This window comes from Triticum urartu, chromosome 5 (genome assembly GCF_003073215.2).
Source record: "Triticum urartu cultivar G1812 chromosome 5, Tu2.1, whole genome shotgun sequence".
Taxonomy (NCBI): domain Eukaryota; kingdom Viridiplantae; phylum Streptophyta; class Magnoliopsida; order Poales; family Poaceae; genus Triticum; species Triticum urartu.
Window position 1 is genome coordinate 162,991,407 of NC_053026.1, and position 72,089 is coordinate 163,063,495.

The 72,089-nt window shown below is 49.3% G+C and overlaps 1 protein-coding gene across 1 annotated transcript; it reads right to left on the minus strand.

Moving 5' to 3' along the window:
• Positions 1-17,994: 17,994 nt before the first annotated feature.
• On the minus strand, positions 17,995-28,613 carry LOC125508266 (phenylalanine--tRNA ligase beta subunit, cytoplasmic-like). The gene is made up of 19 exons (XM_048672915.1): positions 28,434-28,613; positions 28,268-28,323; positions 28,058-28,161; positions 26,989-27,118; positions 26,155-26,270; positions 25,992-26,058; positions 24,718-24,759; positions 24,525-24,566; positions 24,269-24,345; positions 23,921-24,047; positions 23,648-23,815; positions 23,239-23,364; positions 20,441-20,551; positions 20,199-20,333; positions 19,168-19,242; positions 18,798-18,905; positions 18,625-18,714; positions 18,462-18,548; positions 17,995-18,376 (listed from the first exon to the last, which is right to left on the minus strand). The coding sequence occupies exons 1-19, from the start codon at positions 28,489-28,491 to the stop codon at positions 18,308-18,310; spliced, it is 1,788 nt and encodes a 595-aa protein (XP_048528872.1). The 5' UTR covers positions 28,492-28,613; the 3' UTR covers positions 17,995-18,307.
• Positions 28,614-72,089: the final 43,476 nt, after the last annotated feature.

A 72,089-nucleotide genomic window follows, 5' to 3' on the forward strand; every position in this document is an offset into this window, starting at 1 on the left:
AACTGGGATTTGTCACTTCGTGTAAACGGAGAGGTATCTCTGGGCCCACTCGGTAGGACATCATCATATGCGCAATGTGACCAAGGAGTTGATCACGGGATGATGTGTTACGGAACGAGTAAAGAGACTTGCCGGTAACGAGATTGAACAAGGTATAGTGATACCGACGATCGAATCTCGGGCAAGTAACATACCGCTAGACAAAGGGAATTGTATACGGGATTGATTAAGTCCTTGACATCGTGGTTCATCCGATGAGATCATCGTGGAACATGTGGGAGCCATCATGGGTATCCAGATCCCGCTGTTGGTTATTGACCGGAGAACGTCTCGGTCATGTCTGCATGTCTCCCGAACCCGTAGGGTCTACACACTTAAGGTTCGGTGACGCTAGGGTTGTAGAGATATTAGTATGCGGTAACCCGAAAGTTGTTCGGAGTCCCGGATGAGACCCCAGACGTCACGAGGAGTTCCGGAATGGTACGGAGGTAAAGAATTATATATAGGAAGTGCTATTTCGGCCATCAGGACAAGTTTCGGGGTCATCGGTATTGTACTGGGACCACCGGAAGGGTCCCGGGGGTCCACCGGGTGGGGCCACCTGCCCCGGGGGGCCACATGGGCTATAGGGGGTGTGCCTTGGCCTATATGGTCCAAGGGCACCAGCCCCAAGAGGCCCATGCGCCAAGAGAGAAAAAAAAGGGAGAGTCCTACAAGGGGAAGGCACCTCCGAGGTGCCTTGGGGAGGATGGACTCCTCCCCACCCCTGGCCGCACCCTTCCTTGGAGGAAGGGGCAAGGGCTGCACCTCCCCCTCTCCCTTGGCCCTATATATAGTGGGGAAAAAGGAGGAGCAAACCAATCTAAGGCCTGGCGCCTCCCTCTCCCTCCCGTGACACATCTTCCTCCTCCCGCAGCGCTTAACGAAGCCCTGCTGGAATCCCGCTACTTCCACCACGCCGTCGTGCTGCTGGATCTCCATCAACCTCTCCCTCCTCCTTGCTGGATCAAGGCATGGGAGACGTCTCCCTTCCGTACGTGTGTTGAACGCGGAGGTGCCGTCCGTTCGGCGCTAGGATCATCGGTGATTTGAATCACGACGAGTACGACTCCATCAACCCCGTTCTCTTGAACGCTTCCGCTTAGCGATCTACAAGGGTATGTAGATGCACTCTCCTTCCCCTCGTTGCTAGTCTCTCCATAGATAGATCTTGGTGACACGTAGGAAATTTTTTGAATTTCTGCTACGTTCCCCAACATATGGACCCGTTTGAAGACTATCAAACTCATATGCTTCTCCCCCTTTTGTCAGTAAGAACCAAAAAGGTTCGAAGACATAGAGCATCTACTCATTCCCATGAGGAGTAGGTGAAACAGCAGGGTCGTCGGTGGTGTTCGGCGGTGCAGAAGAACTTGGAGCAGTGTCGAAGCATGCTGAAGGAGGTGGCGGTGAAGTAGCATCATTGGCTTCACTGACTTCTGGTGCTTGGGTTGGTGAAGGCTCCACACTGGCTTCAGCCATGACAGCGTCATCGGCTTCATTGGTGTTGGCGGTGGCAGCCTCGAGATTCTCAACCTCCACTTGACGAGCTGGAGGGTCGGTCACAGTCACGTTCTCCTCGAGAACAGCTTCTTGGTGCGACGGGGAAGTAGCAGCTTTTGGGGTTTCTTCTTCATCGGCTGATGCAGCCGGAATGTCTTCAGCAGCTTTAGCTTCAGACTCAGAGACTGGAGGCCTTGGTCCTTTGCGAAGCCTGCGTAACGCTGGCGACGCCTATGGAGTTGGAGTTGGCTGGGCCTCAAAGTCTTCTTCCTCTTGTGCTTGTGGGCGATCAGCCCATGATGCATCCTGAGCAATTGGCGTCAGAGGACGACCAATGCTGATGAGTTCGCTGTGCGTTAGCACAGGCGATGATACCTGTTGGTGCTCGAGCTGAGGAAGAACTGCATCATCTTCAACATGGTCATGGTGACCAATATCTTCAGCAGCGATGGGATCAGCTGCTGGAAAGTCTTCAGCTTCATGAGCCCCTGTGAAAGCAGGCTCATGGACAGTCAGTTGGCGCTCTTGAGGTTCAGCGTCAGGGCGAACCATGGAGATGGGTTCAACAATCAAGGGCTCTGTGGGAGCAGTCCGTTCCTTCTTGGTCTTCCGCTTCTTCTTGGAGGGGGCAGTAGCAGAGGCTTCAGGATGTTTCCTCTTCCTTGCTTCAGCCTCAGCAGTCCTCATCTTCTTCAGCTCTAAAGCGGTTGACCGGGCCTTTGGCTTCGAGCTAGTCATGCTAGTTGGGAAGACAATGGGATCTGCTTCCTGCCTTGGTGCGTTGGGTTCGGCCACAGTGGGCTTCTTCTTCTGCTTGGCAGCCATCCTGGGATCAATGCCCGGACGCCCAAGGGCCTTGCGCTTCTCAGCCTCGTTGTAGCCTTACACACACTTGTCAGCCAGGCTCTTCATGCGCTCACGAGAACCTTGAGCTTCTGCGCGTTTCTTGAGAAAGGCTTCTTTGATCTTGTGCAGCATAATCTTGAAGTTTTTCACCTCTTGCACGCTGAGCTTGGCCATATGCTTCTTGAACTGAGCTTTCTCAAAATCAATCTTTTGCTTCAGTTCAACAATGCGCTGGGCGATAGCTAATTCTGAAGCAATGGCGCCATGGAAGGCGACACTGAGGCCAATGGGTAGTTGCAGATCTTCGAAGCTGATGTTGGGCGTGTCAAACCACTCATCAATGAAGTTGTGGATGATTGTCACGTCAAAGAGAGGCAGATCATTGAAGATTTCTGCTTCTTCTTTGCTCTTGATGAGTTGCTCAAGAGCGTCATCTGCAAGATCTTCATCACTGGACAGATCAATGGCATCGTTTCGCAGAATGGCAGCAGCTGTCAGTTCTTGGCCGGTGTGTGGCAGAGGCATCTTGACCTTCTGGGGCTTGGAGATGCGTGACAAATCTTCAGACTGCACACTGTCTTCAGGAGGTGCAGTGGCCAGTGGCTTCACCCTGTGAGATTTTTGGTGCAGAGGCAGGCTTTGAAGCTTTTGGCTGCCTCAGCTTCTTTGGCTTCGGCACTGCAGGCGCTTCATCTGATTCAGCATCATCTGCAGGCTCATTCACGGCAGTCCCTTGAACCACGATATGGGTGATGAGACCTTCAAGGTTGTAGAAGGGCCCAAGAAGATTGGGTTCAGCTTCGCGAGTTCCATCGGTACGGGGAGCAGAGGGACCAGGGTTGAAGTCTAATCCCAAGGCCTTCTTGTTTTGCTTCGATGAGTTCTGGGCAAACTGGAAGTTGCGCTTAAACAGATTGTCGTCACGACACCATAGCAGTGACGATGGGTCAGCATCCGCAGGCTGTGGTCCACGGACCATGCAGGGATAGAAGCCTTGTTCAATGGCTTCATCTCTGGTCCTGGGTTGAAGATTTTTGTAGAGGATGTCTCCCCATGGTCGCTTGATGGCATTCTTTTCAGCATATTCCTTTGTTACAAATCTGTACTTGAACCACTGTTCTGCCCAATAGCGTCGAATCCATTGGATTCGTGTCTTGCGCTGATTGTAATCCTCTTCAGGATCTGTCTTGTACAGCTCTGAGAGGTCATCGGGCAGATCTCTTGATGTTTCTCCTCGACGCTTTCTGCCACCCTTCCTTGCAGATTTCTCTGAAGCCATGAATTTTAAACTGAAAGGCTTCAATACGTTCAAAGGCTTCAAAGGTTTTCGCTTGCTGGACAAACAGGAACTGGCTTCGGGAGAATTTATATGATGCTGTAGGAATTCTGTAAATGAATGCAGACTATGAGAACCAAGGGATTTTCCCACGGACATGTACCTGTGACAGCATTAAGGTGCGAGGGAAGGGGAAGAGGTCATATGCATTCTCAGAAGATTTTGAAGATAAATCAGTTTAGAAGACATTGACCTCATCGTGCAAAGACATTCACTCATAAATAAGGAGTTGGTTCCAGATTTGTACGAATCTAGAGATTAGTACAAGTGAGGAATCTAACTACTTTGTGAAGCATAAGTGAATATACTAGGCATGTTATGAGATGCAGTATGAAAGAGATCCAACTTGTGTGAATAGAAACTGCTTGTGGTAGAAAGTGACAAAGCTATAGGATTAAAGGGGCCGTAAAAAGGAAATTTTATTTACCACACGTAGAACTGCTAGATGGAGTGGAAGAGGAGGCCGAGCAGTTCGATCGTCCATGCCCTAACTTGGCGACGGAGGACACCTACGGCGACGGCGGAGAGGACGATGTCCGCGGTCGGCGTGAAGACGGCGTCGGAGAGGTTGCGGCAGCGAAGCGCTTCATCGCCGGCGTCGTCGAGGGCTAGCGGTGGCGCTAGGGTTCATGCGAGAGTGGAAGAAGAGATAATGACTGTGGTGAGGCGTGTATTTATAGGGACAGGGGCGGCTCAGTGTTATTACACAGGTGCCCCTGGCGATTCACATCTGAGGAACACGTGGCCATCATGCAGCATATCGGGGGTCGTTCCACGTCCCACGCACGCCTGGATTGTCGGGTGGTCGTTCCCACTTCTCCGGGTTTCAGGTGAAGGAATGAGCATTGAAAACAGACTTAATGTTTGTCTCTATATCTTCTGCTGACAAGGACGCAGAGAAGACATTCGACAGTTTCAATAGAATGCATATGATTTGGAGAGATAGAGTTTGAGATAGAAAGCATAGAGAGGTTAGGGTCCGATCACATTCACTTAGTTCAAAAGATTCAACAAGAAGACATAGCTATAAGTGAATGCTGTAGAGGACAGAACACTAGTATATATATATATATATTCAACATAGTGAAGATAATCATGAAGACATGTTGAGATTGAAGCCAAACCAAATGTGAAGACATAGCAAATGTAACGCCATGAGTGAAACACTTCAAACAGAATATTTGGTGGTGGCATTACCCACCGTATAGGAAGTATTAGACCCAGACATGGCGCATAATTATCGTGGTGCTCCGAAGTCAAATTCCACATTAATGTATTCACACTTAGAATGTATGTCTTCATTGATTGAAGATATACTTTACTTCGTGTGTTGCACATCTAAGTCATCAATATGCATAAGTGTTAGGATGTGTGCCTGATCACATGACATTTGAGGATTCCAAGATATTTAGCTCACACCGTAACTTATAAAATCTCTTCTCATCCAAGGGCTTGGTGAAGATATCTGCCAATTGCTCTTAATGTTGACGTGTATGATATCAATATCTTCCTTCACAACATGATCTCTGAGAAAGTGATGACGAATTTCAATGTGCTTTGTCTTCGAGTGCTACACTGGGTTGTTGGCAATCTTTATGGCGCTTTCGTTGTTGTAGTAGAGTGGCACTTGCTTCAGATGAATGCCATAGTCCTTGAGTGTTTGCTTCATCCACAGAAGCTGAGCGCAGCAAGATCCAGCAGCAATGTATTCAGGTTCAGCAGTGGAGAGAGATACACAGTTCTGCTTCTTTGAAGACCAACATACAAGTGATCGTCCCAGAAAATGACATGTGCCTGATGTAGACTTGCGATCCACCTTGTCACCAGCATAATCAGCATCCGAGAATCCAACCAGATCAAACTCTGAGCCCTTTGGATACCATAATCCTAGAGTTGGGGTGTGAGCCAAATATCGAAGAATTCGCTTCACAGCTAAGTGATGCGACTCCTTTGGTGCTGCTTGAAATCGAGCACACATGCAAACACTAAGCATAATATCTGGCCTAGATGCACATAGATAAAGTAAAGAACCAATCATGGAGCGGTATACCTTTTGATCGAACTCTTTACCATTGTCGTCGGGACCCAGATGATGTTTAGCTAGCATTGGCGTCGTGAAGCCTTTGCAGTCTTGCATACCGAACTTCTTCAGGTAATCTTTGAGATACTTCTCTTGAGATATGAAGATGCCGTTGCGTTGCTGTCGTATTTGAAGACCGAGGAAGAACTTCAGCTCTCCCATCATGGACATCTGATATTGCTCTTGCATCATATATCCAAACTCTTCACTGTACTTCTGATTGGTGCAGCTGAAGATAATGTCATCCACATATATTTGGCACACAAACAGTTCACCATCATATGTCTTCGTGAAGAGAGTGGGGTCGAGGGAACCAGGTATGAAGCCTCTGCTCTTCAGGAAGTATTTGAGCGTGTCATACCAAGCCCGAGGGGCTTGTTTGAGGCCATACAGTGCCTTGTTGAGCTTGTATACCATGTCAGGATGTTTTGGATCTTCAAAGCCAGGCGGTTGTGCAACATACACTTCTTTTTCAATCTTGCCATTGAGAAAAGCACTCTTCACATCCATTTGGTATAGAAGTATGTTATGATGATTTGCATAGGCCAGCAGTATGCGTATGGCTTCAAGTCGAGCCACAGGAGCAAATGTTTCATCGAAGTCAATGCCTTTCACTTGAGTATATCCTTGAGCAACGAGACGAGCTTTGTTTCTGACAACTTGACCATGCTCATCTTGCTTGTTGCGGTATATCCATTTAGTGCCTATTATATTGTGCTTCTGAGGATCAAGACGCTTGACCAGTTCCCATACATTATTCAGCTCAAACTGTTGAAGCTCTTCTTGCACAGCTTGAATCCATTCAGATTCCATGAAGGATTCTTCAACTTTCTTGGGTTCTGTTATTGAGACGAATGCGAAGTGCCCACAGAAATTTGCTAGCTGAGTTGCCCTTGAACGAGTGAGCAGACCGGGTGCATTGATGCTATCAATTATTCTCTCAATCTACACTTCATTGGCAACACGAGGATGCACAGGGCGAAGATTTTGCTCTTGCTGATCATTGTCATTGTTAGTGGAATTGTCTTCAGGCTGAGCATTGTCTTCAGGTTGATCAGGTGCAGAGATGATAAGTTCCTCTTCAGGTTGAGCTTCAGAGGGTATGATTTCTCCAGTTCCCATTAGTTTGATTGATTCACTAGATGGAACTTCATCTAGCACATTTGGCAGGTGCTCTCTCTGTGAACCGTTAGTCTCATCGAACCGCACATCCACTGTTTCAACCACTTTATAATGAAAGAGATTGAAGACTATAGGAGTGCGAATCCTTTCCATATCCATGCATAAAACCCTCATGTGCTTTTGGTGCAAATTTTGAAGTGTGATGTGGATCCTTGATCCAGCACCTGGCGCTAAATACTCTGAAGTAACTGACATTTGGCTTCTTGCCAGTAAGGAGCTCATAAGATGTCTTGTTCAGAAGCTTGTGAAGATAAACACGATTGATTGTATGGCATGCAGTATCAATGGTTTCAGGCCAGAATTTTCTTGGAGTCTTGTATTCATCAAGCATCGTTCGGGCCATCTCAATGAGTGTTCTGTTCTTGCGTTCGACGACGCCATTCTGCTGTGGCGTGTACGGGACTGAGAATTCATGTGTGATGCCCAAAGTATCAAGATATGTATCAAGGCCAGTGTTCTTGAATTCAGTGCCATTGTCACTTCGGATGTGCTTTATCTTGGCGCCATAGTTGTTCATTGCTCGATTGGCGAAGCGTCTGAAGACATCTTGCACTTCAGTCTTGTAGAGGATTATGTGCAGCCAAGTATATCTAGAATAATCATCAACAATGACAAAGCCATAGAGACAAGCAGTAGTAGTAAGAGTTGAGTAATGAGTGGGACCAAAAAGATCCATGTGGAGCAGTTCGAAGGGTCGAGTAGTTGTCATGATTGTCTTCGAGGGATGTTTGGCCCTCGTCATCTTTCCTGCTTCACAGGCACCGCATAAGTGATCTTTCTTGAACTTGACGCCCTCGATGCCTATGACATGCTTCTTCTTTGCAAGGGTGTGGAGGTTCCTCATGCCAGCATGCCCTAGCCTCTGATGCCAGAGCCAGCACTCTGAAGTTTTTGCTAGAAGACATACGGCAAGCTGTGGTCCTGCTGAAAATCTACCACGTACAAATCATCTTTCCGATACCCTTCAAACACTAGAGACTTGTCAGATTCCATTAGAACAAGGCAATGATATTTTCCAAATATTACGATCATGTTCAAATCGCAAAGCATTGAGACAGACATTAAGTTGAAGCCAAGGGGTTCAACAAGCATGACTTTATCCATGTGTTGATCCTTTGAGATTGCAACTCTACCTAGACCCAATACCTTACTTTTACCAGTGTTAGCAAATGTGATGTGACTCTTGTCGGATGGACGTAAGGTTGAGTCCATAAGAAGGCTTCTTTTACCAGTCATGTGATTGGTACACCCACTATCAATAATCCATTCTGAAGACGCTGGTGTTGTACCCTACAGTGCAGTTAGGGGGATAGGCTTCACGAAGAGAATTCTGAAGCAAAAACATTTGACGAACCAGTGGGTTATGAAAGCTTAGATCCAGATTAGGACTGATAGGGAGAGTAGCAAGCGATTCAGGAACGAAGTACATAGTAAGACCATTCGGGCATTTGATCTTGCGCCCTACAAGATGTTTAAGGTCCCCAGCAATAGCGTCAGACGATTTTGGTTTTCTGCTGGAGACCTTTCCCTGCAAGAGAGAGTTAAGCTTTCTTAGCCACCCACATCTTCAAGGGTGGCTTAGAAGCGATAAGTCTAAGTGCAACATCTGAGAACTTTGGCTTTGGAGCCCTAACAAACAGTCTTGCAGGTGGACAATATTACTCATAAGAATAAGCAGAATAGTTCTTGGTCTTATGAACATGGCGGTTTGATGAACCGCGCTCATATTCATAGGCCTGAGTATGGTTTCCCTGCAAAACATTTGCGTTAGTGCGACTCAGGTGAGTCCTCTGTCTGTATGAAGCCTTTGGACCGTATGAAGCCTGTGGTCTGGCGTTTGTCTTGTTCACCTGTGGTGTCATGATGGCATTCATAGGAAGATTTTCCAAACACTTTTTCGGCACCCAGATCTTCTTCACAGGCGTCCCATTCCTGCAGTTAGTACCAATATACCTGGCAAACACTTCACCATTCTGATTCTTAAACAGTTTATAGTTTGCATCAAAGGATTCATCAATGACAATGGGGTTAGCACAAGTGAAGCCAGATAGATTGGATGGATCTGCTGAAGGTTCCTTTGCAGCAACCCATGTGGTTTTGGGGTACTGCTCAGGTTTCCAGTAAGAGCCATCAGCATTCATTTTCCTTACGAACCCAACACCCTCTTTTCTCGGGTTTCGGTTCAGAATCTGCCTTTTGAGGACATCACATAGTGTCTGATGCCCTTTAAGACTTTTGTACATCCCTGTTTCAAGCAATGTCTTCAACCTAGCATTCTCATCAGCAATAGCAGTGGTATCCTCAGCAGAGGGGTTAGTTACCACATCAACCGTTGAAGATATTGCAACAGTAGCAGCAATAGAACATTCAGCAACAGAAGTAGCATTATCACGCTCAATGCATTTAAGACATGGTGGTTCAAATCCTTCCTGAGCGGAACTGATCTGTTCGGCGCGAAGTGACTCGTTTTCCTTTTGAAGATCTTCATGAGCCGCTCTCAATTTCTCAAGATCTTGCTTCCTTTGAAGATAATCATAGGAAAGTTTTTCATGAGTTGTTGAGAGCGTTTCATGACGACTTTCAAGTTCCTCATACTTAACATGAGGATTTTTTATGTCTTCAATTAAGGACTCAGATCGAGTCATTTCAGCGCCTAACAGATCATCGCTTTTGTCTAACAGTTTTTGAATATGTTCCATAGCTTTCTGTTGTTCAGTTGCAATTTTAGCAAGTGTTTTGTAGCTGGGTCTTGAACCACAATCAGAGTCATCTTCACTAGATGTTTGATAGTGTGTAGTGCGTGTGTTTACCTTGGCACCGCGTGCCATGAAGCAGTAGGTAGGAGCGGAGTAGTCCTTGTCATTTGCATCGGTGTCGGTGATGAAGTCATTGTCTTCAGTGTTGAAGATGGACTCGGCAACGTATGCTGTAGCCAGACTTGCAACGCCAGAACCGGACTCCTCCTCAGACTCCACCTCCGCCTCCTCAGAAGCGGACTCCTCTTCTGAATCCATTTCCTTGCCAACAAACGCACGTGCCTTGCCAGATGAGCTCTTCTTGTGTGATGAAGACTTTGAGGAAGACTTGGAAGAAGACTTTGAGTATTTCTTCTTCTTCTTGTCGTCAGAGTCATATTCCTTGCTCTTCTTCTTCTTTTTGTTCTCATTGTCCCACTGCGGACACTCGGAGATGAAGTGGCCAGTTTTCTTGCACTTGTGGCATGTTTTCTTCTTGTAGTCATGAGCAGAAGCTTCATCATTCCTTGAGCTTGATCGTGAAGATTTTCTGAAGCCTTTCTTCTTGGTGAATTTTTGGAACTTCTTCACAAGCATAGCAAGTTCCTTTCCAATGTCTTCAGGGTCATCAGAACTGCTGTCAGATTCTTCTTCAGATGAGGAGACAGCTTTTGCCTTCAAGGCACGAGTTCGCCCATAGTTGGGACCGTAAATATCTCTTTTCTCAGAAAGCTGAAACTCATGTGTGTTGAGCCTCTCAAGTACGTCAGATGGATCGAGTGTCTTGAAATCAGGACGTTCTTGAATCATCAGGGCTAGGGTGTCAAACGAACTGTCAAGTGATCTCAGGAGTGTCTTGACGACTTCATGCTTGGTGATCTCAGTAGTGCCGAGGGCTTGAAGCTCATTTGTGATGTCAGTGAGTCAATCAAACGTGAGCTGGACATTCTCATTGTCATTTCTCTTGAAGCAGTTGAAGAGGTTGCGAAGGACACTGATTCTCTAATCTCTCTGGGTTGAGACGCCTTCGTTGACCTTGGAGAGCCAGTCCCAGACTAGCTTAGATGTTTCCAAAGCACTCACGCGGCTATACTGTCCTTTGGTCAGATGACCACAGATTATATTCTTAGCAGTAGAGTCCAGTTGAACGAACTTCTTGACGTCATCGGCAGTGACACCTTCTCCAGCCTTGGGAACGCCGTTCTTGACAACATACCATAGGTCAACGTCAATGGCTTCAAGATGCATGCGCATCTTATTCTTCCGGTAGGGATATTCAGTTCCATCGAAGACGGGGCATGCAGCGGAGACTTTAATTATCCCTGCAGTCAATATAGCTGAAACTCCAGGTGGTTAAACCGAATCACACAGAACAAGGGAGTACCTTGCTCTGATACCAATTGAAAGTGCGTTATATCGACTAGAGGGGGGGTGAATAGGCGATTTTTATGAAAGTCTTCAAAACGTGGAAGTTTCGAAGACAAACGATAGAAATAAACCTATTACCATGCAGCGGAAGGTAGACTACACTAGGCAAACCATAGTCAAGTATTTAATGAAGTGAAAGCACAATGACTAATAGCAGCTAGGTAGTAAGGTGTAACACCCCAATAATTAAGCTACAGTAAACCCTGACAAATGATACCAAGTCACCTTTTTTTTATTAAGCTTAATCGACTCTTATTGAAAACCAGTTCGAGTTCAAATTTGGATGCAACTTGAAAATTTAAATGTTTCAAAAGGTAAAATAAAAATGTAGGTTGGGCTGCAAATATTCACTATCAAATTTTCATATAAGAATTATCATTTTTCAAAATATACAAGTGCCACTAAACATTTTAAAACGGACTCATAAGCTTTTATTGAAATAATCTAATTTAAATAAATCTGTAAACATTCCGAAAATATTTGACACTTGTTGGAATAGCTCAAAATATTGCCTAAAATTTATGTGATAGTTTGCACAATGAATTGAAATCATCTAGTACCTAAACTAAATAGAAAACAATAGTAACTAAGAAAACAGAAAAGAAAAAGGGAAACCTACTAATAAAAAGAAAAGAAACCTAATCTATTGGGCCCCTTGGCCCATTTAGAAAAACAGCCCCAGCCCACCCGTAGCTCCTTCTACCTACCGCTACAGGAAGCAGGGGAGGCCGTGGCAGCCATCCCACGGCCATGGGTGCGCCCGGCCAGGTGCCAGCCATCCCGCGGCCCTCCCTGGCTGTTAAGTCAGACGCCCGCGACCCCCTGGCAAACCCTAACGCCCATCCCCCTCGTCTCCTTCTCCGCCTCTCGATTTCGTCCACACCCGAGACCACAGTTGTTGCTGCCTTCTCGATCCCGTGGCCACCGGCCTCACCTCATCGCGCCAAGACGTCCAGGAGCTCCTTCATCGTCTTCTCCTTCGCCCTCGCCTAAGGGCTCGAGCTAGGAGGGCTGGTACGCTCGACATCGAGCATATCTTCGTCGATACATCGCCGGTGTCCGACGTTGTTTGCCGCGGCTCTGGTCCACCTCCGGCCTCCCCGACCACATCTTCGAGTTTGCGGTGAGCTCCTCCTCCGACCCCCCCCCATTCCCGGATTCAAACCGTGCCCCCGCGCGTCGTTGCTCGCCGAGGCCGAAGCTTCACGTTCACATCACCTCTGTGTACTATGTAGTTGCAGCCTCGCGCGCCTCTGCGGTGCTCTCGTACGCCTATGGCCTCCCCGTGCATGCCCCCGTCCACGCACCGCACGCGCGCCACACATCTGCCTGCGCCCTGCCTCCTCGAAGCCGCGCCCCGCGCATCACTTTAGCCGCGCCCCTGCTCGTCTGTGTTGCTGCCTCTCCGTAGTCGCTCGTGCCCGCGCGCGCCTAGGCTCGCTCACGCCTGCCTGCTGCCACGTCCGCTGCTGCTCTGCTTTGCGGCTCCGCTGCTACTTGCCGTTGTTGACTGCGTTGCTCCTGCTGCCATTAGCTGCTACTGCATCTTGCTGCTCTGCCTGTGTTGTTGCTGCTACAGGAACCTTCAGTTACTGTAACGCTAGCTAGCTAGCTTTTCAATTTCTACAATAACTAACCCTCTAGACAGCTCCTAAACAGCGCCTAAGCGACTGTTAACAGGAGCAAAATTATTATGTGAAGGTAGTATACTTGACATACTTCATTTTATCCCACTGGACCAAATCCATTTGATGCATGTATTAAATACTATGAAAATCACAAAAAGCTATTTTTGTTAACAGAATACAGTTTTAATCTCCTCTGTGTGGGGGCTGTATGTGTGTGGCCGGCTATGCAACAGCCGTGTGTGGCCGGCCCTTGTTTAACTAGTATATCCTAGGATTAAAGTTAGTGGTAAGTTAGTCTAATAGTAGATGACATGTAGATTCAAGGTTAGTTTAGAGAAAAATATTTTTTTTAGAAAAAGGTCTAAGTCAATGACATGTGGCCCCTACATTGTTCATATGTTGACTAGTCAAAATATTTGACTAGGTCAACCCAACCCCTCTGATCCACCATCATATACTACAGCTAGAATACACAACGTGACAAAAGTATTTTTGTTGTTTTATTTTGAATTAAAAGAATTCTGTAAATTCAAAATATGTTTAAAGCTTTGTAAATTCATATAAAATAATCCGTAACTCGGATGAAAATACTTTTGTACATGAAAGTTGCTCAAAACGACGAGACGAATCCGGATACGCAGCCCGTTCGTCCGCCACACATCCCTAACCTATCGAACACGCAACTTTCCCCCCTCCGGTTCGTCTGTCCGAAAACGCGAAACACTGGGGATACTTTCCCGGATGTTTCCCCCCCTTCACCGGTACCATCTCGTACCGCGTTAGGGTACACCTAGCATCACGCTTTGTCATGTCATGCATCGTCATGCATTTGTTTGCATTATATTTATTGTTTCTTCCCCCTCTTCTCTCGCTAGACACCGAGACCGACGCCGCTGCTACCCAGTACGACTACGGTGTTGACGACCCCTCTCTCTTGCCAGAGCAACCAGGCAAGCCCCCCCCCTTGATCACCAGATATCACCTACTCTCTTTCTACTGCTTGCATTAGAGTAGCGTAGCATGTTACTGCTTTCCGTTAATCCTATTCTGATGCATAGCCTATCCTTGCTACTACTGTTGTTATCTTTACCTGCAATCCTAATGCTTAGTATAGGATGCTAGTGTTCCATCAGTGGCCCTACACTCTTGTCTGTCTGCCATGCTATACTACTGGGCCGTGATCACTTCGGGAGGTGATCACGGGCATATACTATATACTTTACACTGTTACATTACTGGAGAAACTGTTTGGAGATGGGGGCTGAAGGGGCAGGTGGCCCCATCCAGGTAGTGGTGGGCCTGAGTTCCCGACGGCCCCCGACTGTTACTTGAGGCGGAGCGACAGGGCAGGTTGAGTCCACCTAGGAGAGAGGTGGGCCTAGCCCTGGTCGGCGTTTGCGGATACATAACACGCTTAACGAGATCTTGGTATTTGATCTGAGTCTGGCCACTGGCTTATACGCACTAACCATCTACGCGGGGACAGTTATAGGCACTCGACGTCGTGGTATCAGCCGAAGCCTTCGTGATGTCAGCGACTGAGTGGCGCGCGCCGGGTTGGACCGCGTAATGCAACTTCCTTTGTAATGGAGGTTGCTAGGTCTGCTCACCAGCCGCGTACGCAACGTGCAGGTGTGCAAAGGGCGATGGGCCCAGACCCCTGCGCCATAGGATTTAGACCGGCATGCTGACCTCTCTGTTGTGCCTAGGTAGGGCTGCGACGTGTTGATCTTCCGAGGCCGGGCATGACCCAGGAAAGTGTGTCCGGCCAAATGGGATCGAGCGTGTTGGGTTATGTGGTGCACCCCTGCAGGGAAGTTGATCTATTCGAATAGCCGTGTCCCTCGATAAAAGGACGACTCGGAGTTGTACCTTGACCTTATGACAACTAGAACCGGATACTTAATAAAACACACCCTTCCAAGTGCCAGATACAACCGGTGATCTCTCTCTCACAGGGCGACGAGGGGAGGATCATCAGTTAGGATTATGCTATACGATGCTACTTGGAGGTCTTCAGTCTACTCTCTTCTACATGCTGCAAGACGGAGGCTGCCAGAAGCGTAGTCTTCGAAAGGACTAGCTATCCCCCCTTATCCCGGCTTTCTGCAGTTCAGTCCACATATAATAGCCTTATTCCAGTTGATACCAATGCATACATATGTAGTGTAGCTCCTTGCTTGCGAGTACTTTGGATGAGTACTCACGGTTGCTTTCTCCTTCTCTTCCCTCTATCCTTTCTACCTAGTTGTCGCAACTAGATGCTGGAGCCCAGGAGCCAGACGCCACCGTCGACGACGACTCCTACTACACCGGAGGTGCCTACTACTACGTGCTGCCCGCTGACGACGACCAGGAGTAGTTAGGAGGATCCCAGGCAGGAGGCATGCGCCTCTTTCGATCTGTATCCCAGTTTGTGCTAGCCTTCTTAAGGCAAACTTGTTTAACTTATGTCTGTACTCAGATATTGTTGCTTCCGCTGACTCGTCTGTGATCGAGCTCTTGTATTCGAGCCCTCGAGGCCCCTGGCTTTTAATATGATGCTTGTATGACTGATTTTATTTGTAGAGTTGTGTTGTGATATCTTCCCGTGAGTCCCTGATCTTGATCGTACACGTTTGCATGTATGATTAGTGTACGGTCAAATCAGGGGCGTCACATAAGGATCAGGTAGGAAGATATTATGAATCCAAACAGAACACGCAGTCACTCAGTGAAAACAAAAGATAGTGCAATCATACAATGACTTCACAAGGACCAACAGTAAGTAAAGGGAAGGGAAGGATGAAACCAGTGACTCGTTGAAGACAATGATTTGTTGGACCAGTTCCAGTTGCTGTGACAACTGTACGTCTGGTTAGGGCGGCTAGGTATTTAAACCTGAGGACACACAGTCCCGGACACCCAGTCCTGAACACGCAGCTCAGGACACCCAGTCCTCACCGTATTCCCCTTGAGCTAAGGTCACACAGACCTCGCCCAATCACTCTGGTAAGTCTTCAAGGTAGACTCCCAAACCTTCACAGACTTCGTTCACCGGCGATCCACAATGTCTCTTGGATGCTCAGAACGCGACGCCTAACCGGCTGGAGGATTCACAGTCCTCAAGTGTAATAAGTCTTCAGATCACACAGACAAGAAGACTTAAGTGATGCCTAACTCTCTTTGGCTCTGGGTGGTTAGGGCTTTATCCTCGCAAGGAATTCTCTCTCAAAGGCTTCGAGGTGGGTTGCTCTCAAACGACAAAAGTCGTACACTAACTCTGAGCAGCCAACCGTTTATGATTGTAGGGGGTGGGCTATTTATAGCCACTAGGCAACCCGACCTGATTTGTCCGAAATGACCCTGGGTCACTAAGGAACTGACACGTGTTCCAACGGTCAGATTTCAAACTCACACGGCAACTTTACTTGGGCTACAAGCAAAGCTGACTTGTCCGACTCTGGACAAGATTCGCTCTCATAGTCTTCACTCGAAGACACAGGTTTTGGTTAAGCATCACTTCAGTCATTCTGACTGGTTCTTTTGAACCCCACTTAACAGTACAGTGGTTCCTATGACTCAACAAAGAAAAAGAACTACAAAAGATCTAAGTCTTCGAGTTCCATAGGCTTCAAGCGATGTCTTCTCTTGTCATAGTCATCGATGTGAATATCTTCATATACCACCTTTGACATCAATGTCTTCATATATTTTTAGGGGTCATCTCTGGTAGAAAAACCGAATCAATGAGGGACTTCTACCTGTGTTGTCCTGCAATTCTCACAAACACATTAGTCCCTCAACTAGGTTTGTCGTCAATACTCCAAAACCAACTAAGGGTGGCACTAGATGCACTTACACTATGTGTCTTTCCCAGATGATCAGTAGTGATGCACAGTTGGGGCGATCGGGGACCATGTCGCATGTGGGGGTTGATCTTTATTTTGGTACCGTAGTCGGACCATGAGTGTATTGGATGATTGTAATGTTATTCATGTATTTGTGTGACGTGGCGAGTGTAAGCCAACTATGTATCCTTTCTCCTTTTATATATTTACATGGGTTGTTGTGAAGATTACCTTACTTGCGACATTGCTTTCAATGCGGTTATGCCTCTAAGTCGTACTTCGACACGTAGGAGATATAGCCGCATCAATAGCGTTACAATACGACACAGAGCTGCCGGCGGCTAAACGTGGGCTCGCTCTCCAAGTTCAAGGGCGCCTCGTTCCTCTCAACTGGCACTGTGCAGTAGGAGGGGTAACGAAGCGGCCACAGAGGCAAGTGCTAGCGGTCAGCGAGAAGAGACGGAGGACAAAGTTCAGCATACTCACGCTCTTCTCTTATTTGACGTCTCTTGGTTTGTCCCCGGCGGAGACAATATCCACAGGCGACATGGCGGCTGCAGCTTAGAGGGAGGAAGAAGATAACTACGCGGCTTTTCCTACTTTCTTGCGCATGCTCTGTTTTTAAAAAAGAGGTCAAGGGTTCTTTTTTTAAAACAGAGAAAATACTGTGGTTTTGTAAATACTACTGTTTTAATACCACAGTTTTTAGTCATAGCCAAACAGCTCATAGTAATTAATACTATGGTATTTTGAAAAACTGCAGTATTCTTCAAATACTTCAAAAATACTTTGTTATCAAACAGGGTCTAATCTTCATTTCCTATGTTTTAATACCACAGTTTTTAGTCATAGCCAAACAGCTCGTAGTAATTAATACTATGGTATTTTGAAAAACTGCAGTATTCTTCAAATACTTCAAAAATACTTTGTTATCAAACAGGGCCTAATCTTCATTTCCTAGCGCAGTGAACCAAGTCCATCCAATTCGTCAATGCACAAAAGAGCCCCACATGGACCTAGACACAGTGGCCGCGGCGGAAGCTCCGTCCTAGTGGACCTTGTGATTGTGGCTTGGAAGAGCGGTCCGTCCCGATCGGGAAAGGATTGGACTCGCCTTGTCCGTCCGTTCGTGCCCGGCTCTGTCCGTCAGCCATGAGCCGTCAGGACTGGAATAAGAAAGAAAGAAAACGTCTGCAGCTTGAAGGCAACGCGCCCACAATTGGCCGACCAAGAAAACAACGCGCAGACGACCAAAATTTCCGTAACAGATATCGGGAGAAGCAGACAGCAGAGTTCAGCCGCAACCTGCTCAACTCACAGAACTGAATTGTCAGGTTCGGTGAAAAAGGCGCTGGACGCTAAATTTACTTGAGCATCGTGTCAAACATGGTTTGGAAGGGATTTCATTAACTCAACTTGTTGCCTTTCCACCGCCTAATTCTTCACAATATTAATAACTGGTATGTTTCATAGAAACATGTGTGCCAAAATGGTGCTGTATAATTTGTATCAAAACGGAAACAAAGTAAGGCAAGATCTTTCACTCGCAAAAAAGCTGAGAGGCATCTACAGTATCATGATATTGCTTAGCACGACTAAAATGAGGGTCCGGTCCTGTTGGGTTGAGATACCACACGCCTGCCAGACTGTCAAGTGAACAAAACCAACCTAGAGAATCCCCTGACTCACATACATGGCAACTACAAAAGAGCCTCAATGTCAATCTCGACAAAGGTGCAGGGGTCCGGAATGCCAAATTTTCTTAGCACCTGCATGTAACAGACTAGGTCAGAATTATTGTTCACAGCTCATCATTCCATGGCATATTTTTTTGCGTGTGACAGAAAAAATTACCTCAGCGTGGACAATTCCCAAGTAGCCAACCTGCTTTCCATCACTCTTAACAATTTTGCATTGTCTTTTAGTAAAGAACTCGGGTTCCTATAAGACGAGACAATCAGTACACCAAAGGAACCTTGGATGTACCACAAATGCATCGACAATTTCAAATGCTTACACTTGAAGGAACATAGTAAGTCTGGCCGAATTTTACGCATGGAGAATGTGTCACGATTTTGACGATCCTATCCACCAAACCCATAATTTCCTGGGTAATTGATAACATTTAGCCAAGGCCAACAACAAAGCACTTTAAATATTACTCCTGCAGAGGAAGTAATTGTGTATTACCTCAAATCCAGAATTACTATTACAGTACAAAGCTGCAAGCCGGCGATTATTGGAGGCACCAACATCACGTGAAGCATCCAATGACACTACATCCCCAACTTCAAAAATCTGCACACATAACAATGCTGAAAAATTATACTATGGCCAATTGGTTATTTCCAATATAAGCAGCTCTATGAAAGCATTCCTTTTCGATCATGATAAACATATTAACAAACATAATTTTACAAACCAATATTATGTGTCAGCAAACAATTAGAATGTTGTTATATAAAAAGGGGAGTATATGCACATTAGCCACATGAAAAGCACCTCGGTAACACTGCTAACACTATGCAGACGAATACTATTGTTTGTTTTCATAAAGTACCTTTATGGGTCTTGGATGGTCTATATTATGCTTCAGCGTTTTCAACAAACATGACATCAGACTACTCCTTACAACCTGCAACATCACAAGCAAAACAAACATACATCACGCACTGGAATAAGCACATTTGAATTGTGCCCCCTCCGTTCCTTTATATAAGGTGTGTTTGTTTTTTCAAAAGTCAAACGAGTGCATGTTTGACCAAGTTTTTAGAAAAACATATCAATATCCACAATATAAAATTTATATCATTTTATTGATCATGAAAGCTAGTTTCACATTTTATCTATTAGGTATTGCAGATGTTTCTATTTTGTTCTATAATCTTGGTCAAACTTTCAAATGGTTGACTTGCACGGAAACCAATACACCTTAAATTCTGGAACGGAGGGAGTATAATTATATTTCAAGGTCTTACATTAGAACCAAAATGTATTGATTTGTTTTGCAGTAGGTAAGGGAAGACAGCTAAATATGAATGACCACATATACTACGAGTATGACGACAATCTATTTAACTAACATCATCCAAAAGGTATATTAATCAGAAAGACAGAACCATAGCATTTCATCAACTATAATCAGTAAATAATGCAGCACCAGAGACTAGGTGTCCATGCATTCATGATTGTACTAATTAATCAAAAAGACAGAACCATAACATTTCATCAACTATAATCAGTAAATAATGCAGCACCAGAGACTAGTTCTCCATGCATTCATGATAATACTAGTTAATCAAAAAGACAGAACCATAACATTTCATCAACTTTAATCAGTACATAATCCGGCACCAGGTGGTAGTTGTGCATGCATTCTTGATTTTGCTTGTGTGCATATTTAAATTATCTACAACTATTTAAAAAAATGAAGCTAATAAAGATACCAAGCCTAGAAGGCCAGGCCTCAATGAATGAACGCTTAACATGCATTAACAACATAATGACATACTTTTTTCTACTGTAACAAGCAGTAACAAATAAATGAAAGATCCAATCATAAAGACACCCTTCAGTACTTGAGCAATTCACCTCAAATTCAGAAGTACGGGGGTTTGCAATAATGACTGCTTTATTTCCATCGTCTGTCCTGTTTAGCATGTCAAAGTTTTCTTCGTGTGAAGTCAAAACAAATGTGAGCACCTCCATATAACCAGCTCTTGCAACCTGCCCCAAAAACATTGTTCTCCCAGTAAAATATCGATGAGTGAACAGATGCATATGGAACACAGCTGAAGGATCGCTACAAGGTACTGAATATTTTAAGCACATACCTCAGCACGGATTTTATCAGAGAAACGGTTTAGTGGTTGCCTTCCACCTATTGTCATAGACTTTGGCTTTGATTTTGGCACATTGTTGTACCCATAAGCTATAGCAACATCCTGTACGGAATGAAAATGAAAATCAAACCAGAAACTATCAACCAATTCTAAATAATCTTTCCGTAAGATAAAGCACGGATTGACTCCGTGGGTTCACCGTCACAATACGCTTCTTTTCGTGAATTTACGCTTTTAGTTTAAATATAAAACATATACGTGGGGTGGTACTAATTGGTTACTCCCTAATTTTTGTCGGTCTTCGTCCGTCCGTCCGTCTCAACCAAAATTCCCCGCATGGGCCGCACATAGCTTATTTTGTGCATCCCCGCATGGGCCAAGGTGGGCCTGGTCGGATATTTTGGCAAAAAAATAAATTTACTTGCGTCACGAATTGAACTCACGATCTGTCAAACCATACCATACACACATACCAACTAAGCAATATCAGCTCACGTGTAGTCAAGACGTTTACTTTTCTTATTCAATAGTACCACCTCGCCCCCTTACAACTGAAAGCACCAACATATATACGTCTTAGAGTTACACTTTATCAACCAGCTCAATAAGTCGGCTAAGGAAGGAAGGAAAATGAGTCTAGGGAAGGAAAGATATATGGTGGGCCAATTAAAATAGGAAGGAAGGAATATCCATACTACGTGGGCGCTAATTAAACTGGAAGGAAGGAAGAGAATGATGGATGCGGTGCGTCCTATGTGGACTAATTAGACGAAATTCAGGCTAATTAACTTGTGGGAAATTAATGAGATTCATAATGCCATGCTTGCTGCATAAATTTAAAAGAGGGGTTTAAGAAAACAAGTATTAAAGGAGATTAGGTGAAATTGCTAATTGATGATTGTTCAAGAAAAAAACAAGAAACCCCCTAATTAAAGGAGAGTTTTTTTAAGGCACCCGAGTGTATTTGTGTGGAGGGCCTTCCTGTAATTGGCGTGGAGGGCGGCCGCTATCCGGCCCTGCTTGGATCCTAACCAAATACAATGAAGAACGACTCTTTTGTAGTCTTTTCAGTTTCCTCCTCGGTGTGTACATGTGTGTTGCTGTGCAAAGCTCAATCGCATTAAGTTTCCTATAGCTAGGTACACGAGCTAGGTTCTGCATATACCAGCTTGATCTGCATGCAGATCTTATAGGAAAGCAAGACTGGATCGATTTGTCCTAGAACTGTGTACATGTGTAAAGTTGTGCAAAACTGAACACAACATAGTTTCATGTACCTTGATTTGTTGGTTCTGCATGTCAATGTTGATGATCTCAAACAACTACTTGGTTCTGATTGTTGATGTTATAGGATGGATGTGTGCACAATGAGAGAGCATCATGGAGATAGCAGAAACTAAAGGCCTAATTTGCCTCCACACATGGTTTTGTCTTGTCCAATTTCACAGCTTGACTGGTTAGTAACTTACTATTTTACTGGTCATGGAACAAACTATGTATAGGTCTAGGTCAAGACGGGGTGGATGATTCATCTGCCTAAGTTGGGTAGGGTCCATCAACAACACGAAACTGCTCGGTAAAAGAATATTTCACAGTTGCGCCTTAGAAAATCAAGCCATGAAAATACTGTCAATTTCTCTATTTTTTCAAAGGCCTTTGAAAAATAATTATCTCTTTGTGGCACATGTTTACCTCCTCTTCAACGGTTTCCATGTTAACTGGACCCTGGGCCGGCCCCGGGCCAGGGCAGCAGGGGCGACGGCCTGGGGCCCAGTCAAATTAGGGGCCCCGACCTAGTGCTGCTATATATAGATATGGGCCTTGATGAAATGCTAAATAAAAAAGAAAGATTCTGTAGGCAGGGAGGCCTATCTCCAGCAGAAGCCCAACTGTGAAGGCAGGCAGGCACGCACACGGGCACAAGGGCAGTTGCTCAGAAAAAAAAGGGGGCACAAGGCCAACAACAACCCGCTGAGAATGAGACCACAATTGAGGAAAACAATGCCCATATGAGACTCCTATAAATATTTGAGTGGCTGTGAGAATCCTGCAAGTGTAGATGAACAAGGATCTTCTCCTTTTGATATCTATGACCCTAGAAACTGGGACACTCTTGACAATAAATCAAGAGATATTCTGATTATAAAAAGGGCATACAAGGGAACAAAATCTTGTGTTTGAAATAGACTACATTTATCTTGACAGTTTCATTTCATGATTTTGCATCAAAAAATGCACAGAGCCATTTCTCATGATTACTGGAGGCTTGGAGGTTCGCTAGTATGTCATTTCTTTTCTGTTATGCTCCATGACTTTTATGATGTTTGATTTACACCTAAAGTATGAAATTGTTATTTATGACTTGGAGTGATATTTACCAAGGAAAATTACCGTTGTTTATTATAGCTTTGCAATATATTTTTTTATCAATGTATGGAATCAATTTTTTCCTCCAATGCTGTCACTGGGCCCATTCATTTGAGTTCGCCCCGGGGCCCCCGAAACTCCAGGACCGGCGCTGACTGGACCCCATTAAAGATTACATCACCTAGGCGCCAACTCAATATGAGGGCGCTCGAAAACAAGCCGACGAACTTCCGCACTCGAGAATTCAGAAAAAATGTTTCATGTCTACCACATCTGCACAACCTGATTCTCGTGCCTTGCAAGCTATGTTACTTTAGTTGAAGGAATGATAATGTAGGGATGCTATTTTCTCCCGTTGCAATGCACGGGCAATTTTCCTAGTAACTACAAAAAAGACTTTGATAGGTAGGGGCATATGTTACCTCTGTTAGATCACGGGCATGCAGAACATCACTTCTTGTAGGAGGGACAGACACCGAAATACAAGGCTCCCCATTTGATGAACAAAGTCTCGCTTGCAATTGCATTTTGTTCAAAAGGGAGATAACCTGAACTTTCAAATACTCAGTTGTATCATTTCACTTGCTCAAAGCTGCGAACATAAATTCAAAGAACTCAAGCAGAAAACATTGCCTTACATAATTATCAAAAATATTTGTTTAATTTAATTTTGAATACAGGTAGAACATTGCAATTTGCATCAGAAAAACCAGCTGTTCTACAGTAGAGATCGAAATCTATCACTTGTTTCAATTATTACATATGAGGTCCGTGTTTCCAGCGAAAAGATATGCTGTACTTGATGATCTTTCAGGCTTCAATAAAGTATACCTGTGTCTCATCTACGGAGATTCCAATGGGTCCAACAATATCAGAGAGCGGAACTTCCATTTTATAACATGAAAGATCAGGATAAATGGCTGTGCTTCCATCATAAGATACCACTTCAACTGGTTCCACTTCAAACTTATTTTCACAGTACTCCGAAAACATTGCAACCTAGACACATAGGTAACAAGTGCATCAACAAAACAAATCTAATCTTCATCCAAAAGGACAGAACAATTACAATCTAAAAGATAGCAAGCATTACATTACACCTACCATTGTGTTCAGAACAATATTTGCTTTTGTAAGGTCTGTCGCAGTGCATTCGATAAACACATTCCTTGTCTTAAGGGTGATAGCAGAATGTGCACCATTGATGATAGGAGGTAAAGATAATACAGTTCTGCAAGTATTGAAGTGTCAGCTTGCTGTATGGGCAGTACAAAACAAGGACCCAGAATAAGTACCAGGACAGTCCTGGTACAAACAATATATGCATCATAATATTAAGTGAAGTATTGAACTGGTAACTAAACGTGTGTCTTGCCTTTTATAACAAGACCATACGCCTTGTAACAAAAATAAGTTGAGAAATGTAACCACAATACCATGAAATGGGTTTACCTGTTGCTATCATGTATAACTGGGTAAACTGGAGAGTTCTCGATTATATGCAAAAATTTCTTCAATTTCATGTCCGACTGCCAAAAGAAAGTGTAAGCTATCAGTGACCAAATATATGTACAGAGAGAGTATTTAAGGAAAATCAGAACTAAGCACCAAGGGTATAGAACTGCAGAACTTCAGAAAATCATGGTTCCCACGGTCATAAGTAGCAATATTAAGTATACCAACGGCATTATAACCTATAGCTACTTACTCTGTAGAAATCCATCAATGCATCCGCTCTGAAATTTTGCTCCTGAACCAATATAACCAAGCAAACGAAAAGAAGAAATGTAAGTCAAAACTGCTGTTTTCCCAGAAACCCGCACAAAAGACTGCAGGAATGCTCTAACAGTAATGTGTAAAGTGGAGATATGTATCGCTGGTTTAAAGTGGTGAATTTTAACCTGCTTTAGTGGGATAAAATTGATTTCCTGTGGTGGTAGAGCCTGAAAAGATTAATTAATATGTCAAATAAAGGATATAGGAATCAACAGGGGCATTTGCATCGTCGCATCATCAGCTATAAAGTTAAAATAATATTTGTGAGTTTTGATCAAAATGAAAAAAGCTTATCCGAAAGAGGCACATAAGAAGATATATACTATAGTCAAGAATTGCTTGCAAGGTCGAAAATTCCCACAAAAATCTCTAAACATAAATAAAATATCAACTTATGATACACTTGAAAAGCTCAGCACCTGATGGTGTTTTTCTTTGTATTTACTTCAACTAGCCAAGCTATCAAAGAATATGGACAGTATAGGGTATAGCACGGAAATTGGGAAAGGCCCATCCAAACACCACAACTCAACACATACATCAATTCAACAACTTCAAACAAGAAACCATGCCTAGGATGCACAATGGTTCCAAGGTTAATGCACCAGTTACACCAAAATTAACACCGATTCTCCGAATTTCCATCCGAAGTCAATAGCATCAGGAACAGTTTGATTGCACATGTCAGGGAGAGCTACTCTTCAAATTTTACTAACTAGACCCGAACCCCCGCCTTTCACTTGTCAGTTAACCACCCCGGAATCAACAGCAGTCCGCAAAAATGGCACCGATTGTACTTATAGGCTGGAATAACACCAACAGTGGGGAGCACCTTGGGCTGGTGTTACAAAGCTTCAGACCATAATGCAATAGGTTTAAATAACAGGGCACAAGTTTCCCCCAAATTAGGGCTTCTCTAAAATGCTGGTGAAAAGGAGGTCCAGTTTATCAATACAAGCTGAGAGTTAGCTCCAGCTTGAAGACAGCCTGTTTAAAAGTATAGTTTGCTTCTGGTGAACTCAAGACAAACCTGAACTCCCCCAAACAGGGCCTGAGGCAGCGGAAGGGAGCTTCTGGGGCCAATAAGCTATAGCCTTGACATGAGCTAGCTCCGTGGATACATGCAAAATCAATTAAATGGACCACAGCATGTCCTGTGTTTCTATATCCCTAAAAAACTTAACTACCCTTGAAAAAAAAAGCTTTAGCAATGATCCTCAAACAGAAATATGGCCCCCCACCCACCAACCACAGAGAAGAACAGAAAATGCAAAACACGCACAGAATGAAATAGCAAGGATGTGCCTGACGGAAATACAAAGCTCTCTGGGATGTTTGATGGAATTAATAAGGAGCGTCAACTAACTGTAGCTAAATTGCAGCAAGGTCAAAAAATTACCTCGTATGTGAAGGGTCCTTGTAGAGTGTCCAAATCATGGGTACCAATAGCAACAAGAGTTCTCTTCCTGTTCTCCAGCACAACAATGAGTTAACTAAGGGTGATGATCTTCAACTCAAATACAACAAACTAACACACCACCGCTAGCCCAGACAAGTTGTACCGGCAAATATTTTGATGGAGTTTGTCTTGAAGATCAATGAAGCTGTTGTATCTGACTTCATCAAAAGTTACTCCTCTTAGGACAGCACAAACTACATATGGTCTAATTTGCGAGGTCTGCAAGAGAAATAAAATATCAGCTGGTCAAGGCTTTGACTTTCCTTTAATAGATGTGTGCATACATAATCCATTTCTTCCTAGAGAAACAGGGTCAAGATTTAAAAAAAAACGTAATCCATTACTTGACATGTCATCTGCTGCTAGCGTCTAGAATCTCAAACGCATGGACAAGTTAACATCAAGGAATTTTCATGTCTTTTTCTGCTATACAAGTGGTCAGGGCTACAACTGAACATTTATGACACACATGGATTAAGTATGACAAACATATGTATAGAAAATTAAACTAGTGTGTTAACCGCTGCCTTTGTTTTCTTTTTCCAAACCCCTTTTTTGTCATTCATTTAACTCACTGAGTCATTTCTCCTTTTTTTTGAAATGTTTTTTATCCAGAATATACACTAACAATGAAGTTGTTCAAGAGAGTTTAAAATTGAGACGAGCACCAAGCCCTTAGCTCTGTCTATCGATTTTATCCACAGCCAATACAGAACTGTTACCCAGAAGTTAGCAAAAAATTTCAAGTATATTAATTGAAAATTTGAAGATACTCAACCTTATTGTTTTTTTCTCATATTTTTCGAGTACATTAATTGAAAATTTGACATATGTCGTAACATGGCAATAAGAAATTATAAGGATAAAATATAATAACCATACGTATAATAAAGAGCTAGATGAGGGTAAAAGTAAACCTTCCTGGTCAACCCATTACCTGTGATCTAACATGCATCTGAAGCATTGAACCACGAGGGATTGAGGCAATTTTAAATATAGGGGTAGCTTCACTCCCAGTGAAAATGCGAAGGGACCTTGCTATTCCTTCTAGACATAACAAATCATATCTGCATGCATTGTAATGGACATCACACTGCATAAGAAATCTTTGCTAATTCTTTGTAGTTGTTTAGCAACCAACAAATCATCCAATTGAACTTAGTAAATTAAGAAAACATATCGTGAAAGCATAAGGCAGCCAAGACATTTCCGGTGCATACTTGACGCCAGCAATACTAATAAGGTGATACTCCCATCTATAAAACCAGTGTAGACTATTTGGAAGTTCAACAATTTGAAGTCTTATGTCACATCAGACATATACGAGCAAACAGTTCTTTTTCTTTTGCTGGAAAGAAAGCAAAAGCAGAAGTTCTGGATGAACACAATGTGCTGTGTGGAAGTTCAACTATTTGAAGTCTTATCTCACATCAAACATGTACGAGAAAGCAAGTTATTATACTACATGTGTCTCACAGCATCAAAAAATTTCTTACTACACCCAAACTTAACAAGAGAATAGAACTAAATACAAAAGTAACAAGACAAAATAAACTACTCCCTCCGTAACATGAATTACCATCAAATATAGGAATGGCGCAAGACAAAGTTTATGTCAAATTAAATGGAAATCAGAGTGAACAAAACCTACACATGTTGGTTCCAAATTTGACGCCAAGACCAAAAGAATCACCATAATTAATGCAGGCTAAGACTTGAGCTGACATTAGTACGGATTAACAAGGTCAATCTCCGCAAAGTCCAACCATTAAGTGACACATGGCATGCACGACACCCATATACACCAAAAACTTTTAACTGAATTGCAGAACAAAATTTGCTCGTGACACCAATTCATACACACATATTCAATTAGCAGCTCAATGCAGACTAATTGAGCTAGTGATACCGAAGACGTACAGATATCTCGCATGATAGCAACTCAAGTCAGAGCAGTTTAGCCACTTGTATAGACAATTCAGCTGGTAAAACCGAAATGCGATTACCTATTGGCGGCAACCTCAATCTTGTAGATGACCTCGTCATCGCCATCCGCTTCGACGTCTTCCTCCAGGTGCTTCTCCTTCCGGATGATGGCCTTCTCTGTGGTCTACACAAACCCAATAAAGCAAATCACATCAAACGAAATTAACACCCAAACAGCAAAGCATGCGAGTATAGGAGAGAGAAAAAGGGCACAGATCCGAGAGGCTCACCACATCATCGAGTTCGATGCCGAAATCGAAGCAGAGTGCCTCGAATTCGTCTTGCGCTGGAGCATCCACAACAAAGAGACGAGATAAGTTAGGCGTTCTCGCGGCGGGTTAAGGGAGGGAGTACGCGGCGGGGTTCAGGGGTGGGGGGCGAGGGGGAGGCGCTTACTGTAGACCCTGCCGAGTGCGGCGAAGAGGCGGTCGCGGCCGACGCTGACCGTCGGCATCGCGAGCGGCGGTGTGTCGCTTGCTGGCGGCGGGACACGCGAGCGGCGGCTGCGGCGGGGAGAGGTGAACGCGCTGGCGAGAGGGGGTTTGGACAGACAGGTGGGGCGCGGGGCTCAGGGTTTTTATCTTTTTCTCCTTTGTACGATGATGAACTGACCACCTGCACGCGTACGGGATTGGGCACGCCGCCACGATAAGGAAGGCATGCACGGACTGCCGCGGCCCTGATCACAGATGGTTAGGGTTGGAGAGAAGGATAGAGAGAGATCAGTGCTACAGATCTTTTTTTTTAAACGTTGGCAGTAGCACTGCCAAATTCATTGATCAGAAAAAGAGTAATAAGAACACCTCCAAAGGAGAAAAGCACCGCAAAAGGGCTAGTGTAAAAAGAAAAGAAAAAAACAGAAACCCGCCGGCACCAACACAAACCCAAGATTCGCCAGCAACCATGCACATCATCGGAATCCATCATCAAGGCCTCCAAGATGACGCCTCCCAGAAGGAAGTGGTATCGAGAGGACCACCATCATCCGATTTGGCTCCGCCAGATCTTAGGTTTTCACTCGAAGACCTCAGTCATGAGGCAGGAAAAGCAACGAGCTCCACGGCGGTACCTCCAAGGAAGAAGACGACATCCATAGATGCCGTTACCGTCGGCTTCGACAAGGTCGATGCAAGATTTTCATCCGGAGCCAAGCCTTCCGCCAACCATCCAGGATCCGAGACCAACCAGCACCACCGCGCAGAGCAAGGCCAAGCATACACTACCAGACACGGGATAGTCGCCGCCGCACGCAGAATCTAGGCGAGCACACGCCAACCTGACCGGTCCGCACCGCCGCTCGCAGGACCTGGGCGAACCAAATCGACTCCGGCCATCCTCCGGCTCCGTGCGCAGATCTGGGCGAGATTTCGCACCGCAGCGCACAGGAAAGAGCGAAGTAGAACCATTGCAGACTGGCCCGCACCGCAGCGCGCCGAAACAGAGCGAAAACCAAGCCAAAACTTAACGCGCTCGCATCACCGCGCGCAAAGACCGGACCTCCGTGCTGGATCTGGTCTGCCTGAGCCTCCTCTAGCACCAACAGGCTGGACGGCGCCCCTGCTCTAGGAGCTGGACGTGCACACGCTTGCAAGGGGAACCCACCAGCATCCACCGGCACCACCGCTCCCGCCTCCCCTATCCAGGCGCCACTAGCCAGCGAGATCTGGGCACGGGACCGCCCAAACTCAGATCGGGCTTGGAGCCCCTCACCGCCGTGTCGCCCAACCTCCTCGCGCACCGGCGCAACCACCCAACAGATCCGCGCTAGGGGCACCGACTACGCTCATCCCGCGCCCGCTCCACCAGCCGCCAGCCCGCCAGGCCCAGATCTGGCCCGGCAGCCGCAGCGAGCCTCCACCATACGCCGCCCAGGGCCGCCACATCGTCTAGGATATCTCGCGAGCGCGAGCACCCGCGCCGTCCATGGCAGCACCCGCGCCATTCGGCAGCCGCCGCGCGAAGCATGCAGGCAAAAAATGGAGAAGGGCCCCGCCGCCACCTTCACAGGAGCCGGCCCGGACTTCGCCGGCCGCTCCTCCGGCGGCGGCGAGCCGAGGGGAGGGAGGAGAGAGGGGCGAGCCGCCTCGATCTAGGGCTTCCCCCGTGTCGCCAAGGAGGGCGACGCGGGGGACGAGTGGTTATTCTTTTTTCAACTTATATACTACTACTACATGCGATGGGATTGGGATGCATGCAGTGGTACTACATCTGTGCTACACATCTGAAACGAAGACGAGGAGGAGAGGAGGAGGAGACGGGGCCACGGGGGTAGGATGTCACGCATTCTGCGACAAATTGTCGACCCGTCCGCGATTTGAAAAAAAATCGCTAATTAAAAATGTTCGGGGTATTTTCGAAAATGTTCACATTTTGAAAAACTGTTCGTAATTTAGAAAACTATCCATGTTTTTAATTTTCTTTTCACAAATTCACAAAATGTTCGGGAATTTCAAAAACTGTTCTAGCTTTTCCAAATTTGTTCAAATTTTCAAAAAATGTTCATGTTTTCAAATTTTGTTTGCAAATTAAAAAAAGTTCAAGGATTTTTCATAAAATGGTCAAGTTTTGAAAACTGTTTGCTTTTCAAATTTTGTTCACAAATTCAAAAAATGTTCAGGAATTTCAAAAAAAAAGGTTCAACCTTTGCCAAATTTGTTCACATATTCAAAAAATGTTCATGTTTTCAAATTTTGTTTGCAAATTCAAAAACTGTTACCGTTTTGGAAATTTTGTTCATAATTTTTTAAAATATTTTTTCAAAAAAAATCCTGTTTTCAGAAAATATTTGTTTTTTAAAGATTGTTTGTGATTTCAAAAATATTCTCATTTTCAAAAAAAAACTTTTTTCAAGAAATGTTTGAGAAACCCAAAAAAGGTTTGTGTTTTCACGAAATGTTTGTGTTTCAAAAAATATTTTCATTTTTTTAAAGAAAATAATGTTCTAAATTTCTAAAAAGTTTAACTCTCTTGCGGTTCATATGCACCGGGCTGCCATTTTAATTACAAATTCCTATGTGTTATAGTGGCTAGTTTTTGGGGAATTTTGTGAACGTTTAGATTTTGCTGCTTTTGTTAGTTTCTTTAACAGCTGCGTTGCATATCTAGCACAGGAGTTTGTCAGGCAGATTGGCTTTTTTAAGGGGTGAGGGATGTCAGGCAGATTGGCTAGCATTGCGCGCGCATCACCTCGAAGTCTCGGGTTCAAAAACCAGCTCTAGCGCGCTAATTTTTGGCGTTTTTCCACCTCGCGAACGTGCCACTGCAAAATGGGTCGGGCCAAGTGAGCCGCGCCCTGTGCGAAACGTCGGCTCTCTGACGTAGAGAGCCTCGGACAGGAGCTCCTGGCGGGGGGGGGGGGGGGGGGGGGGGGGGGGCGGGGGGGGGGGGGGGGGGGGGGGGGGGGGGGGTGGCTCATTGGTTCGATGGTCGTTTCCTAGTCGGTTTTGAATGGGCCACGTGCGATAGCGAGGCCCAATTAACCACATGCATCCATTTTGCGGTGGGAGCAGTTGCCCTATACAACCCGGTAACTGTTGGCTCAGAGGTTTCACCGTACGGCCAAAAATGCCTACAACTTTAGATCTAATGGCCAAAAATACTGATGGCGCAACAAAGTCACTTTGGTCACTGTATTCAGAGAATGGCGAGGCATGTTACGGTTGTTATACTTGTTGTCGGGGACTCAAACGGTCAATGTCTTCAATTTTGGGATGTATTATACTGTTGTGACAATATTTGACCGATCCAAGTGATGAGCTGCATAAAGCGCATTGAATCACTAGTGTTTTTTTATAATCCCTCGTGTTACTCGATTATTGATCGTGCATCGGATGGTAAAGGGTTGTGGCTCGCGATGTCATCGACGTATGCGATTTGGAGCGGTGATCGTGTTCCGGATTGGGGGTCTCTCACCACATCATCTCCCGGCCAGGTGGGCCAGGCCACGGACCTCATGCCGGTTCACCAGTGAGCCAGATCGAGGCGGTCCGTGGCGTATAAAAGAAAAAGGCTCCCGGAGCCTTGGTGGATACTCCAAGATATTAGAAGTCGTCCGCAACATGTTCTCCTTATACGCAACCAAATATGTTGTAACCTTAGACCCCCGGTACCTATATAAACCGAGGGCTAGAGCTCATAGACGACACACAATGATCTCGTGTTAATCACATGTTCTTTATACTCCATCCCAAAATCAATCCAACAAAAGCAGGACGTAGGGTTTTATCTCTTAGGAGAGCCCGAACTTGGGTAAAAACTAGTTAGCATGTTACCATCATGTCAAGGCTCCTAGCTCTGGACCCCCTGCCCGAGATCTATCGGAATTGACTCTGTTATTGGTGGCCCATGCAAGTCCCGCTACGTAGTCGCGACATTTGATGGGGATCAAAATCGGCGAGCAGATCGGCGCCGGCATGACCTTCGTGATGGGCCAGATCTTCGTCTTTGGCAACATCACTCTTTTCGCTGCTTAGATCGACTGCCTGGGCCAGGTCAAAACCTTTGCTCCAGGAAGAATCGTCAGGTTGGATAATCTGGAGCACACTGCGGATCCCTGCGGAGAGCTGATCTTCTCAAACTGGGTGTCAGACTAGATAAAATAGCAACATGAGGCACTTGTTCCGGCGCTGATGTCAAATCCGGCCGTAGATGAGTGCTCAGAATGATCATCCCACACGACCACGGGTCAGGATCCGATGACACACCCCAAGAGCCTGGCAACGGATTTGACCACACGCAAAGATCTTGGACCAATGTTAGATCGGATCTCAGGGAAACTCCCCTGCTCACGATGTCAGATCAACCCTAGGAAGAACCCGAGAAGTCCCTTCTGAATGAGATGTTAGATCAGATTTAGAGGTTCACAGTATCAGATTACTAGACCTCAACCTATGATCGGCTCTGGGAGGCCCGGGGAAGGGTTGAAATTTTCACGCCACCCACCACCCACCTTGGCGCTAATGTCGAAGACCCGACCGAGGTTCTTGCAAGCGCCTCAGACGAGGTCGAAGACATGGACAAGGAAGTCGGTGTCGGTGCTAAAACTGGCGAATATCGGGTAGGGGGTCTCGAGCTGGTGGTCTCGGCTAAATGTTAACATGGAGTAGAGAAAGACACGATGTTTACCCAGGTTCGGGCCCTATCGAAGAGGTAAAACCCTACGTCATGCTCTTGTTATATTGATTGTGATGGAGTACAAAGTACGTGATGATCTACCTCGACATCGTATGAATGAGTCCTAACTTGCCTCTGTAGACTAAACCCCTCGGCTTATATAGGCATCAGAGGTATATAGGGTTACAAGTATGTCGGCTACATCCAGGGATAAACATGTCGGTCATTTAAATATGCCATGAAGTGTACGCCAAGTCTTCGGACGATTCCATCTTGAGTACGCCGAGGGCCACGACTCACGCGGCCCATTCTTTGGTTGTCGGTGGGTCCTTAGCCCGGCTGATGAATGGTAGGCCAACGTGATGAGCACCCCCTAATCTAGGACACCGTGAGTAGCCCCTAAACTAGTCTTCAAGCCGAGACATTGGTTTCTTGCTCGGAATAGCATCATCTTCTGGTCTTCGGCTTCGTAGGCGAGTTCCATCTTCCAGCCTGGCTCCTGGATCCGAGGACCCATTAGGGTCCAAAGTTCTTTTTATGTTCCATCATCACCTTCTCCTTTGACTGTGGCCGCGCCTAAACTCGATTAGTGGCATACTCTAGGTAATTGAGGCGTCTTTTAATAAGACCCTTTATGAAAATTATCTACTTTTATTGGATCCAAAGACTCCTCATTGAGGACTCCAAGCCTGAAGTTTCTTACGCCGAGGTCGATTCCTTATGGGCAAAGTCTCACTCTCCAAGGACTCTAAATGACTGTTGGCAGTTTTGTGGTCCCACGTCTTGACATGCCCGCTAAAAGGAGTCGTAGTGGGCCTCGAGATCCGCTTTTAGCGATACTTTAAGTTCCCTTCCTTGATTTGTGTTCCTAAACAAGGCATGATGCCTGGGAAACATGCAGATTAATTACCAAGGATTCAAGCGTCTGATCGCAACACGTCCCATAACAGTGGATATAAGGCCATGGGGGAAGTAACTTTACCCTTCACCCGCATGCTTCTTCCTTGTGCCTGCATAACTCTCCCTCCCATCATTGCTTTTAGAGCTCCAACAATGGCTAACGTTCATGGCTCGTCGAAACGCCCCAATGGTCCCCTCGAAGGAGACTGGAGAAGTTGTTATGTTACCCGTGCGCAGCTTAATCAGCTTGCTAACCAAGGGTATTTGCATGATTTAGGTTTCGCGCCGGTCTGCCCTAGGATGGTGGCCATATATAAAGGGGGTCTTAATGATAATTATCCCACCCGACATGGGGAGGAGCGGATTTGCTTCATCCCCTTCCTTATTCGGGGTCTTGCACTACAAAAAAACACTTTGATGATGATACGTGTTTGTCATAGTAGGTCACGATTTCTGCCATGGATGTACATCCGAGACGATATTATGACAGAATCAAGATAGTCATACATGTGGTGTTGTATAAGTGTTCCATGACAATACTCAAATTATCATCACGGAAGTGACCACTAATGACCCACAAGGCCACAACTATAGGGGATCAATCGTAGTCCTTTTGATAAGTAAGAGTGTCGGACCCAACGGGGAGCAAAAGGAAATGACAACTGGTTTTCAGCAAGGTATTTTCTGCAAGCACTGAAATAGTCGCTAACAGGTAGTTTGATAGAAAGATAATTTGTAACAAGCAAGTAACGGTAACTGTAAATAAAGTGCCGCAGCCCAATCCTTTTGTGGCAAAGGACAGGCCAAAACGGTCTCTTATAATAAGCAAAACATTCTTGAGGGCACACGGGAATTTCATCTAGTCACTTTCATCATGTTGGTTTGATTCGTGTTTGCTACTTTGATAACTTGATATGTGGGTGGACCGGTGCTTGGGTGTTGTTCTTACTTGAACAAACATCACACTTATGATTAAATGCTAGGACTGCGAGTATATCGACCAAAAGGAGGGTGAATGGAAGATTCAAAAATTCTTCCAAATGTTTTGAAACCGATCCCAATCACAGCAGCGGAATAAGGTAACGAAGGAGAAGAGCAAAATCAGTCTTCTTCGTCAGAAGCATATTCTTTGATGAAATCATTGATAACAGTACGATCTTGGGAAATCAGGGGTTTAACTATGATGAGAGTAATACAACATGCAAATAGATGCAAAAGGATGATGCACAACATGGCATACACAGAGAAATAATACAACGGTATGATTTCACGGGTGAACCGAGATATATGACGGTGACAAATTAATGCAAGTGATAAGAATGAAACATAATGAAATGTTTAGATAAACGATCGGCACCGAGTACGAAAAAGAACGGTTGAAGGAAATTGCAGTGAATTAGAATGGAGGAGTGGTGCTCGATGGTGACAGTCAGATTTGGTAGACCAGTTCACCCTTCTGCCAGAGGGCTACGTCTGGTTGGAGGGGTTGTGACTTAACACGAAAGATAAACTCTCTTCACCCTATTCTCCTTCAACACAGAGATGGTCAGACTCATGCTGATTTCATTCGTGGTAGATCCTTGTCAGTGATCTCCAAACCTTCGGTCGGCCTTCACGAACCACAATGACTCTTGGTTGCCGAAGATCTAGCTCGGTGAAGAAAACAACTCTTCAACACTCGAGCCGAAACCTATCCATCTAGAGAGTGCACAACTCTCAAGAGTAATAGGTACAAGAACTCTAACTCAGAACTACTATGATGCTAAATCCTGTCTAAGTTTGGGCTCTTGATTTTCCTCTCGGTGGATCTTAAACTCAAATCACTCGGAGAGGGGTTGTGGAAATCAATCTTCTCAGAAATCTCAAGCGGAGCAGCCAACAGACCATATTGGAGTGGGGTGGCTATTTACAGCCGCAGCCTTCCCTGATGGGAAATGACCAAATTAGACGACGGGGTTAGCCAATGGCCAAACGACACGAGTCCAATGGTCGGATTTGAGCACAACGGTAACATTGCTTGCGGAGCAAGTAATGCTAACTCCTCGGTCCGAGAAAAATCTCTTGCAGCGAAGATCATAGTCTATTGCTGGCAAGTATTTGCTCGGAGCACAAAGAGATTTCTCCCGCAACATTCATATGTTTTGGCTAAGCATCACAACGGATCTAAGCTTCGAGAACCTATACTCTTAATAGTATGGAGGTCCTATGACTCAAAAGAATGAAATAAGAAAAATGAAATGAATACTACGTCTTCACTTTGTCTTCGACTTCCATCGCTGCAGTCAATCTCTTCGAACGACAATACCGAATCAAAAGCTTCGCTTCAGCAGTAAACTTTTGAGGGGTCGATTTCTTCACATCAATCTTCTCGACTATATGACTTCAACAAATATAGCTCGTTCTTCTCTGCAACGTAGATATACTTTGGTGAAGTTCCTCGAACTCAACACCAAAGACAACATTCTCTTCGATTCTGTATGGACTATTTCTCTCTGTATGCACTAGCAAACAAATCAGTCCATACCTGTTTCTGTCAACAATCTCCAAAACACAAGGTAGGCAGATATTGCACCAACAATCTCCCCCTTTTTGGACGATGGTTGACAAAACAGATCACATCGAAGGATAGATAATGAATGAAATGTAATGTGAAGAATAATGAAAGACGAGAGATAAGTACGAAGATAAATTATTCTCCCCCTTAAGATATGCTTCAGATCATGAGGAACCGGATGGAGATGATATTATTCTTCGTATAAGTGACATTGATTTATGATGTAATACTTGAATTCTTTCAATGCACTCAATGGTGTCTGAGGTGATTCCTATCACAAAATCTTCGAAGAGAATTAGATTTAAGATAAGCTTTGAAAGATTAGTGACAAAGGATATAGCATGAAAGTTTTCTCTGAACAAAATTTGAATCCACACGAGATGTAGTTTTCCTGCATGTTATATGTTTGATACAATCAGAGCAAGAAAAGGTAGTAAGAAAATGTTGCTCGGAGTGGATATGCTTCAGACGTGGTTTCCCTATCATTCAGAAGATAATAATTGCGAGGGAAAACACTTTGTCAGTGAATCATATGGCCTTCACATCTTAAGGCATAAAAGCTTAGACTAACATTTTCTTCTTGCAAGGTTAGATAAAGAGGGATAACAATCAGCGCATATCCATCCAAAACATTTATAATTCATTTAGTACTCAAATTACTTCTCCTTCTTGTGATCATCACTTGATGATTTCATGTTCTTATTCGAAGAGCAAATATTTTTCCCTATAAGATAGATAATTGTCGAGGGTAAACATTCAAGGGAAAACACATTCGAAGATATAAATTTCCTACGATCATACAAGATCTATCTAGCAGATGCATAGCAACGAGAGGGGAGAGTGTGTCTACGTACCCTCGTAGACCGAAAGCGGAAGCGTTAAGTAACGCGGTTGATGTAGTACCGAACGCATGGCACCTCCGCAATCTGCACACGTTCAGCTCGGTGACGTCCCTCGTACTCTTGATCCAACTGAGGCTAAGGGTGAGTTCCGTAAGCACAATGGCGTGTTGACGGTGATGATGAAGTTACCGACGCAGGGCTTTGCCTAAGCACTACGACAATATGATCGAGGTGGGAAACTGTGGAGGGGGGCACCGCACACGGCTAAAGATCAACTTGTGTGTCTATGGGGTGCCCCCTCCCCCGTATATAAAGGAGGGGAGGAGGAGGGCCGGCCTCAAGGGGCGCGCCCAAAGGGGGGATTCCTACTCCTAGTAGGAGTAGGTTTCCCCCTTTCCTAGTCCAAGTAGGAGAAGAAGGAAGGAGAGGGAGAGGGAGAAGGAAAGAGGGGGGCGCCGCCCCCTCCTAGTCCAATTCGGACCAGCCGATGGGGGGGCGCGCAGCCTCCCCTTGTGGGCCTTCTCTCCTTTCCACTAAGGTCCATGAAGACCCAATACTTCCCCCGGCAAATCCCCGTAACTCTCCGGTACTCCGAAAAATACCTGAACCACTCATAACCTTTCCGATGTCCGAATATAGCCTTCCAATATATCGATCTTTACGTCTCGACCATTTCGAAACTCGTCGTCATGTCCGTGATCTCATCCGGGACTCCGAACAAACTTTGGTCATCAAATCACATAACTCATAATACAAATCGTCATCGAACGTTAAGCGTGCGGACCCTACGGGTTCGAGAACTATGTAGACATGACCGAGACACATCTCCGGTCAATAACCAATAGCGAAACCTGGATGCTCATATTGGCTCCTACATATTCTACGAAGATCTTTATCGGTCAAACCGCATAATAACATACGTTGTTCCCTTTGTCATCGGTATGTTACTTGCCCGATATTTGATCGTTGGTATCATCATACCTAGTTTAGTCTCGTTACCGACAAGTCTCTTTACTCGTTCCGTAATGCATCATCCCACAACTAACTCATTAGTCACATTGCTTGCAAGGCTTATAGTGAGCATTACCGAGAGGGCCCAGAGATACCTCTCCGATACACAGAGTGACAAATCCTAATCTTGATCTATGCCAACTCAACAAACACCATCAGAGACACCTGTAGAGCATCTTTATAATCACCCAGTTATGTTTTGACGTTTGATAGCACACAAGGTGTTCCTCGATATTCGGGATTTGCATATTCTCATAGTCAGAGGAACATGTATAAGTCATGAAGAAAGCAATAGCAATAAAACTACACGATCATTATGCCAAGCTAACAGATGGGTCTTGTCCATCACATCATTCTCTAATGATGTGATCCCGTTCATCAAATGACAACACATGTCTATGGTTAGGAAACTTAACCATCTTTGATTAACGAGCTAGTTTTAGTAGAGGCATACTAGGGACACTCTGTTTGTCTATGTATTCACACATGTACTAAGTTTCCGGTTAATACAATTCTAGCATGAATAATAAACATTTATTATGATGTAAGGAAATAAATAATAACTTTATTATTGCCTCTAGGGCATATTTCCTTCAGTCTCCCACTTGCACTAGAGTCAATAATCTAGTTCACATCGTCATGTGATTTAACACCAATAGTTCACATCTTTATGTGATTAGTTCATATCTCCATGTGACTAATACCCAAAGGGTTTACTAGAGTCAATAATCTAGTTCACATCGCTATGTGATTAACACCCAAAGAGTGATCATGTTTTGCTTGTGAGAGAAGTTTAGTCTACGGGTCTGCAACATTCAGATCCGTATGTATTTTGCAAATTTCTATGTCTACAATACTCTGCACGGAGCTACTCTAGCTAATTGCTCCCACTTTCAACATGTATCTAGATCGAGACTTAGAGTCATCTAGATCGGTGTCAAAAGCTTGCATCGACGTAACTCTTTAAGACGAACTCTTTTATCACCTCCATAACCGAGAAATATTTCCTTTGTCCTCTAAGGATAATTTTGACCACTGTCCAGTGATCACTATTGTACTCCTTTGCCAAAATCATGCTAAGGTATACAATAGGACTGGTACACAGCATATCATACTTTATAGAACCTATGACTGAGGCATAGGGAATGACTTTTCATTCTCTTTCTATTTTCTGCCATGGTCAGGTTTTGAGTCTTTACTCAACTTCACACCTTGCAACACAGGCAAGAACTCCTTCTTTGACTATTCCATTTTGAACTACTTCAAAATCTTGTCAAGGTATGTACTCATTGAAAAATCTTATCAAGCGTCTTCATCTATCTCTATAGATCTTGATGCTTAATGTGTAAGTAGCTTCATCAAGGTCTTTTCTTTGAAAAACTCCTTTCAAACACTCCCACTTTCAATATGTATCTAGGTCGAGACTTAGAATCATCTAGATCAGTGTCAAAAGCTTGCATCGACGTAACTCTTTACGACAAACTCTTTTATCACCTCCATAACCGAGAAATATTTCCTTAGTCCTCTAAGGATAATTTTGACCGCTGTCCAGTGATCTACTCCTAGATCACCATTGTACTCCCTTGCCAAAATCATGCTAAGGTATACAATAGGTCTGGTACACAGCATAGCATACTTTATAGAACCTAGGACTGAGGCATAGGGAATGACTTTTTCATTCTCTTTCTATTTTCTGCCGTGCTCGGGTTGTGAGTCTTTACTCAACTTCACACCTTGCAACATAGTCAAGAGCTCCTTCTTTGACTGTTCCATTTTGAACTACTTCAAAAACTTGTCAAGGTATGTACTCATTGAAAAATTTATCAAGCGTCTTGATCTATCTCTATAGATCTTGATGCCCAATATGTAAGCAGCTTTACCAAGGTCTTTCATTGAAAAATTCTTATTCAAGTATCCTTTTATGCTATCCAGAAATTCAATATCATTTCCGATCAACAATATGTCATCCACATAAAATATCAGAAATGCTACAGAGCTCCCACTCACTTTCTTGTAAATACATGCTTCTCCAAAAGTCTGTATAAAACTATATGCTTTGATCAACTCATCAAAGCGCATATTCCAACTCCGAGATGCTTGAACCAGTCCATAGATGGATTGCTGGAGCTTGCACACTTTGTTAGCATCTTTAGGATTGACAAAACCTTCTGGTTGCATCATATACAACTCTTCCTTTAATAAATCCATCAAGGAATGTAGTTTTGATATCCATTTGCCAGATTTCATAAAATGCGGCAACTGCTAACATGATTCGGACATACTTTTAAGCATCGATACAAGTGAGAAAATCTCATCATAGTCAACACCTTGAACTTGTCAAAAACCTTTTGCGATAATTCGAGCTTTGTAGATAGTAACACTACTATCAGCGTCCGTCTTCCTCTTGAAGATCCATTTATTCTCAAAGGCTCGTCGATCATCGGCAAGTCAATCAAGGTCCATACTTCATTCTTTATACATGGATCCCATCTCAGATTTCATGGCCTCAAGCCATTTTGCGGAATCTGGGCTCATCGTCGCTTCCTCATAGTTTGTAGGTTTTTCATGGTCAAGTAACATGACCTCCAGAACAGGATTATCGTACCACTCTAGTGCGGAACGTACTCTGGTTGACCTACGAGGTTCGGTAGTAACTTGATCCAAAGTTTCATAATCATCATCATTAACTTCCTCACTAATTGGTGTAGGCATCACTTGAACTGATTTCTGTGATGAACTACTTTCCAATTCGGAAGAAGGTACAATTACCTCATCAAGTTCTACTTTCCTCCCACTCACTTCTTTCGAGAGAAACTCCTTCTCTAGAAAGGATCCATTTTTAGCAACAAAGATCTTGCCTTCGGATCTGTAATAGAAGGTGTACCCAATAGTTTCTTTTGGGTATCCTATGAAGATGCACTTCTCCGATTTGGGGTTGAGCTTATCAGGCTAAAACTTTTTCACATAAGCATCGCAACCCCAAACTTTAAGAAATGACAGCTTAGGTTTCTTGTTAAACCACAGTTCATACGTGTCATCTCAACGGATTTTTAGACGGTGCCCTATTTAACGTGAATGCAGGTGTCTCTAATGCATAACCCCAAAATGATAGTGGTAAATCGGTAAGAAACATCATAGATCGGACCATATCTAATAAAGTACGGTTATGACGTTTGGACACACCATTATGATGTGGTGTTCCAGGTGGCGTGAGTTGCGAAACTATTCGACATTGTTTCAACTGAAGGCCAAACTCGTAACTCAAATATTTCGTCTCCGCGATCAGATCGTAGAAACTTTATTTTCTTGTTACGATGATTCTCCACTTCACTCTGAAATTCTTTGAACTTTTCAAACATTTCAGACTTGTGTTTCATTAAGTAGATATACTCATATCTGCTCAAATCATATGTGAAGGTCAGAAAATAACGATACCCACCGCGAGCCTCAACACTCATCGGACCGCATACATCGGTATGTCAGTGGCTCGCTCCATTGTTTCGGAGAATGGAGTTTTAGTCATCTTGCCCATGAGGCATGGTTCGCAAGCATCAAATGATTCATAATCATGTGATTCCAAAAGTCCATCCGCATGGAGTTTCTTCATGCGCTTTACACCAATATGACCTAAACGGCAGTGCCACAAGTATGTTGCACTATCATTATCAACTTTGCATCTTTTGGCATCAATATTATGAATATGTGTATCACTGCGATCGAGATTCAATGAACCATTTATATTAAGTGTATGACCATAGAAGGTTTTATTCATGTAAACAGAACAACAATTATTCTTTGACTTAAATGAATAACCATATTGCAATAAACATGATCCAATCATATTCATGCTCAACGCAAACACCAAATAACATTTATTTTAGGTTCAACACTAATCTCGAAGGTCAAAGGAGTGTGCGATGGTGATCCTATCAACCTTGGAATCATTTCCAACACACATCGTCACCTTGCCCTAAACTAGTCTCTGTTCATTTTGCAACTCCTGTTTTGAGTTACTAATCTTAGCAACTGAACCGGTATCAAATACCCTGGGGTTACTATGAACACTAGTAAAGTACACATCAATAACATGTATATCAAATATGCTTTTGTTCAATTTGCCATCCTTCTTATCCGCCAAGTATTTGGGGTAGTTCCGCTTCCAGTGACCATTCCCTTTGTAGTAGAAGCACTCAGTTTCAGGATTAGGTCTAGCTTTGGGCTTCTTCACGGGAGTGGCAACTTGCTCGCCATTCTTCTTGAAGTTCCCTTTCTTTCCTTTGCCCTTTTACTTGAAACTAGTGGTCTTGTCAACCATCAACACTTGATGCTTTTTCTTGATTTCTACCTTCGCCAATTTCAGCATCGCGAAGAGCTTGGGAACCGTTTCCGTTATCCCTTGCATATTATAGTTCATCATGAAGTTCTAGTAACTTGGTGATAGTGACTAGAGAACTCTGTCAATCACTATCTCATCTGGAAGATTAACTCCCACTTGATTCAAGTGATTGTAGTACCCACACAATCTAAGCACATGCTCACTGGTTGAGCTATTCTCCTCCATCTTGTAGGCAAAGTACCGTCAGAGGTCTCATACCTCTTGACACGGGCATGAGTCTGAAATACCTCTTGAAGTCCTGGTTATAAGCCGTTAAGCATGGCGCACTAAACTATCAAGTAGTCATCATACCGATCTTGCCAAACGTTCATAACGTCTGCCTCTGCTCCTACAATAGGTCCGTCACCTAGTGGTGCATCAAGGACATAATTCTTCTGTGCAGCAATGAGGATAATCCTCAGATCACAGAGCTAGTCCGCATCATTGCTACTAACATCTTTCAACATAGTTTTCTCTAGGAACATATCATAAATAAAACGGGGAAGCTATATGCGAGCAATTGATCTACAACATAGATATGCAAATACTATCAGGACTAAGTTCATGATAAATTTAAGTTCAATTAATCATATTACTTAAGAACTCCCACTTAGATAGACATCCCTCTAATCATCTAAGTGATCACGTGATCCATATCAACTAAACCATGTCCGATCATCACGTGAGATGGAGAAGTTTTCAATGGTGAACATCACTATGTTGATCATATCTACTATATGATTCATGCTCGACCTTTCGGTCTCAGTGTTCCGAGGCCATATCTTCATATGCCAGGCTCGTCAAGTTTAACCTAAGTATTCCGCTTGTGCAAAACTGGCTTGCACCCGTTGTATGTGAACGTAGAGCTTATCACACTCGATCATCACGTGGTGTCTCAGCACGAAGAACTGTCGCAACGGTGCATACTCAGGGAGAACACTTATACCTTGAAATTTTAGTAAGGGATCATCTCATAATGCTACCATTGTACTAAGCAAAATAAGATGCATAAAAGATAAACATCACATGCAATCAAAATATGTGACACGATATGGCCATCCTCATCTTGTGCCTTTGATCTCCATCTCCAAAGTACCGTCATGATCTCCATCATCACCGGCATGACACCATGATCTCCATCATCTTGATCTCTATCAATGTGTCGTCATATGGTCGTCTTGCCAACTATTGGTTTTGCAACTATTGCTATCGCATAGCGATAAAGTAAAGCAATTGTATGGCGCTTGCATCTCATGCAATAAAGAGACAACCATAAGGCTCCTGCCAGTTGCCGATAATTTTAACAAAACATGATCCTCTCATACAAAAATTTATATCTCATCACGTCTTGACCATATCACATCACAACATGCCCTGCAAAAACAAGTTAGACGTCCTCTACTTTGTTGTTGCAAGTTTTACATGGCTGCTACGGGATTCTAGCAAGAACCGTTCTTACCTAGGCATCAAAACCACAATGATTTTTCGTCAAGTGTGTTGTTTTAACCTTCAACAAAGACCGGGCGTAGTCAAACTCGATTCAATTAAAGCTGGAGAAACAGACACCCACTAGCCACCTGTGTGCCAAGTACGTCGGTACAACCAGTCACATGAACGCGATCATGTAATGTCGGTCTAGGCCGCTTCATCCAACAATACCGCCGAATCAAAGTATGACATACTGGTAAGCAGTATGACTATTATTGCCCACAACTCTTTGTGTTCTACTCGTGCATATAACATCTACACATAGACCTGACTCTGATACCACTGTTGGGGAACACGGTATTTCAAAAAATTCCTACGATCACGCAAGATCTATCTAGGAGATGCATAGCAATGAGAGGGGAGAGTGTGTCTACGTACCCTCATAGACTGAAAGCGGAAGCGTCAAGTAACGCGGTTGATGTAGTCGAACGTCTTCGCGATCCAACCGATCAAGTACCAAACGCACGTTACCTCCGCGATCTACACACGTTCAGCTCGGTGACGTCCCTCGTACTCTTGATCCAGCTGAGGCCAATGGTGAGTTCCGTCAGCACGACGGCGTGTTGATGGTGATGATGAAGTTATCGATGCATGGCTTCGCCTAGGCACTACGACAATATGACCAAGGTGGAAAACTATGGAAGGGGGCACCGCACACGGCTAAAGATCAACTTGTGTGTCTATGAGGTGCCCCCTCCCCCGTATATAAAGGAGGGGAGGAGGAGGAGGGCTGGCCTCAAGGGGCGCGCCCAAAGGGGGGATTCCTACTCCTGGTAGGAGTAGGTTTCCCCCTTTCCTAGTCCAAGTAGGAGAAGAAGGAAGGAGAGGGAGAGGCAGAAGGAAAGAGGGGGCGCCACCCCCTCCTAGTCCAATTCAGACCAGCCCATGGGGGGGCTCCCCTTGTGGCCCTTCTCATCTAGAAATAGCAGAAATGATTCCTGGGGATTTTTCCTATTTTCTTCATCACTAATTTCCATCGGTTGAACATCATCAAAAGCTGACACATTTTCATTGATGGGCTTTAATGGAGCAATAGGCCTTTTAGCTTTTTCTAGGGCTGATGGCATGGGAGCACTGGCCTGACCTTCAATTTCCCTCGCTGGAACTCCTTCATTGGAAATTTGAATCTCAGGCACAAGGGCCTTTTCTTTTGGTGCACTCTCAACAGAGGGAGGCACAACAACTTCATCAGACAGTTGGTTCACTACATCTTCTCCTTCGGTCTGTTGTGACAAAACTGGTGGTACAATTGCTTGTGCTTCTTCTTCGTGAGCCATGGGCTCTTCATCTTACTTTTCTCCTTGTTCTGGCTGAGAAGCCAAAGAACCAGGAGTGAGATTAACCTCCATCTGGGTAGGGGCACCAGATGAGGAGACCACGGTGATATTTCCTCAAGAAGCAACTTGCTCCCCTCAACTTTATCATCCTCCTTGATGGTTCCGAAGGGCTCAACGTGACTTTCCTTCAAAGGTGATGAGACTGCCTTCTCCATCTCAATCTCCTCGTCAACTTTTTCTTCAGGGGCTTGTTGCTTGGGAAAGACATTCTCTTCGAAGGGATTATCCACAAAGATATCCATTGCATCAGATTCTTGAGAAACTGAGGTAGGAATGATAACTACCATAGACTCAGGTTGTTGGTCGGTTTCTTCCTCAAGACAAGGGGATGGTGGTATCTGCTACAGAGGAGCACTTGTATCAACAGGAGCATCAGCAGCTACAGGTTGAATATGGTGATCTGAGATTGTCTTTGGCTTGTGAACTCTTGCCCTAGCCTTCTAGCACTTCTCTTCTTTTTCTCTTTGTTGAGCAAGATCAGCTTGACGTTTAAGCTCATCATTTCTTCAATCACAAAGCTGAGAACCATCCATCTTCAGCTTAGAATGCCAGTCAATCTTGTTGTTTCTCATGACAATGAGGGCTTTGGTAATCTCAAGAATCCCCTTGTTCACATATTTTCTTTCAGACTCAGTTTTGGCATCCCTCTCATTTTCTCAAGGAGTTTCTTGTCCTTGACAGCCTGGTTAAGTTCCTTGGTGATTTCTCTCAGCTCAGAGAAATGCTTTGCTACCATCTTGGTAACATCTTCAGGCAGACCCAAACTGCTCAACTCAGATGGATTTGCATCATAGGAAGCTCCTTCAATGATATCAAAAACAAGATCATTGTCATAATTTGGTTCCTCAGTGGAAGTAGGAACAATTGTCTCCGCCTTATTGGAAGTAGCAACAACTTTTTCACTAGGAAGCAATTTCCTCTTTGCCGCAGGGGCTGCAGAACCCAAAGGTTTATCTGATGCCACAGTAGCAAGCCTGGGTGACAATCTCAATGGAGGCAGAACTTTTGCTGGAGAGGGCGTTTGATATGGTTTGTCAAGCAAGGCTCGTTGATCATACATGGGAATTTCTTTGCCAACATTATCATCGAATGAAGTAGATGTTCCCTTCCTTGACTTTCTGGCAACAGATTTCTTCTTCGAAGCTCGAGGGGAAACAAACTTCCTCTTCTTCTTTTCCTTTCGGGCAAACATTTCCTTCTTCTGTTGCACATCTTGTTGAGTTAACTCAACATTCTTTGTTCCACCCGATTTTTCTTCGCGGCTCTGGCTTCACGCTTCACGCTTGGCCTTGGCCTTTTACCTCTTTGCAACCTCCTCAGAGAAATCAACAATTGTCTTCAAAGAATCAGCATGGGCATTTGGAGGAGGAGCTGGCCTTACTTTCTCATCATCCTGACCCAGGCAGTCCTCTGCAATGCAGTCATTCCAGGGAGGAGTGAATGCAAACATGATATGATATTTCCTTCGGACGTTCTCATAGTTGAACCACTTCTTCACCCAGTGACGGCGAATTTTCTGCAGCCTGTTATTTCTTTCTTGGGCAGATTCAACTCCAGGTGGAGTTTTGTAAGTTTCAGGATCAGACATCTCAGCCGCGGTGTTCCTCTCTCTACCGCGACAACCCTTCTTGGGATTTCCATCAGAGAATAGAGTCTTGGAATCGGTGAATTGCTCATCCTCAGTATGACTGTGAGCTGAGGGAATATCATCTTTTTCTTCAGTAGATTCTGACTCAGATTTCTTCTTCGGCACTTTTGGCGGCTTAGCTGCTTTTCTTTCAGCCACACGCGACAGCTGTGGATTTTCTTCCTTGGACCCAGAATGCTCTTTTGAACTATTTTCCATGACCACCCCTGAGAGAAAAACAACAATTTGAAGGAAAACAGGAAAGGGTCACAAACATGCACAGACGCATTTTGACTCAAAACATATAATTTTGGAAGCAGCAAAGGAATTCATGGTATGCATATTCGAAAGATATCATCGATACAATTGCATAGCACCAAAGGGCAGATAAGCTACTTATCTAATCTTTTGGCGTATAACACATGAACCCTAGATCCAAACTGACTGGTATGAGGAGCAACTACAAACCGTACTAGTCATAACTTAGTGAAGCCTAAAGATCTATTGCAAGAAAATAAAGTAGAAGAAATGGCGTCAGGACAAACAGCCCTAGAATAGATGAGGGATAGGGCTAGTTCCAGATCTGCATGCCCTAACTTGGCAGTACTGATCAACTACGGCAGTGCGGGAGAGAAGAAGTGTCGCACAGGCGCGAGCAACAGTGACGGGGCTTCACCGAAGTTGCACGGCGAGGCACGACATTGACGACGTTGACGCTGCTTCGAGCTCAGGCTTGGGCGGAGAGCGAGAGGAGAGTTATGAGGTCGAACAGAGAAAGAACCAAGGAGGAAGAAACCTGGAGGTGGGTTTATATAGCCCGAGGGAGAAACCGCACCCTCCGATATCCATGGCCAAAAAGCACGAGACGTTCCACATTCAATGGATGAGATCATGATCAGGTGATCATGGGCACGTGTCAACCGTTTCCTGCAAAAATCTCGGTAACTGAACAGAAAGCCGAAGGGTTTGAGGAAGCGCAAGCGCCAAAATAGATAATGTTTCAAAGTTGATTTCATTCCTGACCAAGGACATTGAATTGAAATTTTCTTCAAATCAAGTTGCATGTTTATGATGAGGGAAAACATAGACCGATACAAAACACAGCTAAACGAAAGAAATACACAAAACACAAACACAACGAACAAAGATTCAAATGAACACAGAAAAAACTAGCACCAACAATAGATCTCAGGATAAGAGATGAACAATGTAGATCCCTGAGATATCCCCTGCAAGAGAGGTTTAGTTCTTCTTCACAACCCACACTTGTGTGGGCAACGAGGATCTCATTTTCTTCGGCTGAGCAGGAACCTTCTTTCGGCGGTATCTGTAATATATCAGTGCACTTTGAGAGTAATCATATGAATATGCATTGAAGTTATTTCTAGATACATGAGTGAAATGATCCGAGGAGGTACTCATGTACTCCTTCCGTTGAAGCTTTGATCGATGCTCATTCTATGAATGATAACCATTTCCTCAAAGAAAATTAGTCATGGTTCAACACGGTCACCTATGGGGCCATCGGCCCCTTTGTGGTACGGCAAGGGGGAAGGGCACGTTGCACAAAGAGCGGAGGCCGTAGAGCAGCACGGTAGTCGTGACTCAGGCAGTTTTTATCCAGGTTCGGGCCGCCGCGAGGTGTAAAACCCTACTCCTGCTTTGGTGGATTGATGAGAGGACCGTGGTGGAGACGCGACCCTCAAGCCCGGCAAGGTCACATCGGGACAAGAGCAGCTATGCACGTCTGAGTCTACAAGGGTCCGAATCCTTTCTAAGGTTGCCACGACCCTCCTTTTATAGGTCAAGGGGTTACCATAATGGCAAAACAGTCATTATCCTATGATTAGATAGCCATAGTGCAATCAATACACTCGTACACGTCGGTGCTATACAAACGGTTTTTAACCCCTTCCCGTGATGGCGTTCAGGACCATCGCCAAGTTAGTGATGGCGATAGGGGATGTCGGTGGGAAACGACACCTATGGGGTCACTGGGATCCCTTCTACGGTTGGCGGGCACGCGGTTGTGCGAAGAGCGGGTCTGGCTGTCAGCACAAATCGTTTACCCAGGTTCGGGCCACGGAGACGCGTAAAACCCTAGTCCTGCTTTGATGTGTATTGAGGTGTTGTTGTGTTCTTGAACTAGCTGCAGTGGCTCTCTAGTCCAAAAGATCCAAATCCCCCTCCAGTACGCCTCGGGCCTCCTTTTATAGACAAAAAGGGGTTGCCATAGTGGCACACAGGAGGTGGAAAGGTGTACAGGGGCTGAGTCTATCCCCTGGCACCATTGGACAAACGCATTTAATGCGCTGCCGACATGCCCCTCTCGTTTTATTGGGGATGGCAAGGAAGCTCGTCCCAGCTGTCGTCGCCTCGCCTGGCTCCGGCGCGCGTCCAAGATGACGAGGCATTGTAGCGCCACGTTGGCAGGGCGCTGGGCTGGCGCGATGGTGGAGCCTTCACAAAGATCTGCATGCCACCACGCAGGTGCTTGCTGAGTTGGTGTAGAGGCCGCGCGCTGCCACGCAGATACCTGTTTAGTTGGTCGAGCTGGCAGCTGTATGGGAGCGGCGTTGGAGTCTTTGGCAGATGCAGGCCTGGCCGCGGCCCCGCAGGCGTCCTCGACAAGGGTCTCGCTGCAGCACCGCGGTCGTCCCCGGCAAGGGTCTTACCGGGGGTCTCGTGGACCTCCTCGGCAAGGATCTCGCCAAGGGTCGCCGTCTTCTGGTTTCCATCTGATCTTGTGTGTCTATGATCTCTACAAAGATCTGCATGCCACCACGGAGGCGCCTCCCGAGCCTTGGTTCCACTATGGCGTAGGAACCCCTTAGGCTCAAGGTTGGCGCGCTCTGCTGGTGCCAGGCAAGTTGCCCCGGCAAGGATCTTGCCGAGGCCGTGGAAGCCACCTCGGCAAGAGTCTTGCCGGGGGAGTCCACCCCGCCCTCTTGCTCTCTTTGCGTCTCTAGTCTTGGTGTTGCTCCGGCATCCCTCCCCTGCCCTGCTTAGTGTGACCGTGGGCGTGGCTCTGACTACCCGTGCATAAGTAAAGGGGTGCGAAAGGAGAGCCCCTACTTTTGTACACCGACAGGAGCCCCTGGGCCTGGGCCACACATAAGCGCAACGCGTTGTTGGGCTAGGCCCAGAATGGTGCGCGGGCAGGTGGGGCAGATTTTTACCGTAGTAATTTCCCGTCCGCTGCGCTTCCGCACAACCCGCGTTGAACGCGCGACGTGGAGGGTCATGCGCGACGTGGGGGTCGTGCGTGGGGCGATTTTCGCACGCATGCGTCACATCATGGTAAATAGGCGGCTCACGCCTTCCCCGTAAAGGAGGAAAACGCAGAGGCGCGGCTCATTTACTGAATGGGCTCGGGTCATGGTCTTCAAGGCGCCAGCGCCCCATGACCACGGGGTGGAGAATAGCCGCCTCATCTGTCCCTTCGGTTTCTGCTCGCCCACCACGTGTCCCCCGTGCTTTGAAGGTGGTAGGCGGTGGGTGCGGGCCTTGAATGGTGAGGCGAGGAAACGGGACGCTGCTGATTGGGGCAGTGGGTCGGCCTCGATTCCCTGCGCCCCTGATGGTTGGATTGGCTGAGTGGGGCGGCCGAGTCCCGAACCCGCCCCTTTATAAGAAGGGGGGAGGGGGGGTGGCCTCCCACAATCTTTCACCATCCCTCTCCTTCCACCTCGGCTCCAGTCTTTCATCTATCATGGTGAGAGGGGGCGCCGTTCCTTCGACGGTGGCGAGGGTCTCTGCTCGACAGCGCGTCCCTCCTTCCCAAGAGCCCGTGGTGGCGGAGCCGGCCACGAGAGGAAGGGGGAGGGGGCGAGGCCAAGGCTGGCGTGGTGCTCCGGGAAGAGGGGGATGGGGCGGCGCACCGGCCCTGCCTCCGCCAACGACGCCTTCTCCGATGGAGGGCCACGTCGGGGCCCAGCCTCGCGAGTTCTTCATCAGGCTGCGTCGGGCACCGCACCGTCTCCTTCACCTTCCTGCGCCATTCACTCGGGAGATGGAGCTCGATCCGCCCCAAACCCTGAGGCTGCACATGAGGGGCTGCGGGAACGGCGGCACGCGGGTCGACGTCGACTTCCCCGCCCCTCAGGTCATGTATCTTCGCCGTGGATGGAAGACCTTCGCTCGCATCCATAGCCTGACGGCGGGCTCGTTCTCTATTTCAAATTAATGGAGAATGACCTGCTCTCCGTCAAGGTCTTTGGAGACTCTGGGACATGCCTGAAGTGCTGTGTGGAGAGCTCCTTCGATGATGAAGACTCCTCCTCAAGCGGGAGTGATGAGGAGGACAATGACAGCGACGACGAGAGTGTCGAGCGGGGCACATCGACCTCGTCTCCGACTGACCGCGTCGCCCCTCCCTTCGCCGTGCGCTCTGTCGAGGGCCTTCCTCGTCAAGATCTCCATCGGTGCATTCCCTGTCCCTTCCTTTGTGCCTTTACCTGCCGCGCCTGGGAGGAAAGGGGCAAGAACGGTGATCACGGGGCACTTACATTTTCTAGTTTGTAAGCCTGCGGGCACTTGTTAGATTTCAAAATTTGTAATCCCCTTTCCTGTGTACCCATTCTGTATGAATTGTACTTGTTCGCAATGTATGAATGAAAGGAAGGGTGTTGCCGGGTTTTGTTTGCGCGTGGGCGAGGGCCACACCGAGGAACGCGTCCTCATTATCTTAAGATAAACATGGTCTCCCGGCAACAGGTCCTTGCCATCCTCCTGCTCTACGGCCCGACTACGCTCACGCTCTGGGCAGAGGTAGCGGCCGAGTAGGATTAGGCCTTTCACTCGCCCTTTCCCCACCGCACTACAACCAAGTTCCGGCCCAAAGTAGAGTTTTCGGGCACGGAACGGAGGGGGCAAGAAGGTACGAGAGCGAGCAAAGCCTTATACGTGCAAGGTTCACACGGGCGCACGGAGTGGGGGGAGAAAAACTTATCTAACGTTGCAGCCCCCGGCAACCTTGACCTGCCGTGGTTGGATCCTCGTGTCCGCAGGCCCCGGCAACCTAGGTTTTCCGGGGCCGGAGTGCCGGCTTGTTCTTTCTCCTCCCAATAGCTTAGCAGAAATGTCCATGTACCCTACGAACCAAAAAAGGATAGAAAGGAACAGAATGACGCACACTCGACCTCTATGCTAGGGGTTAGCCGCCGCTAAGCACTATCAACCCTAACCGAGGGGGAGACTCAACCTAGCATGCATGCTATAACTTAAGGCACCAACGCTTCATTTATTTATGCTTAGGGTCTGCGCCTGGCTTTGTACAAAGGGTTACATGCCTTGCCGGCAAGGCTTGTACAAAAGGTGGTTTGCCGAGAGGGCTCGGCAACCGCGCCTTATGGGTAGAACTTGCGAAGATGTTCGATGTTTCAGGAGTTGCTCACTGGAACGCCATCTTCGGTCTCCAGGCGGACTGTGCCAGGCCTGGTGACTCGTATTACCCGATAAGGGCCTTCCCACTTCGGCGTCAACTTGTTGGAACTCTTGGCTGACTGAACGTGTCGAAGAATAAGGTCGCCCTCCTCAAAGCTTCGGGCATGAACCTTGCGGCTATGGTAGCGGCGCAAGGCTTGCTGGTAGCGCGCTGCTCGTACAGCCGCCCGAAGACGATCTTCCTCAAGGAGCGTCGTGTCATCTTGCCACAACTGCTCTTGCTCAAGCTCATCATAAGTGAGCACTCAAGGTGACCCATACGTGAGTTCCGTTGGGAGAACCGCTTCTGCCCCGTAAACGAGGGAGAAGGGTGTCTGACCGGTGTCTCAATTTGGCGTCGTCCTGATTGACCAAAGAACCACCGGCAATTCATCAATCCAGCGTCGTCCACACCTGCGTAGCCTATCAAAAGTCCTTGTCCGGAGGCCTCGCAACACTTCAGCATACACCCTCTCAGCCTGGCCGTTGCTTCGTGGATGTGCAACAAAAGCAAAACAGACCTTGCTGCTGAGGTCCTGGATGTACTGCATGAAGGCGTGGCTCGTGAACTGGGTGCCGTTGTCGGTGATGATCCTGTTTGGCACACCAAAATGGCAGACTAGCCCCTTGAAGAATTTGACGGCTGATTGTGCTGTCATTTTTCTCACTGTCTCCACCTCCGGCCACTTTGTGAACTTGTCGATCGCAACGTACAAGTACTCAAAGCCCCCGCCAGCACGGGGAAAGGGGCCCAGTATGTTGAGCCCCCAGACCGAGAATGGCCAGGAGAGAGGGATTGTTTGGAGCGCTTGAGCTGGTTGATGAAGCTTCTTTGAGTGGAACTAACACGCTTCACACTTGGTTACTAGTGCCGTTGCATCCTGGAGGGCGGTGGGCCAGAAGAAACCTTGCCGGAACGCCTTGCCGGCAAGGGCCCTTGACCCTATGTGGGAGCCACATATGCCTCCGTGTATCTTTGCCAACAACCCCAGTCCTTCCTCTCGGGGAATGCACTTCAATTTCACACTGTTTGGTCTTTTTCTGTACTGGATGTCGTCGACGAACTGATACATGGCAGACCTACGGGCTACTTTCTCCGCTTCTTCCTGCTCCTCAGGGAGTTCCCCTGTTTGGAGGAATCAGACGGTATGTTGTGCCCATGCTGGAGCCTGAGGCTCGACGGCAAGGACTAGAGGCACTTCCTCGACCATGGGAGCAGCTGTCTCTACAGCCAGGACTTGATGCCCCACCGGAGCCGGTTGCCCAACGGCTGGCTCAGTGCCCATGGCAACATCCTCGCCGGCGGCTCCTGGGAGCTCGGCGGAAAAGTACTTGCCGGGGCCTGATTTCCTTCGCTTGTTCTACTTTGTTGATGGTTCAACGGATGGTTGAGTCAGCTGAAGCACAAAAGTACCTGGTTCCACAGGTAGTTTGAAGGCAGCGCGCTTCGACAGGTAGTCGGCGATGTCATTCTCCACTCAGGGAACATGCTCCGCCTGTATACCGTCAAAGCGCTCCTCCAGCTTCCTCACCTCATCCACATAGGCCTCCATCAATGGGCTTTGATAATCTTTGTTGACTTGTCTGACAACAAGCTGCGAATCACCCCTGAGGATGAGCTTCTTGATCCCGAGGTCTGCCGCGATCCTGAGACCGACAAGCAACCCCTCGTATTCAGCAGTGTTGTTTGTGGACATCTCCCTGGGAAAGTGCATCTGGATTACATACTTGTGGTGCTCTCCGGTGGGTGCAACGAACAGCACACCAGCACCTGTGACATGCGGCGAGAAAGCCCCGTCAAAGTACATAATCTAGTTGCGACCTGCCTCCTTACCGGGGAGGGTGGTCTCCTGGATCTCTTCGTCTGGCGTCAAGGTCCACTCAGCAATGAACTCTGCCAACACTCTGCTCTGGATTATCGAAGTACTTTCAAACTTCAAACCAAAGCTTGACAGCTCCACAGCCCACTCCACAATCCTCCCGATTGCATCTGGGTTATGCAATATCCGTTGCAAGGGGAGGCGGGTGACAACGGTGAACTCATGTGCCTGGAAGTAATGACGCAGCTTCCTCGAGGCCATAAGGAGGCTGAAGAGCAACTTCTGCACGCCAGAGTACCTTGACCTAGCCCCCTGCAAGAGGGAGCTGACAAAGTAAACCGGGTGCTGCATCATTTTCCTCTTCGGCGGCACTTCGTCTGGTTGCGGAGGCCCTGCCCCACCAGCGTCGGACCATGCTGGGGGCCTTGCCTCTTCGTCAACCTCCCTCTGCACCACTAGTGCGGCACTGACCACTTGGTTCATTGCCGCCAGGTATAGCAGCAACGGTTCTTGGGGTTTGGGCGCAACCAGTATCGGTGTAGAAGAGAGGTATTTCTTTAAATCCCGCAGCGCTGCTTCGGCCTCTGGGGTCCATTCCATTTGGCCCGCCTTTTTCAAGATTTTGAAAAAGGGAAGGGCGTGCTCGACAGACCTGGAGATGAATTTGCTCATGGCGGCAACGCACCCAGTGAGCCGACGCACGTCCTTGATCCGCTTGGGTGCCCTAATCTGCTCGATAGCCTTGATCTTGTCTGGATTTGCCTCGATCCCATGCTGTGACACAAAGAACCCGAGAAGTTTGCTGGACGGAACACCGAAGACACACTTCTCAGGGTTCAACTTGAGGTTGATCTTGCACAGATTCGCAAACATCTCTTCCAGATCTTGTACAAGCGTTGCCCTGTCTTTGGTTTTGACCACTATGTCATCCATATAAGGTTCCATATTTCTATGTAACTGGGGCTCAAAACCAATCTGGACCGCCCTTGCAAACGTCGAGCCAACACTCTTCAACCCGAAAGGCATCCGTAAAAAGCAATACGTGCCACATGGGGTGATGAACGCTGTCTTCTCTTCGTCTTCTTTCGCCATGAAGATTTGGTGGTACCCCGAGTAGGCGTCAAGGAATGATAGCAGGTCACACCCGACCGTGGAGTCAACAATCTGGTCAATGCGGGGCAACGGGAAAGGGTCCTTGGGACAAGCCTTATTGATATCTATATAGAATACACAACCTCCACTTCCCATTCGCCTTGCGCACTACTACCGGATGGGCCAACCACGTCGGATAGAGTACTCCTCTCACCAAACTTGCCGCTTCCAACTTCCTGATCTCTTCCGTGATGAACTCCTGCCATTCCAAAGCTTGCTTCCTGACCTTCTGCTTGATGGGTCGCGCATGAGGACAGACAACAAGATGGTGCTCAATCACCTCACTGGGAACGTCGGGGATGTCGGATGCTTACTATGCAAACACGTCGACATTCGCCCGCAGGAAGGTGACGAGCGCACTTTCCTATTTGCTATCCAGGGTGGAGCTTATGGTGAAAGCCCCTCCCGTGCCATCCTCCTCGACGGGCACCCTCTTGGTCTCTAGTGGCGCAGCTCTGGATTTCTCGCTCTTGCCGGTGGAGCTCTCTGGCACATCCTCGACGGGAGCACAACACTCCGAAGAGGTGCGCTTGCCGGAGTGGGTGTGAGAGGTCTTGCCGGTCTTCTTCCCTGTCGAGGCTCCAGCGGCAGGAGCGAGTGCCTTGGCGGCAGTCGCTGCAACTGCTTCCCGGTAGAGTTGGTCGGCGTAGATTAGTGCATCCTTCTTGTCGGAGGGGACAATGATGATGGTCATCGGCCCCGTCATCTTCAGTGTGTTGTAGGCGTAATGCGACGCCGCCATAAACTTGGCCAGTGTCGGGCGGCCGAGAATCCCGTTGTAGGGCAAGGGGATCTCAGCTACATCAAAAACAATCCTCTCCGTCCTGTAGTTTAACTCGCCTCCAAACGTCACAGGCAACGTGACCTTACCCTTCGGCTGGCTCCTCCCCCGGGTTGACCCCTTGAAACGTGCCCGTATCTTCGAGGTCTCCATCAGGAATCTGCAATCTTTTGATCACAATGGGCGAGATCAAGTTCAAAACGGCCCCGCCGTCAACTAGCATCTTTGTCACCTTGAGGTTGTGTATTGTTGGTGAGACCAACAACGGCAAACACCCGACCGCAGTCGTGCGGTCAGGGTGGTCCTCGGCGTCGAAAATGATAGGCGTGCTTGTCAGATCATGGGTTCCGGCAAACCCTTGAGGTTCGAATACTGGGGTGTGCGTGAAGATTTTCTCCCTATCGATCCACGCCCTAGCTCACTAAGATCTCGCAGATGAACTCGACGAACTCACAACATAGAAAGACACAAGATTTATACTGGTTCAGGCCACCGTTGTGGTGTAATACCCTACTCTAGTGTGGTGGTGGTGGATTGCCTCTTGTGCTGATGAAGAACAGTTACAAGGGGAAGAACAGCCTCTTGAGGTTGAGGTGTTCTTGTGCTTGGTGAACTTGTGTGGGTGAGATGATCTTGGATCTGCTCAGGTCCTCTCTCTCTCTCTCTCTCTCCTTTCGTCGTCTCCCTTCACTGTGGTGGTTAGTTCTACTTATATAGGCCCTGGTCCTCTCCCCAAATATTGAGCGGGAAGGGAGCCAACAACGGCCAATTCGAAAGGGAACAACCAGTACAAGTTATCCTGACAAAAGGTGGTCTTCGCCTGCCAAAGGCTCTGGTGATGACGCCGTCTTGGGCTCCATGGTGACCTCCGTCCTGCCGTCCTTCTGGTCTTGGTCTCGTTGCACCAATATGGAAACCTTTGCTTGATGCCTCGGTACTCCGCGCCTGCGCTTGCCCCCTTGGCACCAAAGGGGAAACAAGGACACTGCATGCGCTGGCGCCTGCCTGGTCTCGATCGTCATGGCTCACGTCACGCGGACCTCATGAGGTTTGCCTTTCCTTGATCTCTCCGCCCCTCGTGAGCCTGCCTGGCGTGGCCGCTCCCGAGGAGGTCTTGCGTCGTCCGCCTCACGAGGCTTGGCCCCTCGCGAGGGTCTTGAACACCTGGTTGATGAAGATGGGCCGTACAGACCTGCCAGCCCAGCCACGTTGTGGGCCGCAGGCAGGCAAGTCTGGGGACACCAGTTCCCAGGACGCCGACAGTAGCCCCCGGGTCCAAGGCGCGCTCGGTCTTGGCTTCGAGGCGAAGCCAAAGGGTCAAGCACGGAGCGCCACGGGCCCCCAAAGTCTGCGGCCTCGGTTTACGCGTGGCGGTTGATTGGACGTGGGCGTCTACGCTTCCCCATGCTGCCTTAGCAACTGCCTGACTTGACAAGTCCTTGCGACATGCAAGGAAAGCCATCATTACGTGTGATCATGGGGGTGCTGGTTGGCCTTCTCCTGCTATAAATGGGGAGGGGGCAGAGCCCCCATTGCTCATCTTCTCCCATTCCACTTGCTCCTTCTTCCTTTGCTCCACTGCTAGCAGCAGCTTCAATGGCGCCGATCCGTAGGTTTTCTGCTGAAGAGAAGGGAAAGGTTCCTCTCGACGTGCCAGCGCTGCTCCCGCCGAAGAAGAGGTCGATCCACCGCCGCGACGTCACGGAGATGCAGGTGGTGACGAGGCCTTGGTGCGAGCGGCCTCCTCCTGGGTATCCATGGCCCTTGTACGCCCAAGCCGGGGGCTCGGGAGGAAGAAGCGACGGGCATCGGCGCGCGCACCATAGCCAAGGTCGATGCGCCGCGGCGACGAGTGCCGTCGCTCCTGGAGTCTGTGCCGCGGACTCCTCACACGAGCTCGCGTTGTGGGTGGCGATGCCCCCAAGCTCCTGGATCCGCTTCCCGCGCTTCTTCTCCGACGTGATGCCACCGAGGGGGCCTCTCGAGCTCTGGTTGCAGCATGCTGACTACGACGCTCCGGCGACCGGAGAAGAATTTGAAGCAGTATCCACCAGCAAGATCTTCATGACCCGCGGCTGGGGCGAGGTTGCGCGGGTTTGTCGTGTGGAGGGCGCCCTCGCGATCCATTTCGAGTACGACGGCGCCTCCACGCTGTTCTTCAAGGTCTTCGACATGGAGGGTCGTTGCTTGGAGTGCTGCCCCGAAGGAGAGCGTGCACCCCGCCCGGGGCTGCTCTAGCAGCAGCGACTCTTGGGAGTCCAGCGGTTCTCCCGAGCTCTATGTGACTCCGGAGACAAGCGACGATAGCTACGTGCCCCCGAGCTCTCACCGCGCCCGGAGCAAGGCTGCAACTTCCGGCCTCCGCCATCGCTGATCTGGATGGGGTTGGCGCCGGCCTCCCGCGGCCCACTGTTGATGATGGCGTCGGCCACGGGGGTGTGCAGATAGGATTCTCCTAGGTTCGCGTCTTTTGTTCCCTACAAGGAATCAAGAAGTACCCTGTGGGGGCGTGTAAAGGGTTTGCAATGTCTTTGTTGATGTTATCCTAATTAAGGAAGCCTTGTTAGCACAAGTCCTGTTTAGGCTCGGTCTTCCCTTTCCAACCTCGCGACAGCTTGTTGCTCTATGCTGACAGGTCCCGGTCCCCAGGCAAGCTTCAGCTGTCGCTGGTATGCCAGGTCGCGTGCCGTGGTCAAGGCCAGGAGGTGAGCGGCCCGAGGTCCAGTAAGAGCCTCTGAGGCGCGATGCTCAGGGGGTCCCCTTTAGCGCTCAAGCAGCTGTGGTAAGATAAGAAAGGGAGGCGACATTGCCGCAACAGGGCCGTGGCGAGCGTGTCCCCTAGGTCCCAACGATTGGTTGATCTGAGCCTGTGACTTATCTTGGTGGTCCGGGGTCGATTCTTCGTGATGCGCCAGATCGGTGCGCGATCATCCGCAGCGTAGCTAGGACAGGCCCATACGAGTCCTCTCCCTTCAATGCTCTCCTTCAGGTCCCGGCCCTCGCGTGAGCTCAGCCGCCGCTGGTATGCCAGGTCGCGTGCCGTGGTCAAGGCTAGGGGGTGAGGGCTGGAGAGCCAGTAAGAGCTCCTGAGTCGCGATGCTGAGGATCCCCCCTTTTAACGTGCAAGTGGATTAGTTGGAAGAGGTGGGAGCTCGCGGTGCCGCCTGGTGCTATCCTCGTGAGATTCCTGCGAGCCAGCACAAGGAAGAACACGATCTGCCGTTATGGTTGCTAGCCTGCCGCTGGTTGCTCCACGAGGGGGTGAAGGCACTAAGGGCCTGGTGAGGTGACGTGCGCGGGGCGTGTCACGAGTCAGAGCTCGACCGCTCAGGTTTATCAATGTGGTAGGGACGGATCCATGCACCAGCGCCGTGCCAGTGTGCTGAGGCCCGTGGGAGGCGACGATTGAGCAGGTAGTAATCATAGGTAGATCGAACATGAGAGTAGCAGGCTTAAGCAAGTGCATGAGAGATACGTGCCACCGGGTCAGGCCCGAGTGACTTGGGGATGATGCAGCCCGAGGGGCGCCCCCAACAAGGTAAGCTAAAGACATAAGAAAATGGACACATGCCACAGGGACGGACCCACGCGGCCTGGGAATGATGCAACCCGAGGGGCGCTCCCAGCTGAATGAACTTGGAAAGATGTCACCTGGTCATGTTGACGAAGGAGGGTTGAGGCAGCTGAAGGTGCACGGCAAAGGGGTTGTTCCTCACGAGCCTCCGGTGCTCTGAGCCTCGGGAGGCTCTGGAGGCTCAGGTGGTTCCTTGAGGACCGTCTCCATCTCCGTCAGGACGGCGTGGTGTCTGGCTTCCTAATCCGCTAGGATGCGCCGCAAGTTGCGCTGGTAGGTGGACGATACACTTGGCAGGCCAAAGGGCATGCGAACGTAGCTGTGCGGTGGGCCCTCACAGCGTCCCACGCGCGAAGGCCAGAAAAGCTCCTGAGAAGCGGCCCTGTTGAGCCCTGGAATGTCGATGCAAACACGCAGCTCGACATCCTCGCCTGGATGGGAAGCTGCGTCTCGTGAGCAGCGGTCGCCGCGCATGGCCCTTGCGTCTTGCAACTCCTGGGTGGTCTTGGTGATGAACTCCTGAACAGTGGGCAATCCTTACCCTGTGCCCTCCTAAGGGAAACATGCCGCGAAGCACGCCTCCAAGTGGTGCCCAAGAGCCTCCCTCGTGATGTGGGCAAAGTCTGAGGCCTTCCAGAAGAAAGCCCCTGAGCCCTGCCCGAGAAGGGCGCCAGGCGCGCCTTCCTATGCGATGGAGGGAGACGCCCCTGGAGCGGGCGCTGGTCCTGACGAGACTCCGACTGTGGTGTCACCCTCCTGAGGTCCTGCGCGTCGCAGCTGCTTCTTCTTCTTGGGGATGGCCTCAGGAGGGCCCTCGCCCTTGTTGTCGGGGTCGTCGATTGCTGCAGCTTGGAAGGCACGCTCGAGGGAGCACACCGCATCTCTTTCTTCGCATGGGACCGTGATGATCCCGCTGCTTCCCGGCATCTTGAGGACATTGTAGCCGTGATGTGTCACTACCATGAACTTGGCCAGGGCTGGATACCCGAGGATGGCGTTGTACGACAGGCAGATGTGCGCAACGTCGAAGTTGATGAGCTCGGTGCGGTAGTTCTTGCCTTCCCCGAAGGTGACACGAAGACGGACCTGCCCTATCGGTGCGGTAGAACCGCCGGTCACTCCCGAGAAAGGCTTGGTGGGCTGAAGCTGGTCATACAGCACTTGGAGGCTATCGAACGTGTCGAAGGACAGGACGTTGAGCCCTGCGCCGCCGTCGATGAGGGTCTTGGTAACTTGCATGTTGCTGATGACTGGGGAGCAAAGCATCAGGAGGGTGCCAGCGGTAGTTGCGCACTTGAGCTGGTCTGCCGAGTTAAACGTAATGGGGCACTGGGACCATCTGAGCGGGCGCGTGGCTTCGAGCTTGGGGAGGACTGCATTCACTTCACGAGCAAACTGCTTGAAGATACATTGCGAGGCTGGGGCCTGGGCTCCGCCCAAGATGCAGGCGATAGGGCGTGGTTCCTGGAAGCCCCCCAGCCCCCTCGTCCTGATGGTGTTCGTCATTCCTTCTTGGCGGTGGTGGCTGTCGGCGTTCTGGGAAGGGGGGTCCCCAGACTTGCCTGCCTGCGGCCTGCGGCGTGGCTCAAAAGGGGGCCCAGCGCGGCCCATCTTCACCAACACAAACCCAAGACCCTCGCGAGGGGCCAAGCCTCGCGGGGCGGACGACGCGGAGCTTCCTCAAGCACGGCCTCGTCAGGCTGGCTCACGAGGAGGCAGAGAGATCAAGGTGGAGTACCTCACGAGGTGCCCGTGACGCAAGCCATGACGACCAAGGGCACCAGGCGGGTGCCAGCCCGCGTAGTGTCCTCCCTTCCTCTTTGGTGCAAAGGGGGCAAGCGCAGCCGCGGAGTACCGAGGCGTCAGGCAAGGGTTGCCATTTCGGTGCAACAAGACCAAGACCAGGAGGACTACGAGACGGAGGTCATCGTGGAGCCCAAGACGGCGTCATCACCAGAGCTTTGCGCAGGTAAAGACTACTTTTGTCAGGATAGCTGATACTAGCTGCCCCCCTTCAAATTAGCCCACCATTGTTGGCTCCCTTCCCGCTCGATATTTGGGAAGAGGACCAGGGCCTCTATAAATAGGACCAGCCACCCACAGAGCAAGAGGGAGGAGAGAAAAAGAAAGGATCAGAGAGAGAGAAGTGTGACTGAACTCCTCCCCGCAGTTCATCGCCCTAGCCAAGAACAAACCGTCGCGAGGCTGTTCTTCCTTGTATTGTTTGTCATCATCAGCCCAAGAGGCAATCCACCACACCACACACTGGAGTAGGGTATTACACCACAACGGTGGCCCGAACCAGTATAAACCCTGTGTCTCTCGTGTTGTTTTTTCCATAGTTTAGATCTGAGTGAGGCGGAGGGGTGCAGGTAGGTAGGAGGCGAAATCTCCGCGCGCACCCCAGCGTTCGAACCTCAAGGGTCAGCCGGAACCCGAAATCCAACATTTGGCGCACCAGGTAGGGGTGCACCGGAGTTTTCTCTTCCGCCACCGCCACGGCCCGCCTCGTGATGGGTAGCGCGTCACCCGCTCCGGCCGCCGGCGCCAGCGCGGGGGCCAGGGGGCTCCGAGCCCTGGCCCCAGCCCTACAACGGGCACGGTGGCCGGACAAGCTCAAGCCAACGACGCCGCCGTGCTACGGCGGCACGACAGATCCGCTGGCCTTCTTGCTGGCGAGCAAGGAGGCCCTCCTCGAAGCCGGAGGTGACGATAGGGTCGTGGCCAACTGGCTCCCCATGGCCCTCACCGGCGCCCCGCACACATGGCCGCTCCACCTGCCGGGTAGCCTCCGTGGCTTCTCGGGAAGAGCCCCGCAACCTCTTCCCCGCCCATCGCGCTGCGCCAACACCCCCGGTCGTTGCGGCCCTCTTGGGCGGCTCGCAGGCGCCGCCTACAAGTCACCATGTCAAGCCGTTCATCCGCCGGGTCGGCGCCGCTTCCACGCGGCAGGGGGCTCCCCTGGACCGGGCGGCGCCCGAGACCGGCCTGACCTTCAGCTCGGAGGACCACCCCTCCAACTCGGCCTGCTCGGGTGCGCTTCCCATGCTGTGCACCCCCACCATCTGCCAGGTGGCCGTCATCAGAACCCTCATTGATGGCGGCGCGGGCCTCAACATGCTCTCGGTCGAGGCCTTCAACCTCCTCTGCATACCCCTGGAACGGCTGCAACCCAGCCGGCCCTTCTCAGGCCTTGGGGGCGAGTCGTCCAGCTCCTTGGGATAGATCCGGCTCCCAGTAACCTTCGGCACCTATGACAACTTCCGCACGGAGCTGGTCGACTTCGACATCGCCCCCATCGGCCTCCCCTACAACGCCATCCTCGGCTACCCAGCGTTGGCCCAGTTCATGGCCGCGACGCACCCGGCGTACAACCTCATGAAGATGCTCGGGAGCAGCGGTGTCCTCACTGTGCACGGGGACACCGGGGATGCGCTGCGGGTGCTCAAGCTCGCCTTCAAGACGGCGGCGCCGGCACAGCCCGCCGACTTGGAGACCCCCGAGCCCAAGGGGGCTGCACCCGCCAAGAAGAAACAGTTGTTCACCCAAGACAAGGCAGAAACCAAGCAGATACCCGTCGATGAGGACGGGTCCACCAACGCCACTTTCACCATAGGCGCCCACCTCAAACCCGAGCAGGAGGAGGCCCTGGTCGGGTTCCTGCACGCAAACAAGAAGGTATTCGCTTGGGAGCCTGACCAGTTGGCAGGGATCCCTAGGAGTGTAATCGAGCATCACCTCAACGTGTGCCCCAACGTGCGCCCTGTGAAGCAGAAGGCCAGGCGGCAGTCCACAGAAAAGCAGGCCTTCATCGTCCAAGAGACCCGCAAATTAGAAGCCGCTGGGGTCATTCGCGAGGTCCGATACCCGGATTGGTTAGCCAACCCCGTCGTTGTGCCGAAGAAGGGAGGGAAGGAGCGCATGTGTGTCGACTTCACCAACCTCAACAAAGCATGCCCGCAAGATCCGTTCCCGCTCCCCCGCATCGACCAGATCGTCGATTCCACTGTGGAATGCGACCTGTTATGCTTCTTGGATGCCTTCTCTGGGTATCACCAGATCAAGATGGCGGTAGAAGACGTCGAGAAGACAGCCTTCCTAACCCCGTGTGGGGTGTACTGCTACACATGCATGCCATTCGGGCTGCGTAACGCAGGGGCGACCTTTCAGCGGCTGATGCACATCACCTTGGGCCCGCAGCTCGGGAAGAATGTTGAAGCTTACGTCGATGACATTGTGGTAAAGTGTCGGGAGGCCAGGACCTTGATACAAGACCTGGAGGAAACCTTCACGAGCCTCAACGCAGTGAATCTACAGCTCAACCCAGAGAAGTGTGTGTTCGGAGTCCCCTCGGGCAAGCTCTTGGGTTTCCTCGTGTCCCACCGAGGCATCGAGGCTAACCCGGAGAAGGTCAAGGCGGTGGAAGACATGAGCCCGCCAAAGACCCTTAGAGAAATGCAGAAGCTCACGGGGCGCGTGACCACGCTAGGGCGCTTCATCTCCAAGTTGGGGGAACGAGCGCTGCCCTTCTTCCAGCTAATAAAGAAAAAGGGGCCCTTCGAGTGGACTGAAGAGGCCGACAAGGCGTTCCAGGATCTCAAGAGATACCTGACCAGCCCACCGGTCATGGTGGCTCCGCGCCCTCAAGAGCCCCTGGTGCTTTACCTCGCCGCCACTCCCTACTCCGCCAGTGCAGCCTTGGTGGCAGTCAGAGAGGAGCGCCAAATCAAAACCGCGGCAGCAGCCCGGGACAAGGCAGAACAGGGACAAGGAAGGCCCACAGAAACTGCCACCACGGCTGAGGAGGATTAGCCGCCGCAGAGGGGCGCACCGGAGGCGGAAGAGGCCCCTCTCCCAGATGGCCAGTCTCAGGAGGCCTCATTGCCTCAAGAGGCGCCATGGTCTCCGAAGGGAGCCACCAGCACTGACGCACTCCACCTCGTTGAGCACCCAGTGTACTTCGTCAGCACGGTGTTGCGGGATGCAAGGGCACGGTACCCCATACCTCAGAAACTCCTCCTCGCGCTACTGGTGGCCTCGTGCAAGCTGCGACACTATTTTCAGGGTCACCCCATCAAGGTCGTCTCGTCATACCCCCTGGAGAGAGTGCACAGGAGCCCTAATTCAGCTGGAAGGGTCGCTGAGTGGAACATAGAACTGCAAGCGTTTCAGCTCGAATTCAGCACGACCAGAGTCATCAAGGGAGCAGCGTTGGCGGATTTTGTGGCAGAATGGACAGAGGCGCCAGACCTCAAGGCCGACGAGGATCGGTCCCTGTCCTCGGGAGGCGAGGCACCAGAAGGCTGGGTCATGTACTTCGATGGGGCGTTCTCCAGGCATGGCACGGGGGTTGGGGCGGTGCTTATATCGCCACTCAGACAAGCTCTATTACGCCGTGCAGCTCTGTTTCCAGCAAGGTGAAAAGGTCTCCAACAACATAGCGGAGTATGAAGGTTTAATAGCAGGCTTGAAGGCCGCGGCTGCCCTGGGGGTGAAACGCCTCACCATCAAGGGCGATTCGCAACTCCTTGTCAATTTCTCCAACAAGGTGTACGAGCCGAAGGATGAGCACATGGAAGCCTACCTAGCGGAGGTCCGCAGGATGGAGAAGCAGTTCTGGGGGTTGGAGTTGCAGCATGTGCCCCGTGGCACCAATCAGGAGGCCGACGACATCGCCAAACGGGCGTCCAGGCGGTTACCTCAGGAGCCTGGCGTTTTTGAGGAGAGGCTCTTCAAGCCATCAGCCCTGCCGTCATTATCGAACACGGCTCAGCCCCGGGAGGAGCTCCCCCAGCCACCTGCCTCAGGGGCTCTGGCCTGGCCTCAGGAGCACGCCTGCTCCTGACGATGGAACCTCAGGAGGGATGTTGTATCGCGGAGCTCCGGAGTTACCTAACGCAAGGGACCCTGCCGGAGAAGGAGGAGGAAGCGGAGCGAGTGGCACGCCAGGCCATGGCATACTGCATCAAGGATGGAGAGCTCTACCGGAAGCGGCCAAACGATGTATCCCTGCGCTGCATCTCCAGGGAGCAAGGGAAGGAACTGCTGGAAGATATACACGGCGGAGACTGTGGACATCATTCATCATCACAGACCCTCGTCGGCAAGGCGTTCCGCAGTGGGTTTTATTGGCCCACCGCGCTCAATGACGCCATCGAACTAGTGAAAGCTTGTGAGGCCCGCCATTTCCACGCCAAGAAGATCCATCAGCTAGTAGGAGGCTTGCAGAGTATCCCCCTTTCATGGCCATTCGCAGTCTGGGGGCTGGACATCTTAGGCCCGTTTCCTCGGGCGCCCGGGGGCTACCGCTACCTCTACGTTGCCGTGGACAAGTTCACCAAGTGGGCTGAAGTGGAGGCTGTCCGCACCATTCCCGCGGGTTCCGCGGTCAAGTTCATCAAGGGCATTGTGAGCCGGTTCGGGGTGCCGAATCGCATCATCACGGACAACGGTTCGCAGTTCACCAGTAACCTCTTCAAAACATACTATGCTAACCTTGGAATGCAGATATGCTACGCTTCGGTGGCGCACCCCTGAAGCAACGGCCATGCCGAGCGAGCCAACGCGGAGGTCCTGAGGGGCCTCAAGACCAGGACGTTCAAGAAGAAGCTGGAGGCTTGTGGCAGAGGTTGGTACGACGAGCTTCAGTCCGTGTTGTGGTCCATCCGCACAACCGCGACCAAGCCGACTGGAGAGACCCCGTTCTTCCTGGTCTACGGAGCCGAAGCGGTCCTCCCTCACGAGGTCAGACGCCGCTCCGCGCGGGTCCTGGCGTTCGACGAGGCGCAGCAGGACGCCATGCGGGGGATGGACCTCGTGCTGGGGGAGGAACGTCGCCGAGAAGCCGCGCTACGAGCGGCGAGGTACCAACAAGCACTGCGGCGATATCACTGCCGCAACATCCGCCCCAGAACTCTCGAGGTAGGAGACCTCGTGCTCAGGCGGGTTCTCTCTAGGGAGGGGCTGCACAAGCTCTCTCCCATGTGGGAGGGCCCGTTCAAAGATGTTCATGTTTCCAGGCCCGGCTCCGCGCGCTTGGAGACTCAAGAGGGGGTGCCAGTCCAGAACTCATGGAACATCCAGCACCTCCGGAGGTTCTACCCCTAAAAAGGCCCAAAGCCTGTGAAGAAGGTGAATGCCTGTGAAGCTATCGCATTTTGGAAAAGGCCCAGAGCCTGTGAAGAAGGCGAATGCCTGTGAAGCTATCGCGTTTTGGAAAAGGCCCAGAGCCTGTGAAGAAGGCGAATGCCTGTGAAGCTATCGCGTTTTGGAAAAGGCCCAGTGCCTGTGAAGAAGGCGAATGCCTGTGAAGCTATCGCATTTTGGAAAAGGCCTAGAGCCTGTGAAGAAGGCGAATGCCTGTGAAGCTATCGCGTTTTGGAAAAGGCCCGGAGCCTGTGAAGAAGGCCAACGCCTGTGAAGCTCGCCGCCCGTGACACTCTCACATAATAATGAGTTGGGGCTGTACACGCCCCAAAGTCTCAGGAGCGCCGGCCTCAGGCCCTGGGGCTCCCTCCCATGCCCAGTGGCAGCACTTAGCTCTGCGCTGGTGAGAAGACGTCGAAGACTAGATTAGGTGCCGGACGCGGCTTTTCATTTGCTTTCCGCAGTTGGCTTGTTCCTTCTCATTCGAAGTTTTATTGAAGTTGTTGCCGTCTTTGGCTTGTGGTTCTTCGACTTTTCACTCTCCTGCCTCGATTTCTCTTGTGCAAGGCCTCGTGAGGGGGGGGGGGCAGCCGAGCGCCCTCGCGAGTGTTCCTATCCTAGTCATTCAAAGGGTTCGTGACCTGGGCCCATTACAGGAGCACCCCTCCAGTCCATGCCCCACGGGCACCGCGACACAAAAAAAGGGCCTGGGTCGGTCGCCCCCCATGGCCGGGGCCGGGAACTATCCACGCGCGGGCACGTAGCCAGAAGGTACGATAACGAAAGCAAAACGATGATTAACAGCAATAACCCAAACACGCCCCCGCGGGGCTCCACACTACTGTCTTTGTTATGTAGGAAAAAGGAAAAGAAAAAACAAATCTGGTGCGGCTCACCTCACACGGCCCGCATGGAAGGCCCGAGCTGCCTCCGGAGCTCAGGCGGACTCCTTCTCACGCTTCACCAGGGCGCGACGGCGGGCGGACACGTTACCACCTCCCAAGCAGATACGACGGCGTGGAGGCTGACCGCGGCCGCCGCTAGAAGAGTCGCCGCCTGAAGAAGAGCCGGAGAAGCTTGAGGAACCCTGAGCGCCGCCAGCCGCGCGAACGCTGCCCTCTCCATCATCGCCAGAGCTGGGTTCCCAGCCATGGTTGTCACCCTCGGGGCAACACCCTGCGCGGCGACCGTCTTCCCCAAACACCCTCACATAGAGGGTGGCATCGCCGTTGAACTTGAAGTGTAGGGTGCACCGACGGCTCAGGCCACGCGCGCGGGCAAACGTCTGCCAACCGCGGCCCAGGGACAGGCTCCCGACCGCGGAGACCTCTAGTGAGACCCATGAGGCCCGGCTGCAGCAGCCGTCGGCCTAGAGCCTGAGGCCGCCCAGGGCGCCGGCCGGGAGCTCGCCAAGGAGGAAGCGAGGAAGTGGAAGCCGGGTGCTAGTCGGCTCCACCGACCACACGACGAACTCCGGCAGCACTTCAGCAGCGCAAAAGCGTGGCCTAGGGGGACGTGCAGCCGGAGCGCGCCCCCCGGCCGCAGCAATCCGCCCATCGCTGTGCTGAAGATCGCCTCCACGGCCGCGGGGAGCTACCGTGGTGGCCACAGGATGTTTGCGAGGGTGCCCTTGGCCGCGCTTGGGCGGGGGAGAGGCGGGCTCAACCTGGCGAGCCCTCCCCTTCTCTGCCGCCGAGAACCTCCTCGACGGGGCCATGAAGAAAAAGGAGAAGCAAGGGGGGATGAACTGGAAGGGCGTGCGCCGGTCCGTACTTATAGCTGGTGAGGGCCAACCAACGGCCCCCACGATCGCAGGTAATTATGACCCGCTTTGCATGCAGGGACTTGTCCAATCTGTGCAGTTGCCGAGGCGCCATGGGGAAGTGGAGGCGCCCACGTCCAATCAATCGCCACGCGGCACCCAAGGCCGCAGGCTGTTAGGGCCCGCGGCGCTTCGCTCTTGCCCTTCCGCCTCCTCGCACGGCCAAGTCCGGGCGCGCCTTTGGCCCGGGGGCTACTGTCGGCGTTCTGGGAACGAGGGTCCCCAGACTTGCCTGCCTGCAACCTGCGGCGTGGCTCAAAAGGGGGCCCAGGGCGGCCCATCTTCACCAACACAAACCCAAGACCCTCGCGAGGGGCCAAGCCTCGCGGGGCGGACGACACGGAGCTTCCTCAGGCACGGCCTCGTCAGGCTGGCTCACGAGGAGGCGGAGAGATCAAGGCAGGGTACCTCACGAGGTGCCCGTGACACAAGCCATGACGACCAAGGGCGCCAGGCGGGTGCCAGCCCGCGTAGTGTCCTCCCTTCCTGTTTGGTGCAAAGGGGGCAAGCGCAGCCGCGGAGTACCGAGGCGTCAGGCAAGGGTTGCCATTTTGGTGCAACGAGACCAAGACCAGGAGGACTACGAGACGGAGGTCACCGTGGAGCCCAAGACGGCGTCATCACCAGAGCTTTGCGCAGGCGAAGACTACTTTTGTCAGGATAGCTGATACTAGCTGCCCCCCTTCAAATTAGCCCGCCATTGTTGGCTCCCTTCCCGCTCGATATTTGGGAAGAGGACCAGGGCCTCTATAAATAGGACCAGCCACCCACAGAGCAAGAGGGAGGAGAGAAAAAGAAAGGATCAGAGAGAGAGAGAAGTGTGACTGACCTCCTCCCCGTAGTTCATCGCCCCAGCCAAGAACAGACCCTCGTGAGGCTGTTCTTCCTTGTATTGTTCGTCATCATCAGCCCAAGAGGCAATCCACCACACCACACACTGGAGTAGGGTATTACACCACAACGGTGGCCCGAACCAGTATAAACCCTGTGTCTCTCGTGTTGTTTTTTCCACAGTTTAGATCTTAACGAGGCGGAGGGGTGCAGGTAGGTAGGAGGCGAAATCTCCACGCGCACCCCAGTGTTCGAACCTCAAGGGTTAGCCGGAACCCGAAATCCGACAGTGGCAGCGGAGGGAGTCCAGCGTTGCCTTGAGGACGATCCTCACGAGGCTTATCCCTCCAGGCGCCATCGCGAGGCTGGTCCTGCCAGCGGTCCTCACGAGGCCGATCGCGCCACTCCTGGCACGGGCCACGGTCGTCCCAGTGTCCGCCACCACATCCTCCTCCTCGGCCTTATCCCCGGTCGCCGCGCTCGGGCGTCGACCGAAGGGCCCTTCGCGAATGGCTCTGAGCTCTTGACAGTCGCTGGTGTTGTGGGTGTTCAGGTTGTGGAAGGCGCAGAACGGACGGCCACCCTTGGATGACTCTAGTTGGTCTCTACCACGCTTGGTGTCTGGTTCCGCTGCGAGCACGGCTACTCCCTTGCGCTTCACGTCCTTGGCCTTGGCTTTTTTCTCCTCTGGGTCCACAACAGGGAGCTCGAGGAGGGAGAGGCGCCACTCCTCAGCTCTAGCACACTTGGTCGCGATGTTGAATAGCTCCAGGGTCATGCACAACTCTTCATGGATGGCGAGATCCTCCTTCATCTTGACATCGCAGATGCCATCAGAGAACACAGAGATGATGGCCTCATCGGTCACCTTGGGGATCTTGATCCGTGCGTTGTTGAAGCGCTAAATGTACTTTTGCAGGGTCTCTCCTGGCCGTTGCTTGATGCGGCGCAGGTCGCCCGCGACCGGGGGCGGTCGCGAGTGCCCTGGAAGTTGGCGATGAAGAGGGTGCACGTTTCGTCCCAGGAGGAGATTGAGCCCGGAGGCAGGTTCAGGAGCCAGGAGCGGGCGCCTTCCTTGAGAGCCATGGGGAACCAGTTCGCCATGACCTTCTTGTCGCTGTTGCCCGCTTCGTTGCTCAGCTCGTAGAGTTGCAAGAACTCCTCGGGGTCAGGGGTGCCGTCGTAGCGAGGAGGCAGATCTGGCTTGAACTTGCCTGGCCAGGCTACGCTGCACAACTCGAGGGTGAAAGCGCGGCAGCCAGCTGTGGTCACCGGGACCTTCCTTGGGGGTGGAGCTTGGTCTTGATGGGGTCCGCGCCCTGCTGCTACAGGTGGCGCGCGGACTTGCCACAACACCCGGTCCTGGCGCAGTGGCACGAGGAGCGGCTGAGCGTTTTGTTGCGTCTGAGGGACTTCTTGACAACTTCTCTCTTCATGCGTGGGCACGGGACGCGGGGGGTCGCGTCGCGGAGCCGCACGTCTTGGCGCCAAGGCGCCATCTTGGGGCTGAGGTGGTGGAGGCGCTCCGTGAGCTACGTCGCCCGTAGCTGGCGGAGGGCGAAGCGGAGAGAGGGACAGCGTAGGGGAGCCCCCTGCGGCGCAGACAAGCTCGGCGATGCGGTCGAGCCAGTCCTCGTAGAGGTCGTCGACCGGACGGTAGAGCAGGAGCTTGTGCGCCATGAGGAGTGCAGCCCGCGCATCCATGGGAGGGCGACGTGCATGGGAAGAGACCCGGCCAGGGTCAGCGATGGAGTGGCGGTGTGGCCGTCCCGCCGCACCGAGGGATGCAGTGTGGATGCTTGCTTCTTGTTCCCTGCCGGGCCGGTGGTGGCGTTGGCGGCAGGCGATGGGGAACGACGAGGCGGCCCGCCGACGGGAGCCGTCTGAGCAACGTGGGCGGCGAGGGTAGCCCGGCTCTTGGCACGAGCGTGGCGAGCGTCTGCCATGGACACAACGAAGCGACGGAGCGCGGAGCGACGGAAGAAAGCTTCGGCGCACCCCTACCTGGCGCGCCAAATGTCGGATCACGGGTTCCGGCAAACCCTTGAGGTTTGAACACTGGGGTGCGCGCGAAGGTTTTCACCCTATCGATCCACACCCTAGCTCTCTAAGATCTCGCAGATGAACTCGACGAACTCACAACACAGAAAGACACAAGATTTATACTGGTTCGGGCCACTATTGTGGTGTAATACCCTACTCCAGTGTGGTGGTGGATTTCCTCTTGGGCTGATGAAGAACAGTTACAAGGGGAAG

Coding starts and splice junctions, on each gene's coding strand:
- LOC125508266 (XM_048672915.1), bottom strand. CDS start 28,491: ATGCCGACGGTCAGCGTCGGCCGCGACCGCCTCTTCGCCGCACTCGGC. Junction 23,816..23,920: donor ATATTGTTCTGAACACAATG/GTAGGTGTAATG, acceptor CTATGTGTCTAG/GTTGCAATGTTTTCGGAGTA. Junction 18,377..18,461: donor TGGGAATTGTCCACGCTGAG/GTAATTTTTTCT, acceptor TGTTACATGCAG/GTGCTAAGAAAATTTGGCAT.